Below are 72,089 nucleotides of genomic sequence, written 5' to 3'. Positions count from 1 at the left end.
GGACTAACGTGTTATTTTATCTATTATTTTTACATTTACGTCGATGTAATCTTAACCCTTTTCATTTCTTAGAACTGTTGTATGTAAAAGTGGAAATTGCGATGCTGAGAGTTTAACCCTGGAAAATATACGGACTCACTTAATTCAGTACAATGCACTCATTTAAGGCCAGAAGCTGCATCGGCCAAAACGATTTGAGTATGATACCCAATATGAAAATAATATTCCAAGTGATCAACCTTACCAATCGTTTATATCGAAATCTGGAATTTATACGCAATTTTTACGTATGATAAGATGCGCCTGAAAAGACCCTGCGTTTCGTCGGCCAAAATGTTTTAATTCTTAAAACGAAACGCTTGATGATTTGATTAATGATAATAAATACATTATTTAAACGCATCTAAATAATTTTCGTTCACGTTGGTTGTTCCTTGATTCTTCGTTTTCCTTTTGGTATTTTTGACTGCTATTCGCATCTTGAGTGTCAATGACTCAACGTTTAAGCCGATTTAACCTCCAAACATATGCAGATGTTGCATATATTCCTTGTCGAAATCAGGAATCTTTCCTCCTAGATCAGGAGTTTTTCTTGCAGCCTCTATAATCTGCACGGGATCCGACGCTTTAATTAAAGAAGCTAGCATGCTTTCGCCCCGTCAGCACTCACCTGGTGGAAGTCTTAAATACTTCGTCATTGTTTTCTGTAAATCGTCTGCACAGTGAATTTGACATTCACCCTTTAGAAAATGTTCATTTAGAACTGAATATTCACAAGCGATTACTTTGGATTACTCTTCAGGGGCTGCCTAATGAAACCAGAACATGATTCTTATTCGATTAAATAAAGAGTTACAAGCAAAAGCTTCTAGTCTGAGAGAAAGAATTATGAATTTTACCATATGCACTTAAAAAGGTCTGAGGTTACATCGGCCGAAACGTTGTAAACATTGAAAGTAAGAAGAATAGTAGAAATAATTTAAATAATATATATTAATTCATCATTATCGAACGTACATACTCTTGTCTAGTTTCAGATTATAAATTATTCCGTAGGGTGATTCTATCTACAAAAAATAGGGTGGAAAATTACAACATACTGCGAATATTAAGATAGTGTATAGAGACATTAACGGAATGTTTGTAGTATGTTATCACTTTTTATCCTCATGTTAAAAAAAGATCTCATGATCACAGAAGCCGCGGTGTAAAAATAAATATAAAATTGATGTTACTTTTGGACGTACTTAGTCTTCTGGTTAGGATCAAACGTAGGTATCTGTTCTATCTAAATACAGCATAATTATATTGTAGGGTCCCCTGTCGTTCCGGGCGTTCATACAATGGAAATATTTCACAGAATCCTATAAGGATATTGGAGAGAAACCTTGATAACAAGATATATTCTGGCACTACATTTTCCCGATGACATAGATAAATACATTTACAGTTTTAATAAGTGGGTTACAATAAGCTGGCTTGATCTTCATTCACGAGAACCTCCAATGAATATCATGAAGCAATATATTACGCATTAAATATACCGTTGTTGGGTATCCACAGGTTCTGCTGCTACTACTACTACTACTACTACTACTACTACTACTACTAATAATAATAATAATAATAATAATAATAATACGAATAAATATTTCAATTAGAATTTTAAACTGTAAGGATCCAATAAAGATATCATAAAAATGTTTTCTGTGAATTCAAGATATTATTTGTGTGGAATCAGGAATTCTTACTCTTATAAAGAAGCCGACGGTTATCTACATTTCAAAACAAACAACCGGTCTCGTTCAATTCTCCCACTTCGAAGTTCTGAAGCTCATCATCTGTTTAAAGTTGTCAAGTAGTTTCCCGTCGACATTTGTCTCCTTACATTTTGACTTTTGCACAAGGAGCTCGTTATGAAGTGAGAGTCCAGTTTTCCGTACAAAGAAATAAAAAAATCGCGGCGTTTTTAATATGCATCGTCTACACAGGAAAAATCTTTGAGAGGCTGACAGTAAGTTCCAAGGATGAAAGGTTAACGGAAAGGAAGCTCTCAGAAGAAGAGACAGCCAATGTTAAAGCAGATACTATTTTCGGAATGAGAGCCATTTAAAGCTAAGCGTGTTTAAAAATATTGCGGATATCGAGTCCGTTATCGATTTTATTTTAAACAAAAGTACTTTTATACTTTGATTCAAAACTATTGCGCACTGAAAAAATATACCCAGTTGTAGTCCTGATTGTTGGGTCTTTTTCACTTTCGCTATTCATGTGGCCAGATTGTTTGATATGTTTTAGTTATCAACAAGAAATCGTAATACATATGAAGAAATGGGGTGTTAACGCTATCTGAGTAGACGGTATACATAATCATTAATCTTAAGAAACAATATTATGCTTGTTACTGTTGTCTGCAGAGAAGAAACTGGTAATCAAAAATAGCAGACAGATTTTACTATAACTAATAACCAACCTTACCTTCAGAAAAAGAGTTAACAGAACTGACGCCGACCGGAAGTACGAAATTAGGTGACCAGAGATAGCATGTTGCCTTATTATTACAGGTGCAAAAAAACCCCAAGCGTCTTACAATGCAAAGCAAGAATATAAATATCAATGTATTTTATTATGGAAAAATATCCGATCAATAAAACGCATATTTTCACAACTTTTTCGCTCGATCTGATCTGCAAAATCTTGCAGGTGTATCTTATCGAAATGTAGAATTTTTTGCCAGACTGAAGAATATACAGGAGCCGTTGATTAGAACGCTTTTATAAAATGTACTCCTTCTCTCAGCTATGAGAAAGAGTCTTAATTAATTCGCCGTTGTATTTGTTGTGTCGTCCGCATCGAGTATTGAACATTTGACATACAGATGAGTGAAGTTTTCAACTCGATTGAACCAAGTATCTTATAAGGTGCACGAATACATTTTCAGACTTGACTTTGACCAACTGGGTTGTGTATACGTTTGTCCGAAGTATAAAATTAATATAAATAATACATTATAATCTCCGAATTTTGGAAATATAATGAAGTCGTGTCTTTTATACTTTTCGTTATAGAAAATCACGGGGATTTGCAAAAAATTAAAAACTAAAAATAAATTTTTAAAACTCAAGCTTTGGTGCATTTAGGGCAAGATAGACTGTATCTTCAGATTGCCTTATCTGGTAACATGAGGTGTCAGGAAAGATAACAAACACAGTTTCATGTCAAAGTAGACGTACATTTGTATATTAATCTACGTTCTCTGGGAAGTATTTCTCTGTAGAAGAATACAACAATCCGTTAATTTATCGACTAAATTGATCAGACAATGATTAATTTAAGGAAACGTTACTTGTATTGAATTAATGGTCATCTGCACATACCATTTAGTCTACTTCTATTGCGGTATTTACATTTGATATTGTAATATTTGCTTATGACTGAGTTTTCGCATTTACATCCCTCATATATCTGCTAGTACTGTATATTTCTCATGATCTTCCATATTTTTAGTAACATTTTACCCAGTTTTGGATATTTGTGGAGTCGTACAGCTTATTATTATACAACCCAATATTTACTACATGTTATTTCGATATATATATATATATATATATATAATTTTTTATATTTATTAGTACATATTATAAATGCTGAATATATATACGCATATATATATATATATATACATGTATATATATAATGTAAACATTTAATTAAATAGCAGAGACAATTCGGGTTTTTCTCTTAAAATGAAACGTGCAATAATAATATGTGTATATATATATAATATATATATATGTATATGTATATATACAACTATCACTAATTATAATTTCAAAGCCACATCTAATAAAAATAGTATGGACATTACAGATTAAAAGCGTTGTCTGAATAAATAAAATAAAATAAAGTACAAAATTAATGAATAAAATGCCAATTTTGTTTTAATTTACTACGGACTTTAATGTCAAGAGATGACCAGAAATAATTAATTTTACTACTTTAAGAAACAAGCGTTTCTTCTATTATATACATTGCTGTTTCGACATATTACCTTTGTTCGAGGATAAAATATCTACGAATTAGACCGAATATTCTCGAATCTGACAAGAAACATTTGAAGAAGGTGGAAAAATATATCGGCTGAAACATTGTGAAAATTGCACTGAAGATGAGAACCGTTCTCCAAAGAATCCAAATAATACGAAAAATAATTTTTATATATTTGTGTAGAAATCGAATAATCCCGATAAAATCAATTATGCCTAAAATTACCGATTTTTCACCATTTGCATTTAGCTATTCGTAAAATACATCAAGAGATTGATATGCCGTAAGTCACAAAAAAGGAGACCCTCTTCAGATTTACAATCAATTAAGCAATTAAATAAGAAATAACACTTCTGCAAACGTTTAAACACTTTCATAAAAATCTCATCTATAAATGTGTGGTGCTAATTAGCTTATTTCCGTATTATTTTTTCGCATAATTATATACACCACTGACAACCGAAGTATTATATTCAGTACATAAAAATCCGACTTTGCGGGTTCTGTTAATTTGAGCGATGTGCATTACATTATCAATTTGTTACGGGCGGTGTTTGACATAATTGTCGATTTCATTGATCATTAAGGCTATAATCAAAAGCAAAAATCAGAAGTTATATAGGATGGAATGATGAAATCTCCGATTTTTCATCTGTAATTGGTAGCTGAGCTAGTTTTATATGCTTCGCTGATTGCTTATATTGAAATAATGCACGCTCATTAGCAGAACAAGTTGCCGCAGTTTGTAACGTATGTGCTTAAGGAACGTCCATATTTTCTATCGTAAATTTCATTTTAAATTTAGCGTGACCGATCAACAAAATATGTTTATGTAAGTCACGAAGTATTACGAACATACTATTTCATACTTAAAGATGACGAAGCCAACTCAAAGTAATGAGACAAGGGAATGGATGTGTATTTATTATGTAAGCGTAACAAAAAAAAATAAAATGTTTTTTTTTATACTGAAGTCTTCTAGATACATCCAAGATGCACGATACAAAGAACGGCATCGCTTCTTATATTACATATTTTTCAGGCTATATCTTATTATGAGTTTTCCTATTGTCTGCCTGTCTATTTGTGTCTGCCGCGGTTTATCTCAGCCTACAGGCAACACACACAGGCAAGTTAGGGATCATGCTAGTTGCATTAAAGGTCTGCATGTTCGTATAGCCGGGAAAACGACAAACATTTTGCTACATAACTTTGTCTCCTTGTCAGGAAAGGAACTTAGCTGTCTACTAGACAGTATTCTCGAATGTCTAAGGGGTTTGTCAGGATAACCTGACATTAGGCATTAGCCTACGTTTCAGTATAAGTAACCAGCAACTAAATATTTAAAATTACATAAGCTCTTTTTCGGTATTTTCCACCCATGATTCTTTGTCGCTTTAAACAGAAACATGAATTTTGCATTCTCCCGTCATATCAGGGGAATTACTGTTGCTTTTGTATGTCGGTCATTGTTGCTTGTGCGATAATAAAACTACTCAAATGCACTTGAGATGCTAAGCTATATAACGTGATAATTTTGGTCAAATCCCAGCTTTTCTCTTTTATCGGTTTGTTCGATGATCGAAACTTGTCGGTGATATTCAGATACAAAACCTATTTAAGTGTACTTCAAGCCACATAGATTACATTTATGTAAAATTTTCAAAAACATCGGCTCAGCAGATCTGGAATTCACTCGAACGAACTCCTTCATTCACTCACCCCCCATAAAGTGCCTTTAATCGAAGAGTATATAGATGAATAACATACAATAATTACTCACTTTTCCCGTGACGAATGAACACAGACTGCTTTTACCTAATATATTTTATATTTTATTCATAGAGAAAAGTGTTTCATTTTTAATAAACATAATCACATTTATACGAACTAAGAAGACAGCATTAAAACCTGAAGCGTTATAATATAAAAATTGAATGTGTCTGCGTCTGCATATATTGCTTATCCAATAAGAATTAAATAAATAGATTCATCCAATATAATCGCGTCTTTTCACTATTCGTGTACATCTACGTATTAAATTTATACATACATACATCGATTTGCTGTTTATATCTACATATTAGTTTGCTTGCCCGTACGTCGAATGTCTCAATAAACACGAACTTTAATTATTTTATATTTGTCATGTTTATCCCCCCCTCGATCGCTAAACTTGAGAAAATGCTAGAGATGACATGTCTGGTTGAATGGTTTGTGGCGAAAAAGTGGGTTCTCATTTTACGTTAAATTTATAGAGAAAAGTTATCCCCACGCTAAAATGCTATTTTTTTTTCAAAATTTCTTCTACCACATTATTTATAAAGACTGCTAAAACATATTAGGCTACAAAAACCAGGTCTTAATTTTGGGGGCAATGTCAAGTTTCTTTCCAACTCACCACAAAACTTTAAAATGATAACGTTTAATGGTTTTTGGTGGAGGTGAAAGCGAATATTACGTTTAAATTTTGGGCAGATAAGTAGTTTTCATAGTATGCAGAAATTACTTTTTCAAAAGGTGGGGGATCACTTTCCTATATAAATTTTACGTAAAATGAGCTCCCACTTTCTGGTCACCTAGTAATTTCTTCATATCATAAAACAAATTTAACTGTGATATTCGTTTTCAGCGCCCCCGAAAATTGGTGCTGTTTTGTTTTTTTTACTAAGAGATTCGTTCATTTTTTAATCTCATAATTTAGGACGCTAATTAGGTTGTTAGGAAGTTTACAGAGGCATACTTTTGTTTTTCGTTCTTTTTTCATTATACAATAAATATCGTTATCACAAACTTTAATTGATGAGAAAGGAATTACCTCCATTTATAGTCGTTATTTATTATTTAAAAACTATTAAAACGATTTCATATCCAAAATAAAAAAAAACATGGCTGCCAGCTTACTGTTTCAAATTGGCGTTTTTATTTTATAATTTTAAAAATGTTATGTTGAGAGAAAAATGTACGTATTTATTTTATTATAGTTCCTTTTAAAAATAAAAAAAGAAATGTGCAAGTACATTGACATCTGCCCCTTTTTAATTAAAATATTATTTAAAAAATATAGTGGTGTTTATTGTAATTCTCATTCAAAATTTATTTTTTTTAAATAAATTGTTTTTAGCTTTATTAGATTAACATAATTTGCTACAAAAAAATTAAATTCGTTATTATTCCTTTTCTTTTATTTTTTATTCATTTTGTTTATGTAGTGTTTTAATAATTTTTAATACTGTGGAATTTCCACGAAGTCTGTTTGTATATAGTATATTAAATTATATTTACTAGCAAATGCATATAATTGTCAGAAACATATATCTGCTAGTTCCACTAAGTGTTACATTAATATATTGCCCCAGATAACCATGATTTCTTGTCTGCTTGTCTGCACAGTAAATGAAAATTAGTAGAGATAACGAATGCCACTACAACTGCAGATAACAGAGCTGTGTGCTTCGCTTTATCTGCGCTGTGTATGATTTCATTGCCATTTTTGTGAACTTTTTCGAGTATACATACATTGTCATGGCTCCTAAACGTCCTGCTACCCCCAAGAGTGACAACTAGCCTAAGAAGAAACGTACGATTTAAGGCTATTCGCGAGAAAATTGAACTTCTCAATGTGATTAAAGAAGGAAGAACGTATGCAGCCGTCGGTCGCTATTTCGAGGTGAACGAATTTACAGTTAGTTCTAGGGAGAAATAGTAGGCTAAGATTCGAAGAAATGTTTCTATTATCTCTAATAAAACACGAAAACGAGATGTACCTCCAAGAAACAAGGCAATTGAGAAGATGGTAACGGCATTATTGATATGGATAAGTGACTGTAGAAAGAAAGAATATTCCGTTGGAAACGAACATTGTCTAGACAAATGCACGGAAACGTTACAGAGTGTATGCTGCCAAGGAACCACAGTGACCACAAAAAAGTGATGAAGAAATGGAAGAAGACAGAGAAGCCCCTGAAGATCCAGACGACACACAAAGAAACCCCCCAGTTTGTCGCTAGCAAATGCTGGTTGTCCAAATTTCAGTAACGATACGGACTTAAATAGTAGCAATGCATAACGAGGTTGCTTTTGCTGATAAGTAGGCTGCAAATAGAGTACGTACGTGATATGTTTCATTTTACTATATCTTTCAGTCTGTTTTGCACTTACAATTAAAGTACTTGTAAAAAATGGTAAAAGAATGTAACATTTCACCGATGGAATAGAGGTTAGAGTTCGACTGAAAGTATAAGACCTATTGCTTTGGTGACATTTTAAAGAGAATACTGGCAGATGTACCGAACAAAATGTGACGGGAATACTACATGCAAGGGCGAATACTGACATTGTAAAAATACATAATACATTCAGGCGTGCGTAATCATCTATCACAGTAAAGAAAGCCGACCTTTCTGTGAGCAGCTTTAGTGATTACCACTACTTGTTCCAAACCATGTTTAGTCTATGAGCTTGGGAGAAATACTCATATATATTGCATCATTAGCCATGTCAATTAATAGTTGATAATGTATCTTGTAATTACGAAATTACGAATCTGTGTACGAGACGAGGGTAAAAAATCAGCATGAAAATAATTCTACTCGTAAATTAAGACGTAGTTTCCGTTACATAGGTACACGTGATTTCTGTTATAAAAAAGAAAAAAAAAACATAAATGTCATCTTGCGTCGCCATTATTCTTAGCCGTATTTAACTGGAGAATACATCAATTTTGCGCCAAGCAAATACAAATTAAACTTTATTTTTAACCACAAAAATTGTTTTTCACTGACCGGCTACTGTTTAATTTTTTTTTCGATATTTTTCTCAATTTCTGTCGTTTAATAAATTTATGGAATCAAACTAAACATTTATCTTGAATGATTGATAATAAACTGATAAAGTAAATGTTTGACTTCATACACCATTTTTTACAATGATATTTTTAAATATTTAAGAATAACTATCGATTATATACTAAAACAACATTCAAGTTTCACGAGACAGTGTCTGTAAGTGCAATTTAGAAAAAAACCCTTCTATATCAACGATATCGTCATTACCGCAGTATAAGTATTTTAAAAAGTATGTAATTTTTCACTTGAAACAGTGACAAAAGCGGCATTAGTACAAAATAAAATATATTTCAGTATCAAAAGACTCCCCCTTCCCTGAGGGGGGACAGACAATATTATATGAATCTTTATAGATATTATATATTCTTTCCCCAGTTAACACAGTCAAGTAAATTCCTAATACACTTTATGAATATTGGTTACCAGAGCAAGACGCACATTTTAAAAATATCTAGAATCTGATACTTCTGATGGTAACGTCATTCATCTAGGTTGAAGAGAGTTTACTCTTCCATGAGAATCGGATTTTTTTTTATATTGCAAGTAACAGTGGTGCGCGCTTGACCTGACTTATCGTAAAATTAACCAAAAGATATTATTCATGCAGATTTCATATTTATTATAAATGATACAATTCACATAAAATATTTCATTCTACCTACTATTTGATACTGATTTCCAAAGTACAAAAAATGATTTGGGTGGAATTAACTAAAATCGAAACCAAACATTTAGCGCTCTAATTGCGTTCCCTATTGTTTGAGCTATCGCGAGATTGATGCAAAAGATTTAAAATTGTAATACGCCAAGCTAATTTTAAATGTACCTATGCGCACACTGAATAGAAATATGTCGGGAAGTTAAAATGAACAATTTGCATTTGTACTTGTAGACATATAACTTTACGCGTTATTCACGCATCCAAACAAATATTTTTTTATTGTTATTTTTGTTTATAATTACTATTTACTTTTAATTCCAGTGTGGTGTGACGAACAGTTGATGGGTTTATCGGTTTAATAATTACACAGAGGCACACATGCATATGAATTTAGTGTTTTATTTTTGTAGAGACAACTATTTCTTGATTTCCTTACTATATTTATTGATCTGCATATTTGCATGGGCTTATGACATGCCCATCAATGCACGTTTAATCGAAAAGTTTTGATTTTATTTAGTTTCGTATCGGCGTTATATATTTATTTATTTTGTATCTCTTAAAATATCCATCCTATTTCTGTACTCCTACCTATTAGAGTTTATCATTACAATATCTCCAGTGTTCCTTCCGAACATATTTGGGTGCCGTTATTTCCAACTCGATAACGTCTATGTCAAGCTGGAGGCATTCTTATGTCATTGTAAAGTGTAGTCATTTTTTTATTTATTGTGCAATATGTACATAGGATTCAACATCTAATCTAAACAACAGGATATAAATGTAGGTCTGCCACAGGCGTTGACCTTTGGATCTTTAAACTTATTGATATTTATAAATAACTGAAGAGATTAATAGTATATCCATTAGCTCATATGTTGTAACAATACATTATGCATAGGTTAATTGTAGCTGTATAAAGATATAAGGCACACCCTTATGTAGGTAATCTTCTAGCACAGTAAAGTGACTCCACATTCAATGATCTTGTTCCAATTCATAGTGCTTATGAATGTTAAGCCGAGGAGTGTGAAATACAGCCTCTAATTTAACGTGTTATTTGTCATGATAATCGTTGCTTTTTTGTAGCTGTTAAAGGAGGAGAACGATATTTTAGTAGTACTAAGAGTACTAACAGTTACCACCAATTTAGGTCCAAATTTCACTAAAGGAGTACAAATAATTTTCTAGTGTTTCTACCATTGACTTTGGAATGCATATATATTTATTTTTCTTTCCTAATGTCTATTGTAAACCGTTTCGTAATCAGCAGATATACCAATCACAATTTTATCAAATAAGTCATTTGTAAATATATACACATTTCTATTCTTAGGTATTGGTTTCTTCGTGGATGATAACATGTGTCTCCTAATTCGATTGAGCACTTGGTGAAATCGAAAATTGAAATAACAGAGAACTCTGCGAAATTGATATTCGTTACAAACACTGAAATGTTGCATATAAATGGTGAGTGAGGCAAAGTTTGATTCATAGAAGCTCAGATTATTTAATGCATGGTCGAGGTTCGATTCCGAATCACAATTCTTGTAAATAACAGCAGATGTATCAGGTTCGTATAATGAGAAATGTTGACAAATAATTGATAAGAGATACTATTTTTACTAGGGAGTCACCATATCTCAAGGCCCGAAAGCCACTCAAGGAAAAAGTAATGAATGTAAAGTAGTAATTTAGTAATCGTTAGTGGTATGGATTGAGTAGAATTTGGATTATTGGGGACAGTTGGACAAGAACTTGATTACATTAAACTTGAACTTTACCAAATTGTAATTGGCCGGGAAGCAGACCAGTGGAACAGTGTTCCACATGCGGGCAGTTATAGAAAAGAAACTTTGATCATGAAATCTGCGTTTATAATTAGGCACATATAGACAGTGAGGACATGGTTGATAGAGGCTGTAGCGAGTTGAGTGTTATATGTTAAAGTTCGGCCAGGAGGAACTATAGATAGAAGCCCAGAGAGTCATTAGCCATGAATATAAAGATAGAGCAAAAATATCTCGTAACGTCTGTTTAATGGGAAAATGCGAAAAAGAAAAAGGCATCGCTTACTTGGTTCCAAAGATGATTTAAAACTGTAACAATGTAGGATTGGCCACGCTGAGCAGCTCCTGCTCGGATGTAGCAAGAATATTCCATTTTATGACGTAGTTGGATCTAATACAGATAGTGCATTTCGCCTGAAGTAAGGGAAATGAAAAATATTCTTAATCTGTACGCTACTTTCTCTTCTTCTTTTTCTTTAAATTCTTCTGTTTCTTGATCTGTATATTTTTTACATTTTTTTAATTCGAAACAATGTACTACACGATATATTTTAGATTTTTATACGAAACAATGTAATACACGATATGCTCGATATGGTTCCATAACTCTTAGATGTTCCTATATATTTCCACCATATTAAAAAAAAGTTGATTCGCATATTTCAATCAATATTTACCTACGTTTTTTGAACTCTGCACATTCTTTTGATACATTTGGAATAAAGTTAGATTACATAAAGTTCTACAGCAAATTCCATTTAAAACGTATGATTTTTTTTTAAATACAGTAACGTTTCTCTTCTTTAGGAGACCACAGAGCAAAGAATAAATTACAAGCTCCGATCTTTGTACAGACACGAGAGATTTGATAACTTTAAAACCTGAATCATGTTTTCGCGCACTCCTTATTATATTGACAGTCTTTCATCGCCTAATGTGGCTAAAAGTGACGAACAACAGAAAAGTAACAACGTTATTCTATTCAGCGTGTTGTGCTATAAAACGACTACGCGCAAAGTGAATTGTATGGGGCTATAGAAATGAAACTCCGTTAACATTGCATAAACACAGAGAAATACGAGATTTAAAATGGTTTACATATGTTCAATACATGTTACCGTGCCCATATTGGCTGTGGCACTGTTTAGAAAACGTGTCAGAGGTATGAATAGATGGAACGATGAAAGTGTCGCCCTAAAAATGACGGGATTAAATTTTCCTATATAAAAACATATTTTTTATTTTTGTGCATATATCTACTAGTTGGCTAGTTCTGTACAAATCCCAAGAGCGATAAGAGTCTTCTTTGATGTCTGGAAAGACAAAAAAATGCTCAGCGAGCGAAAACGGAAATGCTATGCTGTACAACTCATGCTTCCCAACAATCAAAGTTATGATAACAGGACCATTGCCAACACCCTTCAAATGCATTGCTGAATGCCACCGATAACCGGGGCGTGCCAAGAGAGTGGAAAACAAAGATTCCGCATACGGTTATGGTCTTTGATGTCGGTTCTGGGGAGGGCCACAGCATACCACCGCACATCTTCCAAGTCCGTTTGAAAGTCAATACCAATGTGCACCTCGGTTGTGTTGAAGACTGTTGTGATTCCCTAGTTCACTCAGGTAGCCATTGACAAAAGCTGTGTATTTCGGCAGGACTCGGCACCGGCCTAAAAGTCCAAAGAGACGCAGGCTTGGCTTTAGAACGAGAGTTACGACGTTGTACCCTTCTCTCACTGCGTCTTTCGTCTCCTGACCTGAACCCGCTGAACTACTACTTGTGGGCCCGCGTCGAGAACATCAACCACATAATCTCCCACAACTACAAAGCACGCCTAATCACCGCCTTTTGCCGAGTATATGCTCAGCTTATACCGGCGTTTATAGAAAATGCATGCTCCCAGTTCCCGATCGATATCGAGACAATTATTGAGACTGAAGGCTGCTACATTGTTTAGATGCCAGCTCTACTACATAACCAAGTTACCTGAATTGATTTATTACATAAATGTTTAACAATTAAGCTGTAGCGTTGTTTTTCTTAATTTTAGGGCGACCCTTTTATCGTACCATCATGAACATTGAGCATGTTCCCCAGGATGGTTCAAAGAAGATAAGATCACTCGAACGTGTATGAAAATTACTCACGCCAATGTGTATTATATATATATATATATATATATATATATATATATTTATATATATATATATACATACATATACATATATATATATATATGTATATGTATATATATATATAATACCACAAATCTCCCATGGATTCAATACTGTAACGTATCACTTGTCTCTCATTTTTAGACCAGGTTAACAAAGTAGTCTCAAATTATTTAAGTGACCATCACCAGCTACGATCTTAACTACGCATAGCTTCGTGGATAACGTACTGGTAAATTCACTTGTAAGTTATGCCCTTCTGACGCGTAAAGGTTCAATCTTTATTATTGTCTATACTTACAATACAATTCTCTTATCTCCGCCATGTGGCACCCTGTGCTTAATTTACTAAAAAGTTAATTGAATGCGTTTTAAGCTATCTAGATCTCGGAGACTGTTCTACTTCAACAGTTTTTTTTTTTTCGAACAATTTAATTCGAATTTCTTTTGCGTTTTTTTTTCTTACAGTGCTAACGTGCAGAAGTTTAAATATAATGTGAATAAATATCTCGCTGCTACACTGCAACAATCCCATGTTTGAGACAATTTTATATTATAGCGCCTTACCTGCAAGCGTCCTTGCTCTATAGCGTAAAATAACAAAATAACCGAATAGTAATCTTGAATGTATAATACGGTTCATGATTGAATAGGATTAATGTCGCCTCCTTTTCCATTTATGTCTCACGCATTAATCTGAAATATTGTTTTTCATCTGATATTTTCAGCATGAAATAGCACGTTTATATATCTGCTCTGGTTAAATTAGAAATGGAATTTCTGTATTTCAATATTTATTTTAAAAAGTATATTCTTCTCTCTGACATACCTAAGTTTCGAATAACATGTTCGCCTGCTAGCTACACTTTACTTCTAAACTAAATTTTATCTAGCTATTGTGATAACATTTTGAATAATATTCCGGAATGTCTGTAATGCTTAACTTTGAATCAGCATTTTTATTTAGTGTCGTTTTATTTATTTGAAGTCGGGTTTATCATTATTTGTCGTATGGAAACTTGAAATAATGTTACTCATGCTTAAATTTTAAACGGTTTTCGAGTATTTCTGTGACGATTAAGTTTCATGTAGCGTTTTGACTGCCTATAAGGCGTAAATTATGGAAAAAATTTCATTGGCTGCTTATTGTGATTATGGTTATAAAAGCAATCGTCGAAATTATTAATGTTATACCCCCCCCTAGTATGAGTCAAAAACAGTCGGCAATACCTATCTATTATTATTTTGTAAACCAGATGCGGGTTAGTCTGATATATTTTCCTAATGATCTTTATGGTTGTAATTTAAAATAATGATGTGACAATCTTACATCTAAATTTACATTCATAATCCGAATTTCTACTACTGCTAGTTTGCTTGAAATATGCCTTTCAGTCTTTTGTATAATTCGAAATTGAATACACATCGGTCTGTGACAATTAATTACTTTTAAATTATCATTTTTAATTTATTTTTCTTGTACGCGAGTGTCCCTTTAAGGAAAGGGTTAATGAGTGCTAGGTAAATTCTTATTGCGACACTGTTGTGATCAGCAATGGTGGATCTTGGATATAATTTACCTTTATTATCATAATCTGTGTGTCTTCGCCAAATAGAGTCCGAAGACGTTTGTTACACTGTTATTGAATGAAGAAGTACTCCTAAAAGCTCCTACCCTGGTATGACTAGAGTGTACTCTCTTTTCAAACGTGTTTGGCCCCTGTAAACATAGAAGGCTTACTTAAGCCGTGATTGTGGTCCTTGATTATGCTACATTTTAAAATTAAATGTTCTTTTATTCACCATGATTAAGTATGATACACCATTTTCTGCATCTCACAGTTTACATTGGAATACCAGATCGTTTTTTATTATTTCGATTGAAACGCCAGTTTAGTTTATCTGTATAACTTATGCTTTAAATAGCATTTAATCGTGTTTATCAATGAAATGGGAGGAGTTTAGCAGCGACAGTTTAATATGAAATATATTTCGTATGCCCAGTGAGTTTTAGTTTTAAAAAGCATTATAATTTATCTGCAAGTCTCTAGTTTATGACATTATATTCATCTTTTCTTAAACCGCAATTTTATATAGGATGTTACACTCTTAAGTTCGAAATCGTATTTTCCCATATGTCACATATAAATTTGAAATCGTATTTCCAAACGCGTCTGCGTTTCTTAATTAAAAGTTTCGTTTATCTATTATTTACCACTTTTGGTTACTTAAGTTGACATTTAAATTACGCGTTACTATCTTAACACGAATGTTCTATAGATGCAACTGAACAATACCCGTTTTTATTTTTTCGAAAGAAACACCGAGAATTCGTTTCACAAAATTGTTTTCAGCATTTAGGAACAATAAATCATTTCAAGGCGTTCCAATCTTTTGCGGATAATAATGGAAAGAAAGAAAGTATTGCTACATTCACTTTGTATAATGTATCGGGATAATGTCGAAGACATACGTGTTGCCGTGTGAACGCTCTCATTACGAACGATTTTTCCATGCTTACACAATGATATGAAACGAAATTAATGCACCTATTCATTTACTTATTCGCAGGACTGTTATGGGAATCATTACTGCCGTTTCTTTAATATATAAAATCCCAATATGTGTTCAAATATTCTAAATATGTCAACACAGCGGTTTTCATTTAACCACAAAAAGTAAGAAAGTTAGCAGTGTCTATACTAGAAGTTTGATTATTTGGTAATACGAGCTCTTGTATTATGAATAAATCTCTTTTTGCTCCAGCGTGGTTTATGCTTATGCACAGTAATTCTTGTTCGGAGCAAGTTGTTTTTCGCGAGTGCACCATTGTTTATTCTAAATAGATTTACCTTATACGAACTGTCCATTGTCTTTCGGAGAAAACATGGAAGATTTTCTTTCGTTTTTTCTTGTAAAATTATTGCAAAATTAAATACGGTGAATATTAACTAATACAAAATGGATTAAACAAGCGCTAACATATAACGTTTGTTTTTAACGATATAATTCTATGTTAAAATTAGTTTCCCTGATTTTCACTAGCATAAGTTGCTAAGGAAAGGAACTAAATGAAGGTTGCTAACATTCATAAGGGAAATTTGGCACCGAATAGATTAAGATTTTGAAAACACATGTCATCAGTGCGCGTAATTATGCGCTTCAGACGGATGCAAGGACCACTGATGTGTTTTCTGTTGGCTTATATTTGCTTCGGGAGCCGTCTGGAAGATCTACCATTCCAAGCACAGTTCCTTATCACATTTGAAGAATCGCTTGTTTTCTCTTTACCGTAACATTCATATATATTTGTCCGAGTATATATATATATATATATATATATATATATATATATATATATATATATATATATATATATATATATATATATATACAGGGTGTCCACAAAGTCTGGCTACATTATGTAGCCAGACTTTGTGGAAGCATCTTCTAGATTATGTGGCCAGACATTGTGGGCACCCTGTATATATATATATATATATATATATATATATATATATATATATATATATATATATATATATATATATATATATATATATATACAGGGTGCCCACAAAATCTGGCTACATAATCTAGAGGATGCTTCCACAAAGTCTAGCTACATAATGTAGCTAGACTTTGTGGACACCCTGTATATATATATATATATATATATATATATATATATATATATATATATATATAGTAATTTATAAAATATATATGGCGATTAAGCTACACTGAATATTCTGCGTTTCATCCACTGTAGGATTCGTCAGGTTTATGCGCATAAACCTGACGAATCCTTCAGTGGATGAAACGCAGAATATTCAGTGTAGCTTAATCGCCATATATATTTTATAAATTATTAACTAGCTCTACCTACGTATTGAGCACTTTTGAAGTAAATACTTAAAGTTTACGCATAAATCTATACTTTCGTATATTAAATTTGTGTGAGTAAATGAAGTAGTTATATATATATATATATATGTATATATATATAACTACTTAATTTACTCACATAAAATTACTATAAGAAAGTATGAATTTATGCGTAAACTTTAAGTATTTACTTCAAAAGTGCTTAATACACAGGTAGAGTTCGTTAGTAATTTATAATATATATATAGCGATTAAGCTACACTGAATATTCTGCGTTTGATCCACTCTAGGACTCTTCATCTATTTTGAACATTGCCATATGCAACACAAAGACGCAGCATGACACAAAACGACACAAAAATGTGTGCACACATACATCTCAGAGACACATATGTATGAATGAGATGTAACAATCGGAATATTGTTTATTGAGAATATTTCGTAGAAATCCAGATTAATTTATTTGTTTTAAATTTTTAAGATTACTGGCAAGCCGTTTAACGTTGCCGGGTTGTGCAATACGTTTTATTCAGGGTTGCGGAGTCCGATGCTTGAAAGGAAAATGCTATCAAGATCTATAGTGCCATGAGTTACTTTTTATTGATTTATTCTCTATATTTTTGGGTGGGGGAGATAAGATTGTGATTCCAGATCGATTTCGGACTAATCCACTTGCCAAATTCCATTTGATTCAGTAACTGGGTAACTTTCAGATTACCATCCGATTGTTATCCAATGTAATCCACACTGATTCCACTCAAAGACAGAACTTCCATTGATCTTGTCAGACGTCACAACCAAAACGAAAACAGCTGTCCAGACAGGAGTTGCAGTGATCCGACAGACCGAAATATCGTAATGAAGTAGAAGCATTACAGTACAAAATATGATATATCTCCCAAAATAAAAGCAAAACCATACAGAAACTGCTAAAATTGTGCAAACTACTCTTTAAGAAACAATTAAGTTATTGCTTATTAACCAAACCGGTTTTTCTGGTCTTATTTATTATACTGCTTCTCTCTTTTTGGAAATCATAATTTATCATTCTATGACTAAGTGTAATGTTACTGGTGATAAGACCTATACTGACCACATGTATATGGTTACTGATGTATGTTCTAAAACAACTGGCATAAATGTTATTTCTAAATGTCTGTTTTAAAAGGATAATGCTTTGCCTCCAAGACACCTTTCTGTCTGTTTTGCCAGATACACATTAAAATCTTTATACTCCTTAATCCTCCCCAAATCTATGTATATCTCTATTGTATATTAATGCTGTATTCTTGTAAGTTATATCATCTCTCCTTTTTCGACTGGACAAAAAAAAACAATTGGTCTTCTCCCCGAGCTGATAAAAAATCACATACTTTGCACGTACCTTGAAACGGTCCTAAACATTAGTAGGCTGCCCTTTTAAAAATCGATAAATACTAATGTTAGCATATATGGTCAATAAGCCCATCCAAGATGCTTACTCTCGACCCCAAGTTGAAGAGCCATTGCTGAAATCCACAACGTACTAAAATAAATCTGACTGGAATGCCATTAGAGATCACATTAGAGGCACCCCATGGGAAAATATATTTTCTATTCATGCAGGATAGTGTGCAACTGAGGCTACTGAATGGTTCAAGGGGCAATTGAAGTACATGTTCCTACACGTAAGTTCTATAGCCAACCCAACTCCCCCAATGGTTTACTTCTACTTGCCCAGCTGCCATTGTTCAGAGGCAACATGCATACCGCATATTTATCCAGCATAAGTCTAGTACAAACAGACAAAGAATATAGAAGCTAGAAGTAATTGCAAGAAAGACGTAGCAATAGCTAAGAGTAAATATACTGAAACCACATTGAAACGCATTGAAGCGTAGAAATTAAGAACTCGTGATTTCTAGAAAATCTACAATAGTGTAGTAAATAATGGTCAATCAATAATTCCCTCATTATCCACGAATCATGAGGTTTTTTGTACAGCAACTGAAAAAGCTAATATGTTTACCCGTTATTTTTCCTCAAACGCTACCTTGGATTCAGCACACCACCCCCTCCCTTATTTTCCTCTGCGGGAACAAACCACGCTAGATGATCTTAAAATCACCCCTTCCTAAGTACATGATATTATAAAAAACCTGGACACCGCAAAAGCACGTTGACCTGATCTCATCTTGGCTGTGCTATTAAAACAATTATCAGCTGAGATCGCTTCAGTTCTCTCTAAACTCTTTAACAAATGTCTTATCAAATCTTGCTTTCCTGAAAGCTGGAATATTATTTTGTAGTACCAGTTTATAAAAAACTCTGGCGAACGAACTGACCCATCAAGTTATTGCCCAATTACGAGGGGCGTGCAATAAGTAATACACCTGACCAGTGAAGCAACGAACCTTAGCACAGTTATAAGTCTTTCTCTACATAAGAACCACCCAAACTTATGCATTTTCCCATCATTTGATGCAGCTCTGGACCCGTTTTGTTAGAACACCCCAGGTTGGTCCTCCAACCACGACGTGACTTAAGAAATCAAGGCTGCATCATCTAGGAAACGTTTTCCTTTAAAAAACAACTTCATGACTGGAAATAGGTGAAAGTCAGAGGTTGCAAGGTCAGGAGAGTAGGTAGGATGGGGAGGATTTCAGAACCACACGCCCGTGCTTCTGATCTGGCGACATGCGAGTTGTGGTCCGGAGCGATGTCCTGCAGGAGGAAGGTATCTTTGCTGATCTTGCCCCGACTCTTGATTTAAATAGCTATCATCACTACTCCGTCCTGGTCCCAGAAGAGTGTGAGCATGACCTTGCCAGCGGAGGGCTGCACCCTTGTCTTCTATTGAGGTGGTGAGTCCAAGTCCTTCCACTGCATTGACTGGGCTTTGGTCTTTGGATCATAGTGATGGACCCAGGTTCTATCCTGTGTAATCAGTCTTTTGATAAACTTTGACTCATCTTCTTTGCACATCTCCAAATTCATCCTCGAGCACTCGACGCGTTATCACTTCTGGAATGGTGTGTGCAACCTGGGAATCCATCTGGCAGACACCTTATGCATTTTCTAATGGTCATGAATGATAGTTTCCACAGATCCTCTACTAATCTTGACATCTTGGGCTATTTTGCAAATAGTAATTCGCCGATCTTCCAAAATGGCAGCCTCAACTTGACGGACAGATGCGTCATCAAATGCAAAAGGGGGGCAACCAGGTATGGGAGCTGTTTCCACAGACTTACGGTCATGTTTTCATTCACGATGCCAGCGTTTTACAAGGTCATACGATGGGACAATATCTCCATTAGTTTCTTTCATTTCATCAAAATTCTCATGTGGTGCGCGTCCTTTCAAATACAAAAACCGGATTACTGCTCGACATTCAACAGGCTCCATTTCACACCTGACTCAATTTAAACATCTGTAAAACAGAAACCACCAGTAGTTAAGAGCTGTAATTTGCCACATAAACGTAGAGATATGTTATTGCACATGCAAAATTTCAGCTAGATCAGACAAGTGGAAGTGGGTCAGAGGCATTACATATTGCACGCCCCTCGTTACCTTCTCTCGTTTTTCGCCAAAGTATTTGTGTCTTTAATCCATCAATCTCTAGTCCACCACCTTAGATCTGCTAAACTTCTGTTTGACAGCCAATATTGATTTAGTCAATCAAGTTCTACTGCAGATATTCTAACTGTAATCTCTAAACGTTTATACCAAGCACTGCATACGGCAGGGGAGGGCAGTAGCCCAATAGATATCTAAGCTTTTGACAGAGTTTGGCATGATGGTCTTCTCATGAAAATAAAATATTTGGTATTACGTGCCTAATGCTTAACACAATCAAATACTTCCTACATGAGAGAGACTCCAACTTTTCCTCGATGAGCAACATCCAAACAATGATATAAATGCAGGTGTACCAAATGAATCGATCTTAACCTGATAAAATTGTCTCTGGCATGGGTATATTTGCCAAACTCACCATGGTCTATATCAGGCACGCGGGGGAAACTTATGAGCACATATCTAAGGCAATGGCGGACATCCTAGTAGAAGACCTTCAGTCTGTAGTGGAATGGCGTCAGAAATGGATGGTAACGTTCAAAGCTACCAAGACAAATCTCGTTTCCTTTAATAATTACAAGACACCTTACCAACCACCTCTAGCTATGGCTAAAGATGCATTACCTGAAAGTACTTCGTTCAAACTCTTCGGCTTAACGTTCACAGGGAACATGAGTAGAGATAAATACATTGAGATCACTGCCAAGGCTGTTGCGAAGAAGGTGGGCTCTCTCCAATATGCTAGTAAATTACTTACGCCTGAAAGTATCCTGTACCTCTACAAAGCCACCATTAGCCCATGTACCGAGTACTGCTGTCACATTAAGGCTGGTTCATCTGCCACTAGTCTCAACTGCTGGACAGCGTTCAAAAGAGAGTCGCCAACCTGGTAGGTCCTGAACTGTTAATTAAGCTTCAGTCCCAATCCCATCGACAAGATGCTGCATCCTTCTGCTTGTTTTACAAGTATTTTAATGGTGGATGTTCTGAAGAATTACACGCTCTTGTACCGCATCGATGAAAATACCCCCGACAAACTCGATAAGCAGCGAAGTTCCACCCCTACACAGTAGAGATCCACAGATGTAATAAAGCTTTCTACTCTAATAGATTCTTTCCCAGAACGGCTAGAGTTTGGAATTCTCTTCCGGGTTCCTGCTTCTCCGACTGTACTCACATGAAGCAGTTCAAGTGTCATGTAAACAGACATCTTGCTGCTAAACTCCCTACATAGTACCTTTTACAGTTAGATCCCTGATAGTAGCCCCCTGTATCAAAGTGGCAATGTGCCTTGTTTGGTTGGAAAATGTAATAAAACTGGTAAAACCAAACAGGAAAACCATGTAAAAAAAATAAATCCATTGGACTTAAGGAGTAGAAGTCGGATAAAAAATTCTTACTCGGACTCTGACTCCTTGTACTCTAAGAAATCCGACTCCGCCTCCATCTAAAACTTCCGACTCCGCAACCCTGATTTTAATATAAAGTTTTTATTAATGACGATATAGTATGTATTGTTAGAGAACCAATCCTCTATTGATTATTGTATATTAAAAAAGAAGAATTTGCAAGGTGGGCTAATTCCCCCAAAATTAATAATGATGATAACGTTTATCAAATTCCTGTGTTTCCTTACAATATATATTACGTCACCCTTGCTTAAAATGTCACAATATCTGTTTGTTTACAATATCAGGTGAGTTGATATTTGGGCTTGACGATGAATGCCCTGGAAAAGTCACTTCTGATTAATTTTTAGTTTTAAAATGTTAAAACTATAGTACTATCTGTAGCGATTTAAAAAGGTAACATTTTCTTTTATCGTAAAGTGGCATTATTAATAGAAAAGAAATCAAACATAATAGTGAGGTACTTCATAGTCTGAGCAGAGGATTATTCGATCTGTTGTCGAATTCTCTACCACTGCAGTTCATCTCCATATGACAATAAATCTTTCTTTTAAAAAGAAATGGTTTGCTGAGATGTTATTGTCTATTGGCTGGTGTAACATAAAATGCCCCAGGAAAACAATTACTCTTTTCATCCATTGCGAAGAAAGACTATTTTAAGATCATTTTTTTTTTCGGTTTTAGAAAATGATTTTCTAAAATGGTATTATTTCCCTTGACAGGTGTACCGTCATATATACCCCTGTAAAAATCATTATTTTTTTTATCTATGAGAAAGAAATCCTATTTTCAAAACGCATCGGAGGAATTTCTAAGCGAAACATATCTAAGAACTCTGCCAGACATAGACATTACTTTTGTGTAAAATTTGAAAATTATAGGCCCAGCTGTTACAGAAACTATGAGAACGGAACTTACACACAATGTGATTTTTATGTAAAAACAATAATATATGATATCAATGTTATTTATTGATTTAAATTACAATATTATGCATTTATGCTTGTAAACTAACTTCTCATTTGTTTATGATATAAGTTTATTTTCTGCGATCTTATGAATACGGTTGATGTTAATATCTTTTATATTTTATATAGAGCCACGTTTTTCTCAGTTGATAAACTATGTCTTACTGTGTCGGATATATACTCGAGAGCAAAAAACTATGATAAGAATAGTCTGTTGCCATAGTTTTAGTTTTTTTTACAAGGAAGTCACCATTAATCAAGACCCGGAGGCCACTTGAGGATAAGGGTTATTGCGTGTACAGTAATCAATGGGGCAATATCGTAATAATCGTTAGTAATGAGGATCTAATAAAGTGTCTTACTTAAGGGGGTGGTTCATCAGGAATTTGTTTATGTTGGACTTGAAGACATCCAAGTTGTAGTCAGGTGGGAAACAGGCAAACGGAAGAGAGTTCCACACGCGTGAACTTCTAAGAAAGAAGCTTTGTTCTTGGAATCTACGTTTTGATCTAGGTACAGGTAAAGATTGGGGAAAATTACACTGACAGTGCTTTCAGCTAGACGGGTATTTTCCGTGAGAGATTGACAAGGGGGACCAGAGATTGGAGCTCAGACGATCAATTCCCATGGAAACAACGATAAAACAACGACAGGCTTGAAACTTCCCTTCTGTGGGGCAGAGGTTGCAGGGAAGAGAAAAAGGCATCGCGCACAAGGCTACGAAGTTATTATACTGTATCTATTTTTATTTACCTGTATGCTATTCGTTATTAGTTTCTTGCCATTTATATCCACCAATTAGCAATTCATCTTTTCTAGTTATACTTTAGACGTAAACGTCCTTTTACTTGGTAATTATATTAGATAAATGCATCACTAATGGCATACACAAAGCATTTATGTAATTTTCACGGTCTAGAAAGACTAGTTTTAATTTCAAGTTGACTTTGGACTTTTTTCACTTAAAGCTAGAAATATAGCTAAGTCGATACTAATAAGTGTCAACAATAACAGTGGATTATTATGATTTGAACAGCGATATGTCCTTTCATGTTGCATTTAAACGCCAGAAGAATAATAGTCAAGGAAGCAGAAAACGGGGTAATAATTTTGCAGTTTACAAATCCGGGCAGGGAGACAGTTAAAGAACAATTATTTCTCTCATCTGGGAATCCTAATAGTAAAGGGGTGGAATTTTGCTGCTATTAAATTAAGTCGGCAGTAAGTAAGTCGTGGCGGCGCTACTAATAATTAGTTCGTCAGGTCGCATTTAATAAAGTATTTGTAACGACGACGCTGCGTTGACGCGACGGAAGAGAGGTTGAACCTGTTTGATTTGAGATTATGTTTGTATCCTGTCTAAAAGGGATAGACTAGTGTAATATAAACTGTACCGGATATGTAAACAACGTTTCGTTCATGGGAACATTGTGACTCTCTATAAAATCAGTATTTATATCGCACAATGGATTCAGGCAACTTTTTTACGCAAAATCCTTGCCAATGCCATCGATGTATTTGTTCCAATGCATGTTGGCTATGAGTCAAAGAGTTTTTAAAAAATGGGATTTCATGCACTCTGTTATTCGTTTCGGCTGTAATTATCATGAAAATTTAAGAAACCCTGTGAATACATATTTTTCTATGCTATAATTATATAACGTATATTATAAGTTATATATGTGCGACCTTCAATCACAACAAACACGGATCAAGCTTTGTTCATGCATTCAACAAATCAAGATGTCGTGTGCAATTTGTTTGGAATTATTTCCCTGCATGAAATAGTAAGTTTAAGCCGTCATTATTTCGAAGGTTACCTTTATATGTGTGTCTCCTGAATAGAAATCCAATTGAATGCATGTAGGCATTACCGTAAATACCCAATATATATATATATATATATATATATATATATATATATATATATATATATATATATACACATAAATATATATATATCCATATGTACATATATATATATACACAAACATACACACACAAACATATATATATATACACACATAAATATATATATATCCATATATACATATATATACACAAACACACACACACATATATATATACACACACATAAATATATATATATATATATACATATATATATATACACACAAACATACACCCACACACACACATATATATATATATATATATATATATATATATATATATATATATATATATGGCTTTTAAATAACATCTCAAAAAGAATTTGATTGCACCTTTTTCAACGCGCTTTTCACCTGCAATCTTTTATGTGCAAGATACAGGAAGTTTTGTGCATTTGCAACCAAATCGCAATTACGATAACTGAAACTAAGTCCCTATTTCTTTTTCTTAATTTTCAGGAACCAGTATTTCGTGAATTCTAATGTTAAATGTGTTTTTTCGAATTTCTCACATACTACTTGGCGTCCCGGCGTTCCTATGTCGTACAATACACTTTTACATGACATGTTAATTCATGCAGATTGCGTATGTATTATTTTTGAATCCATATTGCAATAAACATGTCAATAAACTCTATTCAATTCCACATATGTTATAAAAATGTCCGAATGCTGAATCTAATTAATATTTCCCTTCTTTACAAAATTCATAAACATGACTTTTTCTATCGTTGCATTTTTTACATCTTATAAAAATACTCTTATTTAAACTCTCATAAACCTTAGTCATTTTTATTAAAAATCGTAAACATGTGTAATCTTTCGAAATCTAAAATATATGCCCTCTTTTCTAAACTTAAAAAATTACACCTATATCAAATCTCATACACACTTGTCTTACAAAACTCATAAACATATTTTTTCTTTTTAAATCTCATACAATATCTAACCTTTTCTAAACTTATAAATGTGTGTTCTTTCTTTAGACTTCATAAGCATTTGCCCGGTTTTCAATTTGTTCAACATTTGAAAAAAAAGCAATTACTAGCTCCCTTCTAATTTAAAACAAACACAAATAAAGAACATTTAAATAATACATTCGTAAACAAATTAAAAATATTCCTGATCTTTTTCTTATAGTGCCTTTTATTGATAGAACGCACATGAAGCTGTAGTCCCTTTCAACGTGATATGGTCCAACTGGAATGCACCTGTTACAATAACTTCTGGAAGAGCTCTATGGAAACCTTTCTTGTATTAACGTGTCAATGACCGTCATCATTGCTTCTTTCCTCTCTTCATCTGTCTCATGTCAACATCATACAAGGTTTTCCTTGAGATTAGGGAATGACGAAATGTCCCAGGGAGCAAGATCTGGGCTATAGGGAGGTTGATAAACTTTCGTGATGTCCATATTGGTAAAATAGTCTGCATCTTGAGTCCCTCGTGAATAAGTATGTGTGCAGTCCCCGCACTTACATAAAACTGACTCTATAGAGACAAGACAGCATTTATTCACGAAATACTTTCTTCAGCCAATTACCTCTGCTGTTCTGACTATTCCAACATTTCTCACCATCCCTCATGAACTTGTCTTCCTGGAATATTTTTACCACCAAACAACTGATACTTGATTAATGCAAGATCGTCCGAATTTAGTGTAAAGCTAGTCATGCGTTTCTGTTACATGTTTGCAAACATTAATTGAGAGTTTTATTGCATCGTTCTTCTAAAGTGTCTTCACGTCCGAATTCATTTTGGAAATTCATCAGCTGAAACAATCATGATTTAGTAAGGTTCAATTCGTATTGTTGCTATTAATTTGAACAATAAATCATAGAAATGTTCAATTATCTAAGATTATGTATAGCAATAACATACTAAATTGTCAAGGGTTCACGACAATTTTAAATGCCTGTACAAAATGTGTGCAATCTTATTCAATGCACTTCGTATATGACTTTGTTTTAATCTTATAAAAACTCAATAGTGTATAAGTAATAATATTGAATATAGAACCAATAATAATGTTTGAAATTATTAAAGCCATAGAGTTTTATTATGCAGTGTTAATACTTACATCACTGACTTTAAATCTTGTACGTTATTCCTGGAAAATTAAAAACTTTCTCTTTGTTTCTAACTGTCACTTTCTATCGTCTGTTTCACAGCTAAATTTAACTTCTATTGCTTCCTCTAGGTATTCTGTTTATTTGCTTCCTTAATTAATTATGATTAAACGAATAATGTAAACCGTTCGTGATACATATGGTACTAATCCTATGGTAATTGGTTATTGATTTTAACACAAAAAGAAACATGAACACCTGAAAATATAACCAAACTAGGTTTTTGATTTTAGCAATAGTTGCTTAAATGAAGGGATGCAACTTTAATAGACATAATTTACATATTTAATACAAACTGATCTTGTTTTAATTTATACGCATATAGATGTGTGTTAATACGAGTCTCCTTCGAAAGTAAAGCCTCCTATTTTTTCAACTAATTGCGTTTAAGTTTCATGAAGACGGAAGTTATATCATTTAAAGAGTCAATATTATGCACTACAGATTTCATTTCTCTACATAGTCACAATCGTTACCAATACAACTTTGCCAGCAATAGAGTGGTGGCTATGCATAAACGTTCGAGGATCGTTATTTAAGATACGTCTCTGCCACCACACTGAACTGGACGAACCCATCTCTTAACTGTACTAACATATACAAGTAGAATTATGCATTATGCAATTTTGTACTATTGCTGCTAAAAACGGGCTCCTACAGATGGCGAGGGTTTTTTTTTTAATAAAATCTTGTTATTCTTTTCTAAAATACTTAAATAACTATTAAGACCTGAGTGGTACAATTAAAAAGAGCGATGGTTTGTGTTCTCGAATTTTTTCTACATACTCGACATCAATCTTTATGCACTTTTTCCCAGCGATGAACGATAGATATGCATGGGCTTCCTGAGTTATACTTATACTGGGATGGTATTTTTTTAATGTAACACCTCCTAGTTTTAAATCAAAAAGTTTAAGAGCTACGCAGTCGGAATTAGTATTATTAAAAGCAACGAGCTTTTATTCTCCCGAATTTATTTTCATATATATATATATTTTTTTACACGGTGGTCACCACTTATCAAGGCCCGGCAGCCACTCAGGGATAAGGGTTTTTTGCAAATACAGTGCGTTAGTGTGGAGATTTATTGAAGTGTTTACTTGAGGTGGCGGTTCATTAGGAATTTGTTTACGTTGGACTTTTAGACATCCAGGTTGTAGCCAGGTGGGAAGCAGGCAGACGGAACAAAGTTCCACAGGCGTTCAGTTCTAAGTTATATATTCACCACCATTCTCAATACACATTTTCGTAGCATTAAATGATGCAATTTTGCTTCCAACTCAAGAGAAAGGGTTGCTTATTTAGTATCCCACAATCTGAAGGGAATAAAAAAAAAACGACATTCATCCGGGCGGAATAAAACACAAAACTAATTGCTTAGAAACGCAGCTTGTATCTTCTAACACTTCAGATCACGTTTAATTAAAGGCAGTTATGTCGTAAAAATAGCATAAGAATGGGAAATGTGTTGAGGAATATCATGTCCTAAAACTCACTTAAATACGACGCAGTGTTGCAAATTTTATGACTATCATTCAAATATCGCAATAAACCATACTGTGGTCAAAATCCCTATCAGCGGTTTTTAATTAAATATTCAAAATATCGCTATTTTACCAGAATTTTTTTATTAGACAAATCTTATGCAACCGGCTTTTATTTAAAATGCTATAACAATTAATATTGTGCTTTCATTATTATAACTGTAAAATGCAATGGAAAGACAAGGTAAATGGTCCCAAATCTTTACGCGCACACCTAAGATAACTATAGGAGCCAAAACCTTATAATACTTAAAATGAAACAGATTTTTATTATTTTTGTTATATGTATAAAGTTATCTATGACAATCTTAATTATATCTCGTCTTCGTAATGAATCTTTCGCTACACAACAACTACATTTAATCCAAAGTCGTATTTTAGGAAATTAAATAAATTCAAAGTGCATGGACCTATGGTACAAACATTTATTGTGCATTGTGTCAATTGAGCTTCCCGAAAAACGGATATAGCTTTCAACAAAAGTAACGTACGCTTAGGAGCATATGATATCATTTGCGCCCGTACCCTAACGCCAATGTTTTCTTAGTAAATTTATACAAATTGATGTTATTATTACAAACAAGATTATTTAACAGTAGTGTAAGTTACAAAATATTTACATAAATATGCACCGGTTGAACTAAACACAAGTGCTATTTTAAACCTTCTTAACGTCGAATAATACATAATTCTATATATATATATATATATATATATATATATATATATATATATATATATATATATATATATATATTGTGTGTTCCAAAAATCTTGGGCATATTTCAAGTCCTTATATCTGCTAAACTATGAATGGAAGTTAGATGAAAGTGGTCGAATTAAAAAGCAAAACCCAGTATTTTTTTAAGTTTGTTGATTTTTTTCATTTCTTTTTGAGATCTCGTAATAGGGTTCACTAAACCATAAAACGCGTTTTGTGCGATTTAAGTTGCAAAAACCGTATCACGGATGCAAGTGCAATGCGCATTTCACAAAAAAAAAGATCTCATAACCCTTTTATTTTTCGTGAGGAATTCTAAAATAACTTCTCTATATGCTTCCTATTTTAAGAGACATCGATGAACCGAAGGCTCGAATAACAGAAGTTGTTGCAACAACTGACAACGCAATGCTGAGACGCGTTTGTCAAAAACTAGACTATCGGCTTCATGGGTAACCAATAAATAGTTTTGATCATTCAAAGAACAACTTGATATTACAAGTTTTCTGAATATACCAGGCGCGTTTTTATCTACTAAATAGTCTCGATATATTCAATGCAATGTTGCAAAAAACCTTTAACGTCCTGTATGAGGGGATATTTTGGGGTTATATTTACAGAGGTTCAATCGAGGAAGTTTATAAGCGAAATTTCTCTAATGTTATACTGTCAGTAAAGTATGAATTAAAACGTCTAGCAATACTATTGAAGCAACTATTAGAGTAAAAATCTGCCTAGTATCTAGGATTATCTACAGACGGATTTTGTTGTTATCGGGTTAGTCAGATTATTGTACGTCGATGCGTTATATGTGCTACAAGTTCGGCAGACCGCATTTAATAAATAAGCACTTTTCAAACAGTTGTGTGATGCTAATTTGCGACGATAAAACAAAAGCCTGAACATAATTACTCTATTGTAAACCCCGTCTCTAAAAGTGAAATCGACGGTGGATACACTAGTCCAGATTAGACAAGAATCATTCATTCATAAATTTAATGCATTCATCCTAATACTATTCTAACCTTGATTGTTATTTTTAGAAGGAAAAATTTGACACCAATGATCTATGCAAGTATTTTTTATTCAGGTTCTTTCCATCAGTGTTACACTATTCAGAATTTAATCACGCATTCTATGGTGTTGCTTTGCAATTAATATTCTTCCCAGTAGAAATGTGTCAGGTGCTTTACCTCTTTCTTTTTGCTTTTTTTAATTTTTACCCCAAACAAGGCACAATGCCACATTGAAGTAGGGGCCTAATATCGGGGACAACATTTTTCAGGGGTATCATTACGGAGATGAGTAGCAAGATGTCTTACACATGAACTTCTGACGGTCAGTACAGTTGGGAAAGCAGAATCCCGGGAGGGAGTTTCAAAATCTAGCATTTCAGGGAAAGAAACTATTGGAGTAGAAGGCTTTCTTACACTTAGACATTTCTACTGTGAAGGGGTGGGATTTAGCTGTTTGTCGGGTTTTTCGAGTATATTATCGTCGAGGGATACACGTGATTGCAGTTCGTCAGAGCATTCACCATTAAAGTACTAGTAGAACAGGCAGAGGGATGCAACATTATGTTGATGGGGCAGAGGCCTAGATGACAGTTCAAGACATATCAGGTTGGCCACTCCCTTTTGAACCCTATTAAGAAGTGAAAAGCAAGTAGTTGATGAACCAGCTCAAAAGTGACAACAGTACTCCATACATGGGCGAATTTTGAATTATAGAGGTACATGCTTGATTGTATATCTTTTAAGTGTTAAGCTTTTGTAATTTCCATTGAACATATTATTTGTTTAAATTCTAAATATGGAGGAAACAATTTTACATCATACTCAAAGAGATATAAGGCGGCTGTTTATTTTTTACAGTTTTTTTTAATATTTTATATTATATTATTTGATTGCATTGTTCGATTACTTCAAGAAATACTTGTTTGATATTGCGTTTCAATATTTTATAGAATATTCGCATTACAATTCTTGGGCATAATATCGGAGAAGAACGAGTATAGAATAGAATTTAGAATATACAAAATATAAATACACATTCAATCTGAATTAACACACAAAATCAACACTGCAATACTATGTGTATTTTTCAATTCGTCATTTCGAATTGAAAATAATAGTTTTTGTTTTTGAAAGATTGCTAACATTAAACTAAAAATTTAGTTGGTTAAAAGATATTGGCAGATATTCAAATTAATTATAAGAATTGCAATTCGCTGAATGAACAAGCTATTCTTGCAGCTAAAAACACAAAGGTTCATAAACTTTATATTATTCAGGGTAAAAGTCCGACGCTGTTGTAGAACCATGCGAAGCGATTAATTATCCAACACAATTTTTGAATTCATTAGATATGCCAAGGATAAAACCGAATGTACTGCAATTGTAAATTGGTGTAGCAATTATCTCTTTACGAAATATCAACCAGTCAAGATGTTCAATTGCATGTGGCCTTCAGTAAAAAAAATAATGAACAACATCATAAAAGCAATAAACTTGAAAAGACTTGTCTTCATTTCACGCATTTCTATGATTCCACCGATTACGCCATTTACCTTTAGGAAATTGCAATTGTCAGTTCGATCGCCGTTTGCAATCACCATCAACAAATCTCAGGGATAATTTTTACAATTGTGTAGCTTACATCCACACACTGACTCTTGTTACACATGGACAATTGTATGTTGCCTGTTATAGAGTGGGGAATTCACAAAATCTCTTAATATGCAGAGAAACTTGAACAACAGAAATATTGTGTATCCAAAAATACTGGTAAATTAAGCATATAGGAACATGCATTTTTTTCTGTGATTTTCTCAAGTTAAACAAATTAATCCACAACAACGAGTGGCAGGGTACAGCTAGTATATATATATATATATATATATATATATATATATATATATATATATGTATATATATGTATATATATATATGTATATATATGTATATATATGTATATATATATGTATATATATGCATATATATGTATATATATGTATATATATGTATATATATATGTATATATATGCATATATATGTATATATATGCATATATATGTATATATATGTATGTAAATGTATATGTATATATGTATATGTATGCATATGTATATATATATGTATATGTATGCATATGTATATGTATATGTATATATATGTATATATGTGTATATATATGTATATATATATGTATATATATATATGTAGATATATATACATATATATATATATATATATATATATATGCAAGCTAAAATTCCCGTCGTTGACTGGGTTCAAAAGCAGCCTACAGAAAATGGACTATGATTTATGAAAGTATGATAGATTATGAAAAGGAAGGGTTGTAAATAGATAGCTTCGAATTTGGGGGTATCAAATCCAAAGCAAAATATGATGAAAGTAAAAATGTAATAAATAAACCCCACAATTTATTATACCATACCAGTTCACACTGAAACACTTATCACAATATTCTGTAAATCTATATTAAAAACCCTTGTAAAATTTGTGGCATATTTCCATTTTATGGCGGTCAAGCGCGAACGAACATCCCATAATTTATATTATGCCATATTTTTCAAACTGAAAAATAATTATCAAAATATACTTACGCATATAGATATGAAAAATCTTTATTAAAGTTTGTGCCTATTTCCATTCTATGAAGGCCAGGTGATAACGCACACTCCCCAATTTTATTATAATATCCCTATTTAAGTTAAAACAAACTTATCAAAATATTATTATGTAATCTGCATCAAAAACACTTGTAAACGTTTTTTTTTATTTTTTATTTTTTTATTTCCATATTTTGTGGACCAGGCGCGTACTCAAACCCCACAATTTTAATGAATCATCATTATGCCAGATCAAACATACCATACAAATTCCTGTGTCTGGATACATCTTCTATCGTTATATATTATAGTCAGCCATATAGGAACCTATTCGTGACCAGACACACACAGACGTTCAGCTTTATATCATATAATATATATAATATATATATGTATATATACGTATATATATGTATATATATATATATATAAGAAAAAAGAATTAATAAAACATGTAAAAACACTTTAAGAAGAGACAAAAACATAACTCATTTTCAAAAAGGAAATACAAATTAAGGGGATAGTCGTTAATCCGCGGAGTTTTCAAAGAAATACTTTCCTTCTCATCAGAGGGACGGAATTAGAAAAATGTGGAATCGGATTTTGCTTGCAAAGTATCTAATCAAACTACAAGTAAGTCATAGAGCTCACTTGGCAAAAGTTAAACAATAGTGAATCAGAGGGAATCGTGAAAAACGAAACCTGATTTCCCGTGAACAGTAAAATCCAAGAACATTTTGTTAAAGTTCGATATCCAGAAGTAAAGTAAAAAAGAAATCGCGTTACTGGAAGGTATTTCAATGCCATCGAAAAGGCAGACTTCCGTGAAATAATTACTAAATTGGTACAATGGAAAAAAGGGAGTTTAAAATATTATTATTTTAAAAAAGATAAACTGTGCGTAGAATTAAGAAATGGAGAGATTTTAAGAGGTTTTTCCGAGGCCGACTTTATGAATACGAAGTTGCCTGTCTAGCCGCACTGATGAGCTGTGAAACAGCGAAATAATACTGTATATGGATGATATATATATATATATATATATATTATTTCAACCAAGTAAAATATTTTTATTTTCGTAATATTGCGTATTATATGCATATATATATATATATATGTAGAGAGAGAGAGAGAGAGAGAGAGAGAGACAGTGAGAGAGAGAGGGAGAGAGAGGGGGAGATAGAGGGGGCGGAGGAATCTGCCTTTTGGCGGTGCACATGAGTCATACACTAGTTAGAGTCGGCAGTCGGGCTGACGTATTACCTCATCTTTTATTTGTTGACTTGCTTTTTCAAATCACGATATTTAGTGTCCACTAAATCCCGAGTTGTGTCTTTCTAGTTGACCCTTACGGGACTAAACCACTTTTTGTTTTTAGTCTTGTATTTTTAAATGTGTTACGACAAAGGAATAAAATGGTTATATAATTTACGTCTATATAATAAACTAGTTTAATAAATGTATGTGACTATATAACACGAGCATATACTTATGTAGCATTCTACTATTTATTAATGTCATTATTGTGTTGATTATTTCCAAACGAATTTTAATATTCTCATTTCTCTTTCACAAGAGAATAATTCTGAAAATGTTTCATCTGTCTACTTCTATTTACCGGAACTAAATTGGCTTTCACACGTACGCAAAGATCAATATTCTTCAATTTGCAGTGTAAGACCGCACCTGTTTACAATAACCAAGCTTAGAAAATTGCATTACTACGAAGACATCGGTATCTATAAACAGTGTGTTACTCAACAGCAAATGGACCCTTCTACTAATAGTCTAAGCCATGAGGAATCGACGTGTAACAAAGATTTCAGGCAGTCAATTGATTAAATAATTACTTAACTGATGCAAGTATCATGGCTAGAAGAAAACTATAGAAAATAAGGTCAAAAAATTAACTATACAAATTCCCTTGAAACGCTGCACCTGTAAATATGTTAATTTAAAATACACAGATGAGATTAAATTATAAATGATTATCGGCATGTCTTTGTCTTCCACGATGTTTACCGCCAAATTTGTCAGTTATTACGAACGAAGATCATGTCGAGAAAATGCCCTCTCTTCTCCAGCAGCTTTGTTGTGATTCAGTACATTTTACAAGACATAAACACACTTATTTATCAATGCGTTTCTACCGTTGAATAATGCCTTAAGATAGCGATTTAAATCCTACGAAAGGAGAACAAAATCTGGTGAAGAGCACACTATTGAAACAAGTAATTGATAGGTGTACACTTACAAGAATCAACAGTCTTATCCCGTCGCGGTTAATTACGTGAAATAGACAAGAGGATCGATCACTTGTCTAAAAAGTGATTAAAAAACAATCCAAAAATTTATTAATACACAGCATTTTACCAGTCTGGAAGGTTCATCGAACGGGCGTTTCGCAGAACAATCATCTAACAGGTAATTTTTTCCCCTGTTTCTCCTCATACAAGGCATATTACCACTTGGAAGAAAAAGGGTTTATATATGTGACCGTGTTTTATAAAGCAAAACGCTCGGAAGTTAAGCAACGAGGTGTCAGTTTACTTTACATTTAAACTTTAACATGTAAGTACACTAAAAAAAACAGGAACTGGAGAAGGGAACTGACTTATCCAGCAGTGCGATGGAAGAAACTACTACAGTGGAAAGTTGTCTTGCATCTAGAACGTACACAGTATAGGAACGTGTTTTAGCTGCTCGTCGGATTAATCAAGGTTGTCTATGGCCGTAAGCAACTGTTATAAGCTTAAACCACATTTTATGAAAGTAGTTATTAAACAGACACAAGGATGAGACATTGTGGTGATGGAAAATAAAATTCGAATAATGTAACTTTTGCGTCGGACATAAAAATAAAATATATGTTTTTGGTCTTCTGGTTAGGATCCAAGAATAGTAGATATTATGTGTAAAGATTTTATAACGATATTGTGTGGTTTCTGTTCATGTCGGGCGTCTATACAATAGAAATATGTTACAGATTCCCATAATTATATTGGGTATAAGCCGTAATAAAAATTATATTCTTACACTACATTAACCAGATTGCCGATATAAGTACTTTTACAGTTTTAACGAAAGGGTTATATCGCGGCGTCTCCCTCCACGCTGAATATTTATTATAGTATATGTTCATGTCTATATTTCGCGCCAACTAATTATACTTTATGACATGAAACAACAATCACATCCGTGAAATTGTTTCATGTTTATACGCATCAGTAAGATATTTTATCATCTTGTTCCTGCAGATTAATTCGATATTAATATAAAAGAAACATAAGTAGTTATAATGAATAGGACATGTCTTATTTGACTCAGGTTGCATATTCTTTTGTTATAGTTTCATATTGCCTAATTAAATAGGAATATTGATGGGTATTATGTTTTTGGTATTGTTATGTATCTAAATACAACATATAAATAGTTGTATTCATAAAATCTTATAAAAATTTTTCTAAAAATAGTATTTTTATCATAGAAAATATTTTAAATCCCGACTTTTATATTTTGTCTTTATTTGTAAAACATATTTGCATTATTATTACTATTATTAGTAGTAATAGAAGTAGTAGTAGTAGTAGTAGTCTTAACTTTTGATTTTTTTATTTGGATATTTTTCTTGATAGTCATGTAATATTAGACATTCAAACTATACCTATTCATTTGAAATAGAGCATAAATAGATCCAAAATGCTGTTCTCTAAACCCCTTTTCTAGACCTTGCTACTTATAAAAGAACATGTATGTCCAAGTAGCGAGCTATATCACATAAGACCGTGTTCTTTTCAAAAAGGAAACGCTGAAGTTTATTTCAAGCAAAAACAATTCTTATTTGCAGTCACGATGGACGTTTTTGGCAGTTAAATTGAGAATTTGTATTTTTTTTCTTTTCTAGATGCAAGTGCTACTATTATATTTATTTCAGCTTTTAATATTTATCCGTATTTCATCGTTTTATTAAATGTGGATTAGGTTTTCTCGTGCAAAAAGGTGCCGATTGTATCTTGAAAGTTCATTTTGAATATGTATTACTGTTTTTTTTAAATAGATTTTTATCACGTCCATAAATGCTGTTTATTATATTTTCCAAGTTGATAGCATAAATAAATTAGGGAACTGTATTTATTTTCAGTTAGTGAGAGGGGAATCTTTTATTATACCTTCCCTTAAAACGCCAAAAGGACTTTTATTAAGTACAATACTTTATATATATATATATATATATATATATATATATATATATATATATATATATATATTAGATGGAGAGTAGTCAATGCATTGTGGAGGCGTTATCGGCAGCTCCTGTTACTCTTGCTTCTTTTTATTTGTCACTCAGTCCTCATTTTTTAATGAGTAATTGTTCTGACAAAGGGAGAGGAAAAGGCTGTATTCTAAGTTGGTTGTATTTTATGTGAACAGCCGCCAGAGTTTTCGGAAATTTTCTGTTTCAATATCTATCCCTGTAGCCATGTCACTACTAAGGGTGCTGTCGGTAAACGTTTTATCTGCGCTGACGTTATCCGCCTGATAGTCAGGGACCCGTACCTTAGATTAACCATTAAGGAGGACGTCCTATCAGGAGAGCAAAGTACTGGGGCTGCTGTATTGTCATTTGTTGTGCATTCTGGACTGTGCAGTAGCTTCTTGTGGGATCTCTCGATTAGTGGATAATTGTTACGGCTTTACCTTTTCATGTGCTACAAAAATATATCCCTTCATTTCTTTTTCTCTCTTACTTTGCCTATCTGCCCTGCTCCAAGCAATTCTGTCGACCTAATCCACAAATCCCAAAACTCCATCATGAATAGTGATAATAAAAATACATGATTAAACCCTGATCTCCAAATTCTAACGTAGACCCCCCACTACCATGCCTCCTTCCCGAACATCAGGTATCTACTTTCTAATCTTCCAGAGGTTGAAACCCAATTACAGGAGACTAAACCAGACATATTATTTCTAAGTGAAACTGCCAATGGACAGAATATTTCCCTAGATGAGTTCGTAATTAAAGGATCCTCTAATTTAACTTCCAAATCTGACCGCCAAGATCGTCATTGGCATGGAATATGTGGCTATGTAAAATATGGCTTTCAATGTGGTAGGGGCATCTCCAGAGAAGATTTTTAACTATCCTATATGTGCTTCCGGGTTGCATTTGCTCAAACTACCGCATTTATATTTGCTCTTTATCGCCCCACAACAGCGAAGTTACTATCTTTAAAAGCATATCCGAGAAAATTGACCACGACCTATCTGCTTATCCTTCAGCTAATATTCATGTCTGGAGACTTCAATGTTCACAATGTGGAATGGTTAACTCACTCAAACAAGACCGATGATGAGGGGAGGGTCATGTTATGTTTCTCCATTGCTTATGACCTCACTCAGATTGTTCATGAACCAACCCGTGTGGCTGATACTGACGGCCAGTATGCAAGTCTCCTAGACCTTTTTCTCACAAGTTGCCCTGAACGTTCTATCTCCACTCCGCCATTCCGACCACTCTATTGTATCAGTTAAGATAAACATGAAAGCAATAAGTCCTCATATGTACCACTCCATCGTACAGTATATATCCTTGCACCTTTTGACTTGTATAAACCAGCATGTTCCATCGAAGATCAGACAAGGGAGGATGGGGTTTGGTGGTCTCCCTCCTTCTGCAGCCTTGGACTCTGCTATTGGCCAGCATTTGGTTGACAACCCGTGCTGTGCCGATAGATATAAAATAGATTGGTTCGAGGTGCTACATAGAGCGGACTCCAAAAACCATTTAAAGATTTTGGATGCCGTTTCTATCGCGGTGCGTCAACCTTCTTTGTGCCGGCAAAAAGAAACATCAAACGCATTGTTTCTCTTTGGGGAACTTTGAATTTTTTCTCCCGCTCTTCTTTTTTTTTTCTCCCTCGTTGTGCCAATATTTTTAATCGTTTTTAAACGTAAATAAACTTAATTAATGTCCCCGTATGTTGGCACATTTAATAAGTTCCCCAATAGAACTCTTTATTTTCGTTACAATATTATTTAGATTGCTTTCGATTTACTCCTGACGAGATGATAGCCGAAAGAGCTCTCGAGAAACTTCCGCCTAGTATTTTATTTAAAACTATATATATATATATATATATATATATATATATATATATATATATATATATATATATAAATATATATATATCCTAGCAAAAGTACCAGTCGTTAACTGGGTTCAAAAACAGCCTACAGAAAATGGACTCTGATTTAGGAAATATGATAGCTTATAAAAAGGATAGGTTGTAAATTTGGGTTGAATTTGGCGTTATCAAAACCTAAGCAAAATATGATGAAAGTAAAAAACAAATATAGATAAAGAGCATACCATACCTGTTCACACTGAAACACTTATCACAATATTTCTGTGGATCTATATTTAAAAAAACTTTTTCCATTCTATGGAGGTCAGTTGCGAACGAACACTCCATAATTTTATTATACCATATTCCTTCAAACTGAAACATAATTATCAAAGTTTACTTACGCAGATTGATATGAAAAGTCATTATTAAAGTTTGTGCCTATTTCCATTCTATGGAGACCAGACGCGAACGCAGACCCCACAATTTTATTATACTATCCCTATTTAAGTTAAACCATACTTATCAAAGTATTCTTATGTACATCTATATTAAAAACACTTGTAAACGTTGTTTATTTTATTTTTAAATTTTTATTTCCATACTTTGTGGACCAAGCGCGAACGCAGATCCCACAATTTTAATGAACCACCGTTCTGCCAGATGAAACATATCCATTCCTGTGTCTCGATACATCTTCTATCATTATATGTAATCAGTTTTTTTTTTTTAATAGTCAACAATATAGGAGCCTATTCATGACAAGACACACACACACATCCCGCTATATATATATATATATATATATATATATATATATATATATATATATATATATATATATATAGGCTATGACTTTGGCCTTTAGCTCCCGAGGTGGAGGACTACCATCATACCCGCTTTGGCCATGATCGGTCTGCTAGAGTTGGTTGTAAGAAAGTATATATATATATTTATATATATATATATATATATATATACACCCACAAACACACACACAAATATATATATGCATATATATATATATATATATATATATATATACATTGTGTGTGTGTATGCATTGACCTTTACCTTTGACCTTAATATTGAAAATTGCTCTGCACTATCCGTATGTAGGTTTTAATCATCATGCTAAGAGGTTTGGTGATGATCTTCGACCCACTGGTGTTAGCTGTAGTAGTGTTGTTCACACAGGCATACACACACATACACGTTTTTTCCTATGTATGTATATATATATATATATATATATATATATATATATACATATATATACATATATATATATATATATTTGGTAAAAATTGTACTTAGTAAAACCTGAAGAAAGTGGTCAATACTATTGCAGAGCAAATATGCGTTTTATTTTTTATTACCGTTTTATGTGTTCAATTACATATGTTTCGGTTACCGGACTATATTTATGATCCAGCAGCCTCGTCAGACCTTACAGAAATGCCTATTATTATTTGGAAGAACGGTTTTAAAAGAAATACGAGACAAAAAAAAGGATACATATGTAACTGAACAGATAAATCGGTGATAAAAAAAAAAAACTTATAATAATTATATATAATTATTTCATGCCTAAAGTCTGTTCTTGTATGATTGCTTTCTTCATTTAAGTCGATATAATTTCCTATGTTTAGCTATGGATGATTTCACGTTTTAGTATATAACATAATACGTCAAGACATTTCTCATTTTATTTTTATTGCTTTCATGAGTCAAGGCTTCCCGCTTTTCTGGCATAGTTGGTATTCCAGTTTTATGCGAAAGTAGATTTTATCTATTAAAACATGAATTCATTTCTGGTAGGAATTATTTATTATTCTCAGAAGATCTTTAGTGCACTTAAAGAATTTTATTAGAAACCATGTAAAGTAATGAAAATTTAAGAGAAGATGCCTGAATATTAAGTATGGAACTAAACGATTTTAAAATCGTGTTGAATTAATAAGATGTTAAAATCTCGCTTCTACGAATAAAAAAAAGAGTATGATGTGAAAATTCCACCCACACACACACACACACACACACGCACACACACATATATATATATATATATATATATATATATATATATATATATATATATATATATATATACACGACTATACTGGAAACTGACATCTATTATTCATACATATGTTAAAAATGGTTCAGTTTATTTATTTCATTTTAGAAGCGTACAAATATTTCGGTGATTTATAAGTATTTGCGTATGAAGGTCCATACATATATGTTTGTATTCAGTTTCTATCAGTGATTCATTTATCAATGCTAAGAATAAGCATAACCCCCAAATCAACAACATGTCCGATAAATTAAAACTTTGCACCATTCTTAAAGCCTAGTATCATATTTTACGCGTGTCCATTTAATCCAGCATCATCATAGTTTACGGTTTATAAGTTTGCAGTACAAATTTTTTAATTACTGCACTAAGATTAGATAAGCATATTTTTCGGGGTTTTTTGTGAATATTAATAGATAGTGTTTTTACGAATTATAATCTATGGTCTCTCGCTACAAAACTTTCATAAAACCACTAAAATCTTGCTAAAAGTACTATAAATTACTTCTCCCACTCTCTATACATGCCTACACCAAAACACGGATTCCATTAACAAAGCGTCTTTTTGAGAACTGCCCGTATGTGAAACTCTCTTTCGCTGACTTTCTTTCCAACTGACTACAATTTGATCGTCTTTAAGTTCAGTGTTAACAGTTTCTGGTTGAAACGTCTCTTAAAAAACTATATACCAACTTTCTACTACTAAATAATTTAATGCTATTGTCAGAATAACAACCGCACACTCATTATTCCCTATCTTCGAGCGGCCTTTATAAATTATGAGTCTTTTGTGAACAAATATTATTTGTTTTATTTCTATAGAACTTGGTATTTTGGTATCATAAAATTTACAAACTTTCTATTTATTACGATTAAAATTTTGAAAACTCTCATAACCCCAGATTTTTTTTAATTTTAGATGCATACCAAAAGAATTTGTAAATGACACTTGATCTATTTATCTATGAAATCTAAAGCCACACATATATGCAGGCCCTTTACATACAATAGCTAGTCAAATGTAATAATGATAAGCGATCTAAAGTATACTGCCGTGTCTGTGTATGTGTGTGTGTGTATATAATCGTTGCGCATTTGTTTCATTTAATCAGAAGTGGGAACCGAGATGTTCCCTGTCCAAAAGTGGATTGGCTTCCATATAACAGACGTGCATTCCTTTTCAGCTTTAAATTTGGACTATATGGAGGGTGAGGAACTGTCTTGATACCACTTTTGTAAAATAGTCTGTGATCTTCTCTGACCACCATTTGGACTATTCTCACAAATTTCAAAAGATAAGATTTATTTCACACTTAATATTATATATCATATTGGTTGAAGCATTTTTAATAGATAAAACCGTTAAGTATGTAAATTACTCTGAAAATGGGTGATATATTCATCCTGATGTAGAAATACTGTAACAATGAATTTTAAATATATTTAAACTAGTTGGCTGCCCGTCGTTGCCCGGCCATACAATATGATTAAACACGAGACTCTAATTTATGCAGATTTAACATATTTTTTTTATTATAGAATCAATCATTTCTTTATAAGATATGTCAAAAAGAGTAATTTACCTGGTTTGCTTTTTCGCAAAAATAATTAAAAAAATAAAAATGATAATGATAATGTCTTTCATCGACTTCTCGAAAACGTTACTTCATATTAATGTTTGCTTTTCAAATATGTAAACAAAGAAATGATTTGCAGAGTTTTTAAATTGTTTTGTCATAAACGCAACTCAATTATAATAAAAAAAAGATAAAATAAAATGGTGATTTACACATGGGTTTAAACAGGAGATCATTCAGTCTGTACTCGAATGCTCTACGATTAAGCTATATCTCCAAATTATATTTAATCTTGTTTAGAAGAAATGATTTGATGAAAATTTATTATCTCTCTTGGCCGGTGTAACGTAAAATATACCTCTGTTTTATGGTTTTTCATATTTCATATTACTCAAAAGAAAAAGGCAATTTCTTTATGCGATGGGGTAAAATGGTAATACACGAAAGGAACACAGGGCGTTTTAGGAACGAACATGTATTCACATATATTACAGACAAAGTGAGTTGAGTAATCCCATTACTCAATGCTTGGTTGTGTGCACTCGATCTGCTTGGTCGCGTGCTAATCTCAGACTGCCGGGCAACGGTACTCGATACCGGAATTGACGTCACTAAGGGAAGTGACGTTATGAGATAGTCCATTAATCCAATGGAGGGGCGTCGCCAACACTTTAATTCCATAATGTTTTGAGAAAGCATTTTTTTATGTCCGTTCTCCCATTAATAACATCTACATCTTTTATAAAATATAGGATAGTGTTATCCTGAATAATTAAAATTATTTTGTATTAGAAATTATCTGCTCTCATTGTAGACTCTAATGCTAGATAGTCAGGGATGATAATGGGAATATTCTTGAGTCTCATCGTGTAATTCATTCGAAAGTGTTTTAAGTAAAGAAACTTATCTGCGAATCGATTACTTTGGATTTACTCTTCTCTGTAGTTTTTCTATCTCTACCTAATGTTGGTAGTAACAATTATTTGTATGAATATTATTATGCAGAAATTTCTTATTGGATATAGGGACCTGAGAATTCACATTTGAAAGCAGAGATGTGATGAATAGCACATTTTAGATTAAATTAGATCTATATACTTGTCTCCCATAAAAATGACGGGAATTATAATCAAAACGAAAACAAAGAACTGCTCCTATTTCAAGGTCCAAAGTTATGAATTGTGCAATGCAAAAAGAGAAATAAAGAATGTGATATCTTGATGTTTACAATACCAGGAATGACATTTTGTGATATATCCCTTTATATATAAAATGAACTCATTTTCTCCTATGATTTTGGCCTTAATAGGATTAAAAATGAACGCATTTCATGCGAATGTAATATGCACAAACTGCAGCACAATATCTGAGGTATGTTATAGGCATATTGCCTATCCACTTCCTCGATAATCGCAGATTCCTATATTTTTCTACTGAGAGTTAACTGCCAGAATCGGTTAAAATCAATGGAAGTAGTAAAATCTTTTCTCTCTGATTAATTCCTCCTTCCCCGGCATCACTTACGCCGTTTCCGGGATCGTTCACAACGAAGGGACACCGGTTTGGTTTTTCTTTATTTCGTAGTTGCTTAAAAAATCTGGAATGGTATTTTGCCGTGCCTTTGCGTTCTACTGAGTGAAACGCACCATGGACTTAACCGAATCAAAGGGTTATTTATGCCGTTTGTTTTCGGTTTATTTTGTTTGTGTAGTTGCTTGAAAAACCGGAATGGAATTTTAACGTTCTTTTTCGTTCTATGATTTCTACTGGGTGAAACAAAGCATGGCCTTAACCGAATCGAAAGGTTATTTATGCCATTTGTTTTCACTTTCTGCTGTGTTTTTTTTGTTTTTGTTTTTCCGAACACGTTCACCATTTTTCTCTTATTTTTTTTTTTTTTTTACTTCGCTTATTCGTCATTTACCACCCTCCTTACACACACACACCTCCAAACACCCAGGCAACGCCGGGTAACCCCGCCGGCTTGTAAGAAAATAGATTTAAAAAGAGAGCACAGGAGAAATCAGATAAAGCATTACCAACCCCAGACAACTTACGTCTCTATAAAAAATATTCAAAAGTCTAATATATAAAACGAAATAATTAATTTAGATGTCGAAGTGAATTGACGGTGACAACATCAAAATATGAGGGAGTGGCGATTATTTATATAACTAATGATTATCAGATTAATGTTTATAAATCGATATAATAAAATAAAAATAATGTCGGAGAGTTTAGTAATAATTGTATCAAATAAACTTTGGTGTAACGGTGTAAAACGGGGGAGTAAAAAATGATAACCATTGCTTAGTAAGTTATCTCTAACCACTTGTTGCCGGGGTAAAATATAAAAACGTAAGAATGTGACATCAATCGGTTGATGATTTCTCGCAGTCATGTAGTGAGTAATGCCAGATAGCGTCGCAGTTATGTATTTAATTGAGGCTCGTGTCTATGAATCCCTATGTTTTATTTTATAAAGTGTATAAGTAGTATCTAGTCTATATGTATATCTGCCTGTCTGTCTGTCTCTCTCTCTATATATATATATATAATTTTTCCTCTCTCTCTCTCTCTATATATATATATACTCTAAATGTGTATTTATTGAATATACGCACACATACATATGTATATATATACATATACGTACATATATATATATATATATATATATATATATATATATATATATATATATATTTACATTATATATATATAAGATTTTTAAAAAATTTCCTTACAATAATATTTATATACATTTAATTTTTCCTCTATATATATACTCTAAATGTGTATTTATTGAATATACCCACATATATGTATATATATATATATATATATATATATATATATATATATAGAGAGAGAGAGAGAGAGAGAGAGAGAGAGAGATAAGTTTTTAAACAATTTCTTTACAATAATATTTAATCTTCCTGCACGTCACCATTAGAAAACAAATATAGAAAAGTTATAAAAAAATGTATACTTTCGTATCTATTGTTATGTATTTTCACATATATGCATAAATACATACATACATATATATATATACATATATATATATATATATATATATATATATATATATCGGTTATAAACTGTCTATATATTAAGTTTAAAATAACATTACTTTTGGCTAAATAAAAACTCCGTATTTTAATGCCTTAATTATTAAAACTGTTACTTTTGTCAATTTTCCAAGCAAATCCGATTAAAAATATTTATTTTGTCGGTTTTCACAAACGCCCTCGAATTTCTCGCTTAGAGAAATAAATATTAAAGATTAAATATTGTCCATTCAGTAAACGTTTTATAATCGATGAAGTTTATAGAAAAAATATTATTGCATCGAAGCATATTTGTGTGAGGCTTAGTCTGTCGGTGTTTTCCAGAGAATATTCGAGATTCTACAGATTTTTTTGCTGTTTGTTTTAAATCACAGTGCATGCGTTTTACAACCCCATATGCTGAGGCGTCACACTCATGCGCTTGTTTTATTTCACCAAATCTTCTTTTTGTGTGCTCTATTTTACCTACCAAAACTGACAGTCACCAGACTCAATTTTACAACTGACTAATTGTAAACACATGCAAATCGAAAATCACCATTCGCAACAGAACTCAAAGAGGAATGAATCACATGAATAATTTACATGTAAAATTTCATATATCTGAGAGTGGATTAGGTGACTTTATTATGGAAGCAGCGTGGATCTGAAATTAAACACTCATAGCTAATCCATTGCCAATGGTGGCTGATAAAATCGTTAGGTCATTATACCGCTCTGCTGGATATCTCACTGCCGATGCAGTTACCTACATGTAATAGAGCAAAGTACGTACTAGAATGAAGTACCGTAGGCACATTAAAACAGGAGCTGCTTGGAGCGCTAATCTTGCAACGACAGTTTAAAACGAACTTCGAAATTTAGTTGGTGATACCGCCTGGGTAATACCTAGGAGGTCCAGCCTCCCAGGCCTTGCCACTGGGCTTTCTTGTGGAGTAAGTTCATTGTTTACGGCCTGAGGCGCCCTATCAGGGAATACCGATGGGGTTACTTGGGCAATTTTTACAATTGCAGAAGTGCCCCTCCTTTAGAGGAGCCTGCTGGATCCCCACTTTCCGGCCTTGTGCCACATTTTCCTGAGGTGGGTGGCAAATAAACAACTACCCCCATTAGGAGTCCAAAACATTTTACTGTCTAACAGGAGCTAAATGTTTTAAATACTAAGTTAAATTTAGCTTTCTGTGACACCCTACTACATGATAAAGTTCATTGTTGTCAATATTGAGAATACACTTACTAATTACCTTAGTTAATTAGTTATTTTGATGGTAAGACCCTATCTAGGGTCCCCCCTTGCCAAACTCTCACGAAAAACAGTCTTCTACCTGTAACCATTATCAAGAATTTTCCCTACTCTTTATCTGCGCATAAACTTAAACATAGATTCCATAAAAAAAAACTTCTTGTTTAGAACTGGGCACCCGTTAAACTCTCTTCCGTTTCGCTACTTTCCAGCTGACTACGATATGGTCGTTTTCACGTCCAACTTAAACCCGGTCTTCATGAGCCGTCACCGTATATAATCACATTTTCCAAATTTCTACTACTAACTATATTATCTCATTGACTAACGTACACATAACATTCTTATACTCAAGTTGCATCTGAGTCTTGATAAATGGTGACTCCTTTGAAAAAAATCTACTATCCGCGCCATTGTTTATAGAACGAGAGTAACCGAGTGGTATAAATGAGTCGTTACATTCGGAATTACGCACATATTGCTGAGTTTGACAGAAAAATCCAAGTCATATAATACAAATGAAAATCGTATACCTTAAATAAAATCATTGTTTATCTGTATAACATGATCGTGAAACAGCATCGTTTTTGCTAAATGTCCACGTTGCATTGATCGTAGTGCGTAAATGTCTCTTTTTGTTATAGGAATCATGGGATTGTGACATAAAACTTGTGTAAAATGGCATTCTTAATGTTTATTGCATATTGATCTTCACTCGCATTAGCTGAAATATCAATCAAATTATTTAACATCGATAGGCCTTTAGTTGAACGTCATATAGAAACAACGTATTTCTTTAGAAATCACTCAAACTTAAGAGCCTCCTACAGCTCTATTAAGCCATAATTCGCACACAGATGAAGTATTGTAACTACATTTCTGCTACAGCTTGTCTTGGAAAGAATCTGAAATCTAACCTTTCCAACCTTTGCCCTGTCGCCGAATTATTGAATCACTGTTTTGTTTTCACATACATCTTTATGGCATGTGATCCGGTTGCCTCCTAATACTTGTGGAAATTCTTCCTACACAATCCTTAATAAAAAAGCAAGCAAAAAGATCACATTCACTTTATTGTTTATGTCACTAGATATTAAGAGATATAAGTGTAACATATATGCCTCTATTCAAAACAACCACTAGACAACCGAATACACATAAAACGTCTGAGTAAGAAAGAGATGATTAAAAGGATAGAAATCTAAATTCTAATCAATCCCGAGATATTGACCAAACTCCAACTTCTGCTTCGTTGCCGAATTATTGGATTCGTGTTTTGTTTTTTATATACGTTTCAAAGGCATGTGTTTCTATGTCCTCTTAACACTTGTTGAATTTCTACCTACACAAGCTTTATTAGGAAGCAAGCAGAAAGCTCACATTTCCTTTATTGTTGACGCCACTATGAATAATGTATAAGACGACCGATAAGTTAGTATAACATATATACCTCTATTTTAAAGAACTAGAGAACCGGCTACACATGAAACGACGGAGGGCAAAAGGGATGATCAAGAGGACAGAAATACTACTTGATCGCTTATTGATAAAGATAGAAATTATTTTATCTTTAATTGATGAAGGTATTACATGCATGATAACTAATTGATGAAAGCGAAACAAATTGAATTTATACGAAATGGAATTCATAAGGAATAACATCATTGAATCCTTACCAACAATCACTATGTTCTATATGGAAATCTACCAAGACAAAGTATGAAGCAACTTTATATATAAAGAAAACACAACACGAAAGATAGTAATCGTCAAGATAATAAATTCCTATCAACCATAGTTTAAGGGGCGGACAGTTAACAGTAATCGTGTAGCATAACAGTACAGTACTTAGAAAAGAATTATTGGCCACATTAATAAAGAGTTATATTAGAATGTGGTACGAAAACTATGAGTCTATAGGGACCACTAGGCTAAATTTGTTAAACAAGCTGTGAGAGGACACATTATACAATAATATTAATAAAAACATCTTAGATTAGCAACACCTCTAGTAAGAGAGTGAACGACTTAGATTAGCAACATCTCCAGCAACAAAATTAAAGAGGTGGCAATGTAGAGGAAAGTGTGAAGTTAATAAATTACAGATCAAGTTCAGCAATTTATCAAGAGCATTCAGTTTAGAGAGAGATCCACCAGACTAAATATTACAAAAGATACCCATGCATTACGCGATAATAAGTTTGTGGAGATAGACACTATCCTCATGTTGGCCAATAAGTTTTAGACTTAACGGAAAGGGCCAGTCTATACATCAGCAATATCATTATCATTAGAACCAAATGAAGTGAATAGAAAACAAGCCAAGTTCAAAGAAGAGAAGTGAGTAAACCATCAAGTAAAGGTGCTTAATGAACGTCAGAAAACCGTTTACAGGGAAGTCACAATTTGAGACAAGAAGTGTGACATGATAAAATAAAGTAAAATTTCACCATAATTTACGTTGACATACCAGTTCCCATTAGATCACCAAACTTAAGCAAGGTTGAACCTGGTCAGTACAAAAAGGGGTGACTATTTGGGAATTCTATGTCCTGTATGTGCTCTCCATTTATCTTGGCATTGTTTCCAGTCATCTAGCACTTCTCATTGCCGCTGGATTCAAGCAGTGTCGATTCAAGAGAGGTGTGGTTGGAGATAGTGCAATCCTTGCCTCAGAATTACACATGCAGCTATCCTTACAGGGGGTATCCATTGTCTCTTGAGATTGAATGGAGGCATTGCTCGCATCTATAAAATATATAGGCGACAATATAACACATGTATTAACGATGCTCGCCTACACAGAAGATTGTGGAGTAAAGAAATTCAGTTATTATCATGCTACGAAATGAAAAACATGGAAGGTTTATTATAATGAGATGACATGCATGTAACATAGAAGGTTTTTTTCCCCACGAGAACAAAATGTGGCACAAGGTCATTTTAATGGGTGTGGGGTGACCAGCTCCCCAAAAAGGAGTAATCTGACAGTAGGCAAAAATAAAAATTGGCTTCGTATAGAAAGTTTTCCCTACATTTGACTAAGAACAAATTAACTTAAGTGTTGCATCAGAACACCTACTACACTTAGATCTTAGCCCGACGGAAGCTTTTTATCAATGTGATAGGATGAGACTAACGAGCATCTAGGAATTTAGTAATGAGATGGTATGAGCAGGTCTATTAAAAAAGCTAATCGGGTCATGTCCAATGATTCAGTATGCAAAGTTAAGACATCGAACGTGGATTCAGTTTACCTTAATATGGAATGAAATTCAGTAAACATGAAACGAAATACGGAGAGACAGTGAAATGATGAGCATGAAAGTCACCGAACACAAATAGAGCTTGACAGATAAATTTGTAATGGATTATCATTGCTGCTGGATATTGCATCAACAACATAGCAGCCACCGTCAAAAGGGAAACGGTATACAGAGAACAGCAAGAAAGTAGACTTTAATAAGACAACACCAAAAATATAAACATGGGATTAAAGATAAAGGTAGACATACGATGGGGATATCATTGTGATAAAATTAGCGAAATCAGGCAAATGATTAAAACATTCTAATCAGGAAAGAAGCAAATATCCTTCTACATGTAGATCATTTCTATCAATATAATAATCTACATTAGTCTCACAAAAAGCAAGTGGTGAAAATATTTGTACAAAAGAAAGGAATAAACATCAGGGAGGTTTGAGATGATTTCTGTGTGGTTGTAGAAAACATGGCAAAATACATAAAAAGAATAATGCAGAATTATTTCAACGGAAATAAAACTTAAAACAGACCACGTAACCAACATTTAATTCCCTGACCTACAAGGATGCTTAAAACATTAAATTATTTTTTTTCTAAACAGATTACATCTTGTATACAAAATTACTCGAGCTGAGATCGAAAACAAAACTTAAAGAGAGTAAACCAAGTACGATAACTATTTAGACCAGCTTGACACTATCATTAAAAAGTATTTTCAAAACGTACTTATTTTTAACATAATGTGAACGAGATGACCAACCGATAAAAACTGATGACCTCACTCCAGGTACAAATTATTTTATTTTTATATCTCCGCCGCCTTTTTTTCGGATATAACCGATAAATGTTTTCCACACGTCTGAATACACTGTATACCAAGTTTCAAGTCTGTACATAACAAATTCGTTAAGTATATAAGTTGTAAAGTGGCCTCACACACCTTCCCACTTTAGTTTATATATAGATTAATGTCCCTCATCTTTTATTTTATTTTTATTTATTCATTAATTTATTTAATAAATCGTCCACATAGGTTACGTATTTCTATTGTATGATGTCTGAGAAAATGTTAAACTATCAACTGTATATTAATGTAGAATGTCTTACCCGGTTTCTGCCTGGTGGGCCACGAGTTCAGGAGAATGACATTTGTGCCAGCCTCGAAGCTAGTGCGAGACGCATAATCGTATTAGTCAAATATAAATGCTGACTTCATCGGAAGACAATGCAATTCAAAACTTCAACAATGCAATTCCACTCACCTATCTCCGCATATGGAAAATAATTTATATTGTTAAAAGCCAGGAAAGGTGAAGATCGCTTGGAACATGATTAATTATGTACGTACCGAGTTATTTAGAAAGATGAATTAATATATCGGCACTCCTCAGGAAAGACGGCGAGAAAAAAAACGACATAATTTGTAGACATCTTTTGCCTTGTTCTTACAAATTATTTGAGAATAACAACTACGATTACAACATGTTACGTATTATTCACCTGTTATGTGTCAAATCAGCCAACATTTATTTTCAAAGTTTCGAAAATATTCTTCTGCATCTTGACATAAGCTAACAATCAAAGTATATTTAAGGCACTAATCTAATACGCCGCCAAACATGATCGCAAACGTTGGTATTTCTACCAAAAATACATCGACCGTTTCAACTGGTGCAAACTGCTTCTAAGCCGGCGAGGGAATCATAGGCAAAAAGTGGTTATAGCATTTTACACCAACACTCAACACCCGCAGACTTTTATAAACGTAATTTTTGGTTCACAGCATACGCACCGATTGACAAGTGCATCGGCATGACGCATACGACACGCTCAACTTTGCTTTCTTGACATATCAGCTCAAATTTATTCAGCCATTTAATTAATGACTGTCCAAGTCATTGCCACCAAAACCTTATATAAGCTCAGTGTCGAAGGCACTTTGTTGCCGAAATAGCTTGTTAATACACAAGGAAATAGAGTCGAAATAAACAAGAAATATTGTTACTGGACTCGGCAATGTGAAGGTCACAATTAAGTCAAGACAATAGCGAACGTAACAAGAACGCTTGAGTCTACACGACTCAACATGAACATTACCGTAGATATTTCCGTAAGCAATGACAAATACTTCCTTCGACACTGCCCGGCACGGTTCTAAACGTTTCGATCGCAACGGACTAGCACAGTTCCGAAAAATACTATCGACATGACCCGATATAATCCCGGATAAAACTGTCGAAAAACCTGACACTGTGAACAACCCCCTCGATACGAGCCGACACGATCCCGAACAACTCCGTTGGCACAAAACAACACAAAAAGAAGTTTACAATTCCGTCGGTACCAACCGACACACTTCCAGAGTAACCTCGACAGTTACTTTCGGATCGACTCGTCGTATTTTCGCCGTAAGTGGGATTGATTAAAACACTGACAGACAATTCTGGAGCGCGTCCGCGCATGCCAGTCATACACGTATTAACGTTAACAACCGGGTGTGGTATAAGATGATATAAGAATACAAGTAAAATCTGACATGCTAATGCAATAGATCTGCATTTATTGTATAAATTAGCCTAGTTTAACACTGATCCCCCTTTGTATCATGAGTCGTTTCATTATTTCGTCAAATAGCCGTAACAATTATGAAATAGAAATATTTAATTCCTGTTGGTTTCTGCCAATTACCCTTCTAGTAGGAACTCAATATATCTCCATATTTTCGATTTCCCAAATCAAATAAGCGAGCGCCTTTATTTTATTGGCGACGCAGGCTATTCTGAAAAAAAAAGAGTCTTCCCCGAAATTGAACAGACTTGTCGTGAGACTTGCCACGTTATTCGATTTTCACATAAACGACACTGTAGATTAACTCTCTTCAAAATGGCCACACTTATTTTATTCAGACGGATCTCTTAATTTGGTGATTTCTTCGGACCATCATTTAATTGCTTTTCGACTTTCTTTCACGACAGCCAATACACATTTTCACACAAACAGACATGCATATGTGTACATAAAGGGACATATTTAGATACAACATTTTTTTTTGTTAATTTTCTTTCTGTGAAGATTGTAATGCTGGGTATGGGGCAGCAAAATGTATTGCTCGAACTGAACCGTGATTTGTACAATTTGATAAATGCTGTGTTGATTTCAGTCTCTTTTTAACGAATTGCCAAATTAAGCTGAACTTGAAAAAGGCGATAGTCCCCAAATCTGCAATAAAAAATGGTGTAGTCACTATAAAGTTCGCAGCCCCATAAAACACTCTGTGTAATTAATTGGTATGCTAAGAGGCGTTCGGGCTGGTCGCAGTGGTCAAATACTTCTGATTTAACATATATTCTCAAATTTATCCTAATAATTCCTTAATTAAGAACATAACATACACACACATACATACATACATATATATATATATATATATATATATATATATATAATGATCCCCCACTTCATGGGTGTAGCACTATGTAAATATATTTTCAACAGTGTTTAAGTGATTAAGCGCAGCCAATGTTTGTTTGTAGGGTAAGCAAGCTGAGAGTTTGAGCATTTTGCGATGGACAAATGCTAATTTCATAAGCATTTCATGACAAATGTTTACAGGCACGGATACTTGGTCCGATGGTTAGAACTGCCGATTGTCAACACGATTGTTGTAGGTTTGTTTCATGGTTTGGAAAGGGTGTGTGTCTAGTCGCACTTATGAGTTGTTATACAACGATACAGTACTGTATGTGTATGACTATATACATATTTATATATATATATATATATATATATATATATATATATATATATATATATATATATATATAAACGAGAGCGGTTTAAAAAATATCCCCCCTAAATTTTTCTTCCTCAAGAACAGATGATAAATTTCAGTAGAGCATGTTAATTATATATATACAAGTTTCCTGGACGTTTTATCTCTCTCTTGCAGTTTTTGGCAGTTTTAAATTTTATGTAAGCAACATTTGTCAAAAAATGGTGTCAAAAGTAAGGTTGCGTCATAATTTTTTTTTTTACACGTAAAACTATAAGAGGAATCAAAATTCAACGGTGCTTGACATACAACGCTAATAAAAATGATGTCACTACAAAAGAGATTGGTTCGTTATATTTACAATGGCGACAAAGTAAAACAGCACGGCCCGGACCGATAACTACAATATTTTATAAGAACTGTTTACAATATGTATTTTACCAGCCACGAGGAGTTTATGCTTACACAAGCATAACTGCAGAAAGTTATAGCTTTTGTTTTTGGAGGCTCCGAACCTAGTCCACGAAGAGAGATTTGACCTTACAGACTTGTACCCTTTCTTCACATATATATATATATATACTAGCAAAAGTACCCGCCCTTGACTGGGTTCAAAAACAGCCTACAGAAAATGGACTAAAGTATGATAGGTCATGAAAACGAAGGGTTGTAAATTTGGGTTGAATTTTGGGGTATCAAAACCAAAGCAAAATATGATGAAAGTAAAAATAAAATAGATAAACCCCATAATTTATTACACCATACCTGTTCCGACTGAAAGACTTATCATAATATTCTCTGGATCTATATTAAAGAACATTGTTAAGCTTTGTGACATATTTCCATTCTATGGAGATCAGGTGTGAACGAACACCCCATAATTTTAGTATACCATATTTCTTCAAACTGAAACATAATTACCAAAATATACTTACGCAGAAAGATATGAAAAGTCTTTATTAAAGTGCTTGCCTATTTCGATTCTATTGAGGCCAGGCGCGAAAGCAGACCCCACAATTTTATTATACAATCCCTATTTAAGTTAAAATATACTTATCAAAGTATTATTATGTACATCTATATCGAAAAACTTGTAAATGTTTTATTTTATTTTTAAAATATTTTATTTCAATACTGGGCGGACCAGGCGCGAACGCAGACCCCCTAATTTTAATGAACAACCTTTCTTCCAGATCAATCATACCCATTCCTGTGTCTCGATACATCTTCTTTTATTATATGTGATCAGTTTTCTATAATAGTCAACAATATAGGAGCCAATTCGTGACCAGACACTCACACACACGCACACATTCAGATTTATATTATATACATATATATATATATATATACATATATATATATAATATGCATCATATACACATATCATAAATATTGTGTATATATATCATATAAATTAATATATATATACCATATATATATATATATACTATATATTTAGTAATGTGATTGATAATTTGAAAATCAAATTATAATTAAATTAAAAATCCGTTTCATAAGAAGGAACAACAACGAAATCAATTATTTGTACGATCGTTTCGGAAAACAATGTTTTTATTGTGGTAGACATTCAACCCTTTTATATATAAATATATATATATACGTATATATATAGTATATATATATATATATTTCTCACCCTTTTATATATATATACATACTTTACATAGTGAGTATTAATATATTCATAAATATTTGTATTGTATATATAGATATACATATACTATATATTATATATATATCTTATATATATATATATATACGTATATGTACCATGTATATCATATATATATATCATATCTATAATATATATATATATATCATATAGATATATACATATATACACAATGCACATGATTTGTTTATATTTTAAATATATATGTGCATATATATATTGCTTCATAGGTTGCATATATTGATATAAATATACTATATAAACTGATATAATTATTCTTGAGATCAATATTGTGTCAAGTAAGTAATGTAGCCATAAAACATTGTACTGTCGAAGCGTCAATACATTCACATGGGAGAAATAGGCTAAGGGTATTCAAACTTGGGGCGGACTATCGCCAAAACACAACCACATTCAAGTCATAACGTCGTGCGGACCTTAAAACAAAAGTACAGGGAGAAACAAACGCTCTCGATTCAACCCTCTCAATACAAATGGGACTGCTCGTACTTTCTGTGACCAACCGTCCAAAGCCAGGATTGAACTTGTCTACCATATCTGCCCACACTTAAACCTAGAACATGACGACCATTTTCACTGCTGAATTGTTTTTGCGAGGGAAAATAAGCCGAGTGTATTAATATTATTATAATATATGGCGTCATTATTTAGTTTATTAATTTTATTATTTTATATGACGTTATTATTTATAGGTATTAAGTTACTCTCAAATAACCATTTTTCTTGATAGGACGATGTTTTTTTAATGTTGATAACATACGAACGAATAGTGACTTTTCTAGCGTTATGGATAACATATTCCTGTTAAATAGCCCTCTAGAATTGTAAAGAGATAAATATTCCATTAATATTAGCTAAGCAAGTTTCTAACGTGTAATGAGAATATCTATCCGCCTTTTCAACATTTATGTAAAAATAAAATTATGTTTCTTTCGCAAACGAAATTACTTATTCGCCTACGACACTCATTGCCTTTTTATAGCCGAACTGGCCTGTCGGGAATTGCTGCGTTATTCGATATCTTAACCAACATCCATGAATTTGGATGCATTTCATAAAAGAAATGCATTCAATTCAGTAAACGTGGAGTACTAAAGATGGCATTTTTTTCTAGTTTTTTTCTACACTTTTATTAAAACATAAATATTGCATAAATATGTACTATGTGTGTTTATTCAAAGCGTTACATTGTAGGGGCGTACTAAACAACTCGAAGACCCACGACACCCTCTCTATGGCTACTCGGAGGTGGCTAGACGACTTGTGTCCCGGCGAAGCTTTGCCGCAGTGAAGGAACTACCGGACACTCCTACATCCTCTTACCGGCTGCAGATGTGGAGAGAGGTAGACTCTCAGTCTACAAATATAGCACTGCCAGAGCCCAGTGAAATCTTACCACCTGGAACACACCTGTCCCGTTCGGAGTGGGTCACTCTGAATAGGGCAAGGGCAAAAGTTGCAGAAACTGGCGACGACCTCCTCATGTGGGGTTACTCTACAACTGCTGAATGCCCCTGTGGTGCCCAAGTTCAGACCATCGAGCACATTTTAACATCTTGCCCACTGGGGCCCAACTGCACGGAAGAAGACCTCAGTGTTGGTAATGAAACCGCACGCCGCTGTTTGAAGAGATGAAGCGACAAGATATGATGATTGTAGGGGCCCTAAGCCAGTAAGTCGCGAGTAAGTTTGCTAGTGTAAACTCTGACGATGCTTATTCTTAATGCATGTAAGGCAATCCAGCAACTCTTCATTAGCTGAATCAAGATAATGCTGAGATAAGAGGGAAAACCCCGGTGACAAATCAAACATGGTCCAGAAATCCATTCTAATGATATACGAAAAACAAATAGCTAGAAAACTGACAATCCCAGCCCATGTTATTGTTTGTTTTTTTTTACATGGGAGGCACCACTTCTAAAAATTCGATGGCCATTCGGGGAAATAATTAAAAAAATCAAGGTGGTATAATAGTTTAGCAATCCTAAATGGTGTAAATTTTATAGAATTTAACTTTTTATGGGGCGGCTCAACAAGCACTTGTTTACGTTAAATTTGAAGACTGTGATGTTGTATTCAACCGTGAAGAAGACCAGCGACACAGTGTTTCAAAGGCTTGCAGTTCTTGAAAGCTGCGTTTGGATTTCGGCACAGATAGAGAGTGAGAGAAACTTTATGTAGTGTTTTTAGCTAGTAGGGTATTTTTTTACGACTGTTTGGACAAGGGGCGGCGATAAATTGGACTTCATTAGAGCTTCTATTAGTCAGCGTGAGTCATTTGTTAAGTAGAAAAGGTACGTTTAAGAAGTGATTAAATATTAAAATATAGTTGTCTTTCTCCATGAGTAGGTGTGTTCCAGGTGGTAAGATTTCACTGGGCTCTGGCAGTGCTATATTTGTAGACTGAGAGTCTACCTCTCTCCACATCTGCAGCCGGTAAGAGGATGTAGGAGTGTCCGGTAGTTCCTTCACTGCGGCAAAGCTTCGCCGGGACACAAGTCGTCTAGCCACCTCCGAGTAGCCATAGAGAGGGTGTCGTGGGTCTTCGAGTTGTTTAGTACGCCCCTACAATGTAACGCTTTGAATAAACACACATAGTACATATTTATGCAATATTTATGTTTTAATAAAAGTGTAGAAAAAAACTAGAAAAAAATGCCATCTTTAGTACTCCACGTTTACTGAATTGAATGCATTTCTTTTATGAAATGCATCCAAATTCATGGATGTTGGTTAAGATATCGAATAACGCAGCAATTCCCGACAGGCCAGTTCGGCTATAAAAAGGCAATGAGTGTCGTAGGCGAATAAGTAATTTCGTTTGCGAAAGAAACATAATTTTATTTTTACATAAATGTTGAAAAGGCGGATAGATATTCTCATTACACGTTAGAAACTTGCTTAGCTAATATTAATGGAATATTTATCTCTTTACAATTCTAGAGGGCTATTTAACAGGAATATGTTATCCATAACGCTAGAAAAGTCACTATTCGTTCGTATGTTATCAACATTAAAAAAACATCGTCCTATCAAGAAAAATGGTTATTTGAGAGTAACTTAATACCTATAAATAATAACGTCATATAAAATAATAAAATTAATAAACTAAATAATGACGCCATATATTATAATAATATTAATACACTCGGCTTATTTTCCCTCGCAAAAACAATTCAGCAGTGAAAATGGTCGTCATGTTCCTTTACGACAATAAATAATTTATCTGAAAGTGTAATGAAGAAAGGAATAAACGGTGGGACATGTACATAGCAATGAAATTAAGACATTTTTTTTTAAATTTTAGTTTTTCATCTAACGAGAATCGTACATTTTAAAACAAGATATTTGTCTCTCTAATCTCTAGAATTTTCCACAGACTAAATAAATGAATTGTTCTTTTTTTTTCTTTTAAGCTTGGGGTTGATATTAACAGAAAATATTTATTTTAAAATGTTTAATTATAAAGACTATATAAAATTATACTGAGACGCTTGAGTTTATGCAATACGTTTATGTAATAAGTCTTAATTGTGCAACGACTATACAAACATATAGAGATAGTATAAAGTTTTATTCAGCTGTAATTATATGCGAATGTGGTGACATATCTCGGTTCTCTTCTTATTAAAGCGTAATCTTATCAAACAATTGAAAACTATCGAGGTTCTGAAATGGAAAATTCATTAAGATATCTTATTACACTGTTCTATGAATATATCTATAAAAGTGAGAATGTGCGTGTGAGTGGACATTTCTCAACCAATATACTTAAAGAATTTTTAAACTAGAGGTGTGAAAGTTTGTATAAAGGATATTCAGACATGTGCAACTGTTTATGGTCGATTTTGATTCGGAACATATGCTGCCTCGGGGTCAAAATTTTAAAAAATTGTTACGTAGGCTTATCTGATTTTTATTTGCTTTTCAACTGTTTCACGACTGCGCGTGCTATAGTAGTAAACATGACATATTACTTATATTGAGAATACGTGGGTTTTAATACATACGTTACGTAACGCATCAAGCTGGCCTCATAGTTATCGTACTTGATTCGCTATATTTAGGTTTTGGCTTTGATATCAGCTCGATTATGCTTTTACTCACAAGAAGTGAAATGCTTTTAAAAAACTTAATACTCGAATACACATGTCCCAGTTTGTTTCATTTGTTTTACTATATTAGGTACAATATACAAGCAGCAGTTCCGTATGCCTGCTTCCCACCTGACTACAACTTGGATGTCTTCAAGTCCAACGTTAACAAATTCCTAATGAACCGCCCCCTTAAGTAAACACTTCATCAAATCTCCACACTAACGTAATTTACTTGCAATAACCCTTATCCCTGAGTGGCTTCCGGGCCTTAATAAGGATTGACTCTAATAATGATAAATGCGAAATATAGAAAAATTAAATATCATATTTATGAATATTTTTGGAGCGGGATACGCTGGGCAGCCTGAAGCTTATATATAGTTTTATATATTTTCAATTTGTTATATATTTTCTCAGCATAGTTTGTCTTTCTTTCCGGTTCTCTCAGCACGTGTGTCTATGGATGTTTGAAAAAAAATGTTGTTTTAAAGACGCGCTCGTATTAATTTCCACGTTGCATTTATTTCGACCACGTTTGAGGGAATATGAATAATGCATATATTAATTAAAGAATATAAATGAACTTGCAATATGAGCTAAAATCATTTAATGAAAAGTGTCATTTGTTGTTCATAGTCGAAATATTCATGGGTACTTGCAAATATGATAAGGCAAGTTCAGAGTCCGTCTGCACAATAAATGGCATCTTTAGCTTTCGGATGATGTGTTGCTTTGTAAATTTTGTGCGTACGTATATTTCCTATCTTAATCATTTTAAAATATCTGGCGAGATGTGCTGAGCATGAAACGTCTGTTGATGTGCGTGTATCCGCCTAATGTTTATATGAGTGTATCAATCTATCTATCCATCCATTTCTCTCTCCCCACCTCTCTCTCTCTATATATATATATATATATACATATATATATATATATATATGACGATTGCAACGTCTTGTCAGACGAGTGCCACTCCCTCAGACATTTAAAATCCATGAGCCCAAATTCCTGAGGGAGTATCTATACAAATATGATGTTACAGAGTCTTAGCTTTGTACGACAGCTAAGTCTCTCTCTCGGTTCAAAATGTTGAGATCAAGCAACAAGCAAGAGCAAGATAGCCAGCAACAAGTTAAACTGCAGACCAGCTTAATGCGGGTACTGGTCTCCCGCTTTATGGTTTTTTAAATCAGAGATTTGCTTCTCCTAGAAAGGTTGCCTTCACCACGGCTTACGGGAGCCCTCTCCACCCCAATACACATATACACACAAACAAATATGCACGGTGCTAATTGGCCGTTGACCCAGAAAAAGAGTTCATTCGCCCTTTGGAAGGTCTTGTTTTTAATCCTTCAGGGAGACTAGCCGCCCTCCTCACCAAACAAGTCTGGTGGGGGAACCAGTTTAGTCGCCGGTGACCCGACCATGAGGCAGGTAGTACTGGGTTACATGGTACCAGTAGCATATGACATGATCTGACATATTAGATATACATATATACATATGTGTGTGTGTGTATTTGTAATCCGTGTATGTGTGTGTTGTAGGTTTAGTAATCCAACCCAACGTAAAAAAATATACAATCATTTATATGGTTATAAATCTGAGCATTTGACATAATCACGGCTTCGTAAGGATGATGTTTTTTTTAAAATCTTTTTATCCCTCGCGGCATTATACGTCATCGACAAACTAAACCCGTTCATTGTTATCTATGATAAGTTTGTTATATCCAGATTGGAAAACCATTCAGTGAGTCTACACACGGCCGATGGAAAATACTAGGGAATCAACTATAGGAAAAGGCTTTCAGTTGTCTACCCAGTCTAGATATAGTACTGAAACGCCCATCCTAATAGAATAAACGTAGTGTTCAGATATAATATTCTGTTACATTCGTGGCAGCAGCCTTGGCATTATCATGTATGTACTTAATCCATTTGATATTTCCTGAGACGGTAAAACTACGGTGTTTTAGATGTTATATTCTCACAAATTCTCCTGACGGTTACGATTAATACTTGAATGAAAGATTAATTATGTAATTTTTCATCTTCTAAAAATGTCCGATGTTTTTCTGTCGTTTTTAAGAGAACATGTGATCTAGCCGATCTTCGAAGTTGAAAGAATTTTAGCTATATTTTTGGTTAGGAACCGGGATCAAGCAAGGTCATCATATATTTCCGTAGTTATTTTTTTTTTTTTTGAATATAAATAATAGAAACTATTCCTAAAAATAGATTCCTCTCATGTATATTATTTTCAATTTTATGAGACGGCGAGTCAGTTCAGAAACGTGGTTCTAATGAATTGGCCTATGTAAACGGAGGAGTACATTATGATAATAGTTTATGAACAGGAAATAAAGTGTACGGACACGTGGAAAGTTTTTATATATTTGCGCGTTTAATAATAATGCGCCTATGTATATGTGTATATATATATATAATATAAAGCTGAATGTATGTGTGTGTGTGTGTGTGTGTGTGTGTGTGTGTCTGGTCACAAAAGTAACATGGCCTTCGGGGTAAGATCAAAATGTAGTATCTGTTCCGGCAGCTACTGCAAGCAAACACTATATCGGGGGCAACCCCGCAGATAAGACCTTGATCAATATAGGGGCAACCCTTCATACCATTTGTCACTATGCAGCTCCCCTACTCCCCGGGGAATTGGTCCCCATTTCCCCTTCACTTCTCACATTAAAAATCGGCCTTGTGCCTAATTTGCTCGGTGGGGGAGCAAATAAATACCTGGTCACGAACATGACATGGCCTTCTAGCCAAGATAACAGTGTAGTATCTGTCCCGACAGATACTGCAAGCAAAAACCATATGTGGGGATAACCTCACATATCAGACCTTGGTCAATGTAGCGGCAACCCTTCATACCCAAAGTTACTGTCCAGCTCACATTTCCCACCCATCGGGAGCTGGTCCCCTTCCCCCCTCCCACTCTCCACATTAAAAACGGCCTTGTGCCTAATTTGTTCAGTGGAGAAGCAAATAAATACATACTGCAAGCAAAGACCCTATGTGGGGGCGAACCCACAGATAAGACCTTGAGCAATCTAGGGGCAAACCTTCATACCAATTGTCACTATCCAGCTCCCCTACTCCCCGGGCAGTTGGTCCCGATTTCCCCTTCACTCCTCACATTAAAAATCGGCCTTGCGCTTACTTTGCTCAGTGGAAGAGCAAATAACTATCGTGTCTGGTCACGAACGTGACGTGGCCTTCGGACCAAGATCAAAGTGTAGTATCTGTTCCGGCAGATACTGCAAGCTATGACTAGCTAGGACTAGCTATGACTAGCAAAGACCAGATGTGGGGGCAACCCCACATGCCTGACCATTAACCAGCTCCCATTTCCCACCTCTCGGGAGCTGGTCCCCTTTTTCCCTTCCCCCTCCCTTCACTCCTCACATTAAAAATCGGCCTTGTGCCTAATTTGCTCGGTGGGGGAGCAAATAAATACCATCTGTTCCGGCAGATACTGCAAGCTAGGACTAGCTATGACTAGCAAGGACCAGATGTGGGGGCAACCCCACATGCCTGACCTTTAACCAGCTCCCATTTCCCACCTCTCGGGAGCTGGTCCCCTGTTTCCCTTCCCCCTCCCTTCACTCCTCACATTAAAAATCGGCCTTGTGCCTAATTTGCTCGGTGGGGGAGCAAATAAATACCATCTGTTCCGGCAGATGCTGCACTTAAGATAATTTGTACCAGTCAGTGGAGGGGAAACCCTCTATACTGGGACAATTATTATTTTTGGTAACCAGAGTGCCCCCTTTTTGCCTACTTTTAGGGGAGCTGGTTTTTACCTCACATTAAAAACGGCCTTGTGCCTAATTTGCTCAGTGGGGGAGCAAATAAATACCATCTGTTCCGGCAGATACTACAAGCTATGACTAGCAAAGACCAGCTATGACTAGCAAAGACCAGAATGTGGGGGCAACCCCACATGCCTGACCTTTAACCAGCTCCCATTTCCCACCTCTCGGGAGCTGGTCCCCTTTTTCCCTTCCCCCTCCCTTCACTCCTCACATTAAAAATCGGCCTTGTGCCTAATTTGCTCGGTGGGGGAGCAAATAAATACCATCTGTTCCGGCAGATGCTGCACTTACGATAATTTGTACCAGTCAATGGAGGGGAAACCCTCTATACTGGGACAATTATTATTTTTGGTAACCAGAGTGCCCCCTTTTTGCCTACTTTTAGGGGAGCTGGTTTTTACCTCACATTAAAAACGGCCTTGTGCCTAATTTGCTCAGTGGGGGGGGGGGCAAATAAATACTATCTGTTCCGGCAGATACTGCAAGCTATGACTAGCTATGACTAGCAAAGACAAGATGTGGGGGCAACCCCACATGCCTGACCTTTAACTAGCTCCCATTTCCCACGTCTCGGGAGCTGGTCCCCTTTTTCCCTTCCCCCTCCCTTCACTCCTCACATTAAAAATCGGCCTTGTGCCTAATTTGCTCGGTGGGGGAGCAAATAAATACCATCTGTTCCGGCAGATGCTGCAAGCTATGACTAGCTATGACTAGCAAAGACCAGATGTAGGGGCAACCCCACATGCCTGACCATTAACCAGCTCCCATTTCCCACCTCTCGGGAGCTGGTCCCCTTTTTCCCTTCCCCCTCCCTTCACTTCTCACATTAAAAATCGGCCTTGTGCCTAATTTGCTCGGTGGGGGAGCAAATAAACACCATCTGTTCCGGCAGATACTGCAAGCAAAGACCAGATGTGGGGGCAACCCCACATACCTGACCTTTAACCAGCTCCCATTTCCCACCTCTCGGGAGCTGGTCCCCTTTTTCCCTTCCCCCTCCCCTTCACTCCTCACATTAAAAATTGGCCTTGTGCCTAATTTGCTCGGTGGGGGAGCAAATAAATACCATCTGTTCCGGCAGATGCTGCAAGCTATGACTAGCAAAGACCAGCTATGACTAGCAAAGACCAGATGTGGGGGCAACCCCACATGCCTGACCTTTAACCAGCTCCCATTTCCCACCTCCCTTCCCCCTCCCTTCACTCCTCACATTAAAAATCGGCCTTGTGCCTAATTTGCTCGGTGGGGGAGCAAATAAATACCATCTGTTCTGGCAGATACTGCAAGCAAAGACCATATGTGGGGGGCAACTCCACATATAAGACCTTGGTCAATGCAGGGGTAACCCTTCATACCAATTGTCACTATCCAGCTCCCTTACTCCCCGGGGAGTGAGTCCCCATTTCCCCTTCACTCCTCACTTTAATAATCGGCCTTGTGCCTAATTTGCTCGGTGGGGGAGCAAATAAATACCATCTGTTCTGGCAGATGCTACAAGCAAAGACCATTGCCCTTGTGGCAATCTTCTGATCCATATAGGGGCAACCCTACTTGGGCCAGCTGGACAAATCACTATCCAGCTCCCATTTCCCACCTCTCGGGAGCTGGTCCCCTTTTTCCTTCCCCCTCCCCTTCACTCCTCACATTAAAAATCGGCCTTGTGCCTAATTTGCTCGGTGGGGGAGCGAATAAATATCATCTGTTCTGGAAGACACTGCAAGCAAAGACCATATGTGGGGGCGACCCCACATATAAGACCTTGGTCAATGTAGGGGCAAACCTTCATACCAATTGTCACTATCCAGCTCCCCTACTCACCGGGGAGTTGGTCCCCATTTCCCCTTCACTCCTCACATTAAAAATCGGCCTTGTGCCTAATTTGCTCGGTGGGGGAGCAAATAAATACCATCTGTTCCGGCAGATACTGCAAGCAAAGACCCTATGTGGGGGCGACCCCACATATAAGACCTTGGTCAATGTAGGGGCAAACCTTCATACCAATTGTCACTATCCAGCTCCCCTACTCCCCGGGGAGTGAGTCCCCATTTCCCCTTCACTCCTCACTTTAAAAATCGGCCTTGTGCCTAATTTGCTCAATGGGGGAGCAAATAAATACCTCAAAGTGTAGTATCTGTTCCGGCAAATACTGCAAGCAAAGGCCATATGTGGGGTAACCCCACGTATCAGACCTTGTCAATGTAGGGGAAACCCTTCATACCAAGAGTTACTATCCAGCTCCCATTTCCCACCCATCGGGGGCTGGTCCCCTTCCCCCCTCCCTCTCTCTCCACATTAAAAACGGCCTTGTGCCTAATATTCTCAGTGGGGAAGCAAATAAATACATACTACAAGCAAAGATCCTATGTGGGGGCGACCCCACAGATAAGACCTTGGTCAATACCAATTGTCACTATCCAGCTCCCCTACTCCCCGGGGAGTTGGTTCCCATTTCCCCTTTACTCCTCAAATTAAAAATCGGCATGTGCCTTATTTGCACGATGGGGAAGCAAATAAATACCTGGTCATGAATATGCTCCTATATGGTTGACTATTATAGAAAACTGATCACATATAATGATAGAAGATATATGGAGACACATGAATGGGTATGTTTGATGTGGTAGAACGGTGGTTCATAAAAATTGTGGGGTCTGCGTTCGCGCATCGTCCACAAAGTATGGAAATAAACAAAATTTAAAAATGAAAAAAAAAAACGTTTACAAGGGGTGTTGATATAGATGTACATAATAATACTTTGATAAGAATGTTTTAACTTAAATAGGGATGGTATAATAACATTGTGGGATCTGCGTTCGCGCCTGGCCTCAATAGAATGGAAATAGACAAAAACTTTAATAAAGACGTTTCATATCTACCTCCGTAAGTCTACATTGATAATTATATTTCAGTTTGAAGAAATATGGTATAATAAAATTATGGGGTGTTCATTTGCACCTGACCCCCATAGAATGGAATATATCACAAAGTTTAACAAGGGTTTTTAATACCATCTGTTCTGGCAGATGCTACAAGCAAAGACCATTAACCGAATGGTTCATTGTAGGCATAGACCAATTTCATACCATCTAAAAAATTTCAACAAAAACCTAACAGCCAGCCATGGTTCTCCCCAGAATGTGCTGCTGCTATCGCGCACAGAAATCACTTTTTCCATAGCTACCAACGTAATAGATGCACTGAAACTAAAGCTGCTTTCAGGTCTGCCAGCAACCACTGTAAAAGAGTATTCAAAAATGCAAGAGAGCTATATGCCCAGTCTGTTAAATCCAAGGTAGCTGATCAGCGGCTTAGTTCCCACAAGGTTTGGCAAATAACAAATAAAATCCTGAACAGAAGTGTGCGTTCTATACCAACCATTATCAATAAACCAGAGGGCATCTCGTCAGCGTCAGACAAGGCCAAACTATTTGCAAAGAACTTTGCAGCTAATTCTACCCTATGCGACGAAGGCCATCAACTCCCCATATTTCCTCCTATAACACAGAACAAGCTAGGTAACATACAAATATATCCGTGCAGGAGGTCGCCAAACTAATAAAGCACCTAGATTCCAGTAAAGCAACTGGCCCTGATGGCATCCCAATTATAGTGTTAAAAAAGCTTCAACCAGAACTTGCTCCCATACTTACGAAACTATTTAAGCGCTGCCTTAAGGAGAAGTGCTTTCCGTCTCCCTGGAAGACCTCTTCAGTTTGCCCTATATTTAAGAATTCAGGTGATAAGTCATCTCCCTCTCAATACAGACCTCTAAGTCTCCTGTGTGTTATGAGTAATTTGCTGGAATCCATATTAAATAGAGAAATAGTCAACCACCTCAGCAGGAATAACCTTCTTAGTGACACTCAATATGGTTTCCGCTCTGCAAGATCTACCGCAGATGTGCTGACGGTTATATCCCACAGGATAAGTGAATCTCTTTCTAGGGCAATTGCTCTTGACATATCAAAGGCCATCGAAAAGGTATGGCATAAGGGTCTACTTACCAAGATTTCCAGATACGGTATAACGGGAAATGTTTTCTCAATCATTAAATCTTTCTCTCCGATAGGCTCATAAGAGTAGTGGTAGATGGACAAAAATCGGAGGCCTGCAATATAAATGCTGGAGTCCCCCAGGGGCCAATCCTGGGCCCATCTCTCTTCCTGATCTACATCAATGCCCTCCCTAAACACATACTTAAATCATTCGTTGACATCTATGCTGATGGCACAACCATCTACGGCAACACATCAAAGGCTGTAAAGGACAAAGTTCTCTCTGATTCTCTCTCCTCTGATCTCGAGCGCGTGGTTCAGTGGGGGAAGATGTGGCTGGTTACCTTTAATGCATCTAAAGCCAAACTCCTATCCTTACATCATCAACGCTCTGATCCCCAGCTGGCATCAATTGTGATGGATTGCTCTCGTCTGGGTGAGGCTCCGTGTTTTGACAAGCTTCTGGGTTTGACCTTTACTCCTGATCTGAAATGGAACACGTACATCAAGTCTGTTGCCAAGGTCGCTGCAAAGATGGTGGGATCCTTCTACTTTTCGAGAAGATATCTCACTACTGATGCAATTCTATATCTATATAAAAGACAAGTACGTCCAAGGATGGAATACTGTTGCCATATCTGGGCAGGAGCTGCTAAAAACAGCCTATCCTGCCTTGACAGAGTACAAAATAGACTTCGTGGTTTAGTGGGGGATACCCTTTTCTCTACCCTGCAACCTCTCTCCCACAGAAGAGACGTTGCGAGCCTGTCTTGTTTTATCGTTATTTCCATGGCAGATGCTCGTCTGAACTCCAATCTCTGGTCCCCCCTCGCCAATCTTTCACGAAAAACACCCGTCTAGCTGAATCCACTGTGAAAAATTTCCCCCACTCTATATCTGTGCCTAAATCAAAACGCGTATTCCATGAACAAAGCTTCTTTCTTAGAACTGCACGCCTGTGGAACTCTGTTCCGTCTGCCTGCTTCCCACCGGACTACAACTTGGATGTCTTCAAGTCCAACGCTAGCAAATTCCTAATGAACCGCCCCCTAAGTAAACAGTTCATCAAATCTCCACACTAACGTAATGTACTTGCAATAACCCTTATCCCTGAGTGGCTTCAGGGCCTTGATAAGTGGTGATCACTGTGTAAAAAAAGTATGTTTCAATTAAATGGGGATGCTATAATAGACTATTGGGGTCTGCGTTCGCGCCTGTAATCCATGGAAATATGGCACAAACTTTAACAAAGTCTTTTCATATCTATTTGCGTAAGTATAGTTTGATATTTATGTTTCAGTTTAAAGAAATATGGTATAATAAAATTATTGTGTTTTCGTTCGCGCCTAACCTCTATGGAATGTAAATATGTCACAAAGGTTTTTTAAAAGGGACGAGGGTCCACTATAACACCTTAACTTTAATCTTAATTCACGTTAGCTTTTATTTTGGGGGGGATCATTCTGTGTCGAATAAATTCACCTCATAAATTTACGTTCTTATTAAAGTGAAAGCCAAAAAAAAAAAGTCGGAACTTTATACAATTCTCGACACAAATTTTGTTTAAAATAGATAAATAGATAAAGAATAATAAATAAGAACGTTACTTGTAACCGTGTCAAAAGAAGGAAAAAATCCTGCTCACGTGATTACGTGTCTTTTAAAAATATTTACATAGCCTTTTTGCTTTTATTTATATATCTGTTTAAGCTTTTTTTGTCAGTGTACTTGAAGGAGTTCAGTTGATTACAACCTTTTCTGCGTGTTTTTTACATTACAATAGTACAGCCCTGAATCCGACGATACTACGCCGTTGAATACTGTAAAACTGAAACGAAGCTGTTCTGCTTTAAAAGCGTGCCGTTTTCTTATTCATATTTATATCGATGCTTTGCTTTAAAAAACTAAAGAAATTACGTGTTTACTTTTTTAATATCCCATTTTTCTCTTACGGATTATTTTACTAAAGTAAATAAAGCTTCATTATTTTTCAAAACTGTTTTTGTTTCTTTGTTTTTCGATATTTCGTCGATATTATTTAGTAAGAGGGTTTAGCAGAAAAACCAACAAACGATTACCCCAAAAAATAAAATATACAAGAAATAAATGTTACTATAGTCAATAAAAGTTCAGTTCATGTTTTTTTTGTTTTGAAATAGTTTTTAATGCTCTTTACTTGAAATAATTTCAGTGAAACGAAATTTGAGGCGATACCTACTTAAATGAATTTTTATATAAAGTACACATGCCATAATCGAATATTCCTCAAGCACAAAATAACGGAAAACATTAAAATATGTTTATATATATTCCTTACGTTGACGGAACTCTCTTAAATTGTTAACACAGAATGCTAAGGTGCCCATCCTTCAAATTGAAAACGGGCTCTCTATTTCAAATTTACTGCCATTTTTATTTTTTTAAACCAGTTCGTGAGTTATAAAAAAAGAAGATATTTACAAACTACTTACAAATGCAAACCAATGAACGTTTCTACCATAAAAGTAACTTCTATTTACTATGGCAACATTTATTTCTTGTATATTCATATTATTATATATATAACATATTCTCTTTGCAAGGAAACATAATTGTGTTGGTCACTCTTGGTTACGAATGGAAACAAAGTTGATATTAAAAAATATTTTTTCACGAAAATTATCTTTACCTTCATCATATTTTGCTTAGGGTAAAATTGTTGAGCATCCAACCTATCTCTTTAGAATCCCTCTGTTTTCATAACCTACCATACTTTCATCAATTACAGCCCATTTCTGTATGCTGTTTTTAAACCCAGTCAACGTCGGGTACTTTTGCTAGTGTGTATATATATATATATATATACATATATATCATATCATATATATATATATATATATATATATATATATATATATATATATATATGGTTCCATACGTGTATGCCATCATAACTTTAAATTGAAAGTTTAGAAATCAAGTACAATGCAAAATCTGTTTAATTATTAATTTCCTCGTGTTGGCGATATAAACGCAATCATAAGTAGAAAACGTTTTTGTTTTAGTTTGTCTATAATTTTCGTCGCAGCATGGTATCACTGGAAAAAGAGAGACTGAGTCGTCTTCATCTATGATGATATTTTCAAATCTTCTAAATCAGATGCAACCCGCGACTCACCCGTGAAATAAATCAGTGATATTTTTTCTTATCGTCGTCAGCGTGCTAAAAATTGAAATTGATTAAAAAGCCTAAAACAACGCAGATTGTGCTTTTTATTAATTAACACATATTTATGTCTTCAAAATTAATCAAGCCTGGCAATAATACGCCATCTTCAATAATATAATCACTTTATGTTTTTTTTTTCTTTTTCTGTTTCTTTCCTCGCGGTATTGAACAAGTAGAATAGTTGAAAACATTGTAATTTCGCATTCCCACCTAAGCAGCAGGCAAATAACATAACGGCGAGGAGCGCTGATTGTCGGCTCGGTGGTCGAGGGAGTTGAACGTCGTACTGATTAGCTACGAAGTAGTATTCCTAAAGTGTAACGCATCTGATACTGACTAGTCTCATCGTTGCTTAACTTCAGTGCTCTAGCAAATACCGTTAATTAAAGATGATTAGGCCGTATATCTGAAAGCGTAACGAAGAGTTGATTGTAGTCTGCAGAATAAATTAAATCGTTAACAGTTCTCCAATTTTAATTCTTGCTATTTTCATATTCCACACTGAAATAAAGCAATCTTTAACCTTTTGCTGCTTTATTTCATTTTTGTCCCGTCGTTTATGAATTTTTCATTTTCTCCTCTTTTGTTATATTTTGAAGTTTTGTAATTCTTTATTTTTGAAGTGGTCTTATTTGTTTCTTTTTTTGTTATTCCATTTTGAAGTTTTAGAATTTTTTCTTCATTTGTATTTGTCCTATTACGTTCCTTTGTTTTACTGATGACCTATTTGAAAATTTACCAATCAGATAAAACTAGACTTGAAGTCCTCCAATTTAAAAATGTTTTAGACGGTTTTAAGAGTAGCAA

This window comes from Euprymna scolopes, chromosome 34 (genome assembly GCF_053919585.1).
Source record: "Euprymna scolopes isolate OS-2025 chromosome 34, ASM5391958v1, whole genome shotgun sequence".
Classification (NCBI taxonomy): domain Eukaryota; kingdom Metazoa; phylum Mollusca; class Cephalopoda; order Sepiida; family Sepiolidae; genus Euprymna; species Euprymna scolopes.
The sequence above is the reverse complement of the archived record's forward strand: the minus strand, read 5'-3'. Positions refer to the sequence as shown.